At 39.6% G+C, this 72,089-nt stretch overlaps 2 protein-coding genes across 2 annotated transcripts; both read right to left on the reverse strand.

The window, feature by feature from the left end:
- Positions 1-3,778: 3,778 nt before the first annotated feature.
- On the reverse strand, positions 3,779-13,903 carry LOC104239103 (peroxisome biogenesis protein 3-2-like). The gene is made up of 7 exons (XM_009793633.2): positions 13,698-13,903; positions 13,137-13,298; positions 12,817-13,016; positions 12,598-12,728; positions 6,921-7,048; positions 4,979-5,206; positions 3,779-4,377 (listed from the first exon to the last, which is right to left on the reverse strand). The coding sequence occupies exons 1-7, from the start codon at positions 13,700-13,702 to the stop codon at positions 4,122-4,124; spliced, it is 1,110 nt and encodes a 369-aa protein (XP_009791935.1). The 5' UTR covers positions 13,703-13,903; the 3' UTR covers positions 3,779-4,121.
- Positions 13,904-61,127: 47,224 nt separating this feature from the next.
- On the reverse strand, positions 61,128-63,383 carry LOC104227796 (small ribosomal subunit protein RACK1). The gene is made up of 2 exons (XM_009780124.2): positions 62,361-63,383; positions 61,128-61,511 (listed from the first exon to the last, which is right to left on the reverse strand). The coding sequence occupies exons 1-2, from the start codon at positions 63,237-63,239 to the stop codon at positions 61,410-61,412; spliced, it is 981 nt and encodes a 326-aa protein (XP_009778426.1). The 5' UTR covers positions 63,240-63,383; the 3' UTR covers positions 61,128-61,409.
- Positions 63,384-72,089: the final 8,706 nt, after the last annotated feature.

A 72,089-nucleotide genomic window follows, 5' to 3' on the forward strand; every position in this document is an offset into this window, starting at 1 on the left:
TTCCTGACAGACCACATGACAATGTCTTCCGCATCGTCCCGCATGATTGTTTCGTCCGCACATAGGCCAATATAGCAAGGCCATCACGCTAAATCCTTGCCACAGTCGTGCCTCGTCCAATGTCAAGAGTTAGGGGTCTAACACTAGGTTACTCCGCCTATGAGAGTTTGGAATAAATTGGATGGTCCCAAAAGTCGGATAATAGAAGTGTTGCGATTGATAATTAATATAAGTGGTGAAATAAATGAATTAAGAAAAATATAAAAATGTCATATATGAGATTTGAACATGTACATACCGCTTGAGGAGATTCAAAAGTTTTATAAGTTATCCTATTTGTGCAGTATAACTTCTCGACAAAAGAGATTTAATTAAATCCTCTCTGTTACATAGCTTCGCCACTAATTAACGCCATCGTATAGTTAGAGTAGAGCGAAATAGATATAGATGTATAGAGTATCATCTATATCTAGGGGCAGATTTAGGCTCTTTTTATAGTACACGTGAACCTATGGTCTTTCTGCCAAACTATGTATTTTATGTATATGTTTTGTAAAATCGATCTAATACTATGTTGGATCTCATGCTCCAAAAAGGTTGAATGATGCACCTGATTGAATGTTGAGTTATTTATCCAAAGAAACGTAGATCAATTCCCACTTAGTATTTCTTCTTTAATTTTGTCTTTTTCGATGGTGCATCCACGTTCTAGAAATTCTAGCTCCGCCTTTATCAATATCAACTGATTTAGGATCTAGACCTACTTAATTAATGATATCATCAGATGCAAAAGACACTATCATTCCTTCAATATGTATATCACTGGTTTTGGACAGACAAAAGAGAGATAGAAAGTAAGAAGAAGTTGAAGTAATCATCTATTTATGGACATGGTGACGAAAGAGCCAGCACAGCTTTTAGACAGTAGAGTAGGCAGACAACCTTAAATAATGACTTTAGGAAGCCAAGACACGAAAGGCTTCCCTCAAAACCATGCAAGAATTATGGGACATTTACTGACTTTCTAGTTCCACCCTTCATAGAACAAAAAAAAAAAATACTTGTGCACTAAGCTCCCGTTACGTGCGGGGTTTGAGGAAGTGTCGGACCACAAGGGTTTATTATACACAATCTTACTCTATATTATGCAACCTTATCTTACATTTTGCAAGAGGTTGTTTCCACGGCTTGAACCCGTAACCTCCTGATCACGTGGCAGCCACGTTGCCCAACGCACCCCTTCAGTTCCACCCTTCATAATAAGTGTTAAAAAGCAATATTAGTCCTTTTTTTATATACAAATAGCTCCTCTGAACTCCCATTTCTAGCTCCAACCTGATAATTCTGCTACAATATTCATTGATCTTTGGGGGAAGGAATTTCTTCTGTCCAAACAACGGTGGTATTGAGGCTGATCTTTGCTGCTGAATCATTGGTTCATGAGCATTTCTAAGCAGAATAAAAAGACTTGGATATGTTCTTGGTCCAATGATGCAGGAGCTGAGTTTGGCTTTGGCTGCCTTTTCTTGGACTGAAGGGTTTCCTTCTCTCTTCAACAATAAAACATGAAACCGCCATTATCTCATGCACAGGTGCTTGCTAGCTGAACCGAGGATCTCCGGAAACAACCTCTCTATTTGCGTAAGTTAGAGGTAAGGTCTGTGTACACACTATCCTCCCCAGACCATGTTTCACATGTGAAAATATATTGGGCATGTTATTGTCATTACCTCAGGTACAGACCATGTTGGTTGGTAGTCCATTGATCAAATCAGAAAAAACTGGCGTAAAGGGTAAATCCAATGTTCTTGTGTGAAGTGAAGTGAAGTTAGCCGATCAAACATGCACAGGCAAATTCAAAATTTAAATTTGATGATTTCAATAATTTAACCTGTTGTACTTTTGATGTTATGGATTCGAAATTCATTACTCCTACATGTTAAAATTTTAGAGGGTTTTTAACATATATTTAAGCTCCGTGTCAAAAATTTGGATCTGGATGAACCATGAAACTCATATTTACATTCATTATTGTTAAGAAACTTAACTCAAAACAAAAAAATAGACAATAATATAGGGAGCAAGGGAAGAGAGATTCTTATTTCTTCCATGTATTCAAGTATGTACAATGTGATGCCCAAACCTTCTATTTATAGGATGACATTTAGGTATACAAAAGGATACCATAAACATGGTATTAACTATTGAGATCATGGGGAAGATCATGAAGGAGGTTATAGAGTTATAGGAGTTACAACCATAATGGTGAATAATAGTGGAAGGTTAATGGAGAAGAGTAGTGGAAGTAACTTCTTTAGGAGTTATAGATATTCACTACAAAGTATAATATTTCATAACAATTATCAAGATTCCCATGCATTATTTTCTAAATTAAAATTGTTAATATTTTGCTTCCTTTTTATTGTTATATTTCATATGAATTGCGATAGTGAGAAAAATGATATGAATTGTTTTATTTCATAAAAACTCATGTGGGTTGCTTTAGCACTGTCCTATTAAAATTGAGCTGATGATTTAAACATGTTACTAAGAGGTCACAAATTCGAGTAGAAAAGACAATTCGTCACATTTGCAATAATTAAATTTAGTAGTTTGGTCAATATAAATGTGAAATGTCCAACTTCTGTTTCAAAATTTCAATTTCGGTAGGTGTGTGTTGAAAGCACTTCTTTTAAATGCTTGTATATAAACTCCTTTTCCATATCTCAAAGAGAAGGTATCTGTCGTTACTGTTGGTGCTGCTGTCGCATATAGGGATTAGGGATAAATTGATAAGAACACATTTACCCTTATCTGCACTGATCGACAAGTTTCAACAGTCCTTTTGAAAGTGAAAAAGAGATCTTTGTACCTAATTTTTTTTCCCCTTAATTTTAAAGGTTTACCGCTAGCTTATGGAGTTATGATATCAAAATAGGCTGAAAATTCTTGTGATTTTGTGTTTGATAAGAGAAAAATGTTTTCCAAAGAGTAAGTCATTTTGTGATAATCAAACACTAAAAAATATTTACCATTACAAGGGGAAAAAACGACTTTCTTCAGTGATGTTTTTCTCTGATAGTCTATTTGAAATAGTCTCTAAATTTAAAGAGTGTTGGATACTAAGATAAAGTTTCTACTAGAAAATATTTTAGAAAACAAAACACACATATATAATCTGCAATTTTACACAGAGCGTTTGCTTTCCTAATGTAAGCTCGTTGTTTACTTACATTTATTCCAGCAACATTACTTTATGATAACAACAATAAACCCAGTGTAATCATACAAGTGGAGTCTGGAGAGGGTAGTGTATACGCAGCCTTACTCCTACCTTGTGAATGTAGAGAGTAATATTACCTTACGATATAATGAGAAATAAATGCGAACGTATAACAAGCACACTCTAAATTACAATCGTAGAATGAAAAAAGGACAGCCAAATGCCCTACCCTTGTATGTGAAATCCGAGGATGGACTAGACCATATTGCATCTATTGCACACCTTGCATTTTTGTAAGAAAAAACTACAAAGGTAAGATACCTATAAAATAATTAAAAGAAAAAAAGTGAAAAATATACAACATATCCAATAAAGGCAAATCATACTTCAACTACCTTTGGCTGGAATCTTGACTAATAATGAGCATGACTAGGAAATTTGAGCTTGCTTGTCTCAACTCTGAAGCAAGTAAGAAAAGCTCCACAAAGTTTCACATATACAACAATCAACTTCTCGAAGATCTGAGGACCCTCATCAATCAAGCATCAAGAAATGTTCAAAAATGGCACACATTCAAAAGTAGATTCAATCATCAATTCAGGTTATCCAATAATGAGGCCGCACTTGGCTATCTAGCGTTTAGCGTGGGCACAATAACTGGTACACCAGAGGTGGCCATGAAGTCTTCAGAAACTCAAATTCTTTTAATACTATAAAAGAATACAATTTTCACTAGAAACTCTAAGTTTTCTTCTTATGTTGTTCACATTTAAACTCTTCGATCAAATGGAATTTTCTAAAGCAAGGTAACAACACTAAAAAGAAATTAAACCAAACCCAAATGTAATATTTTACATCCATGCCTATGCTGAAGCTACAATACAACAACGAACCTACACTATGAAGGAGGACTGCTTGCATATAACAGGGTGAAGAATATTTCTACATCCTGTATGTCTTGGATGACTTGAATATACCTGTTCCTGTTGGGTTCTTCAAGTAGAATCTGATCCATATGGGCTATCCGTGGTAGAAGTTTAGCTAATGGCATGCCTGATGTTAAATTGGCCTCTCCGCATAAGACCCTTATGTCTTCCATCAGTACATCCACTGCTGCTTTTAGTGATATGTTAACGATATTCCCAAATTCAGCACTGCCCATAAATTTAAAAAAGGGACATTGAGTATATTGCAAACAAGTTTTACCACAAAACAACAAGGTTGCACTGAGAAACAAAATATTGGAGAAACTTAAAACGTTGAAGAAGTTTGCTGTAGTTTTTGAATGCTTATGCTTTCCAAAACTAGGAAAAGGAAACTAACTAGGGTGATGAAGAAATAACAAAGAAAGCCATTCCTTTAGGTCCTTTTTGTTTTTTTGTTTTTTGGTTGGGTGGAGGAAGCGGCAGCGCGCGCACAAGGAGGGGGGGGGGACAAAGGGTGCAAGAAGGGATATTTAATTAATAGTATTCATGACAGAAGCAGCTTAACAAGGTGCAGCACTAATATCAGTTCCTTCTGTTCTTTAAGATATGGAGAAACATATATACATGAAAACTTCTCCATTATGACGTGCTCCAAAGCAAGCCAGATGTTTTGAAGCTGACTTGCTCACATGATTGCTTTCTTAATATTCAGGTTAACATTGTGCCTAGTGCCCTAAAGAAGCTTATATTTGATTCTCAACATAGTGATGAGCTTTAATTACCTAACTAAAATTCATATTGCTAAACGCATGTATAGGAAGAGAAGTACCTTGACAACACAGCTTGTGTCTCCAGCATAAGTTGTTCGAATTTTGACGCATTAGAGAGATCTGTGCTGCCGGTGCTAGAACTCACATCAACATTATTTTGCTTAGAGTCCTCTGGCATAAAAAAACCCAGCCACTGATGAGGACTTGCCGTGCTCATGAAGGTGTTTAATATCTGAATAATGGTATCATGAAGTACAGTAGTGTTGAAGAAATCCTTCAGCTGTTTTCTGCAAATTAGAAGTTCAGGGTTATTTTGTAAAGACTTTTCAGGCAAGATGTAGCTTTCAGGTATACATATTGTGGATAATTACACAGAATAGTTCTCCAGAATCCTTAGGTTCACGAAGAAGGGTTATTCATCTGCTCCCTCCAGTCCACTTTAAGTGATTTTTTTGGCTCTTTTCACACATTAAGGAATTCACCTTTTTGCATTAATTAACAATGAAATTGACCACATTAACCTTAATTTGCTCATTGAAAATATAACAAACTACTCCTAGGCTCTTCACTCCAAGGGCAATTTTGGAAAGAAGAAGTTAATTCTTTCTTGATATCTAAAAAAATCAAATATTATGGACCACAAAAAAGACCAAAATATCACATAGAGTGGACCGGAGGAAATACCTTTTATCTAGCAAAATATTGATTTTTATTCTATTTTTTTCTTTTTGTGAAGAAGGAGAATGATATTTACATATCAGCTCCAACTCAAGTTCCATAAATTATGTAAGACTGGGGAAGCTTTGCCTCGCCAGCGCCCAGCAATTGGAAGATGGCAAAATGAGCAGTTGGTGTTATTTATCTCATTCGAACACATTGAATTCCATATTATAACATTTGTGCTCTAATATTATCCATCGTGCTTGATGTTCATAGTTATCTGTTTCCAGCTAAACATCCTTTAGATGCACCTACCAAGAAAGTATACAAACACGAAAATCGATTCAGAGAATAACACAAAATGTGATCTCATCTACTTCTTGCAAATTGAAAAAAAAAAACTATGAGTAACACTACTCAGTTCTTATATAAAAAACTGAAATTCAAATAGTATACGAGCATGGGTTTCAGTATTCAATATTTCGTTCCTAGATCATCAATTTTGGTACTTCTGGATAGTTGTTAGAAGTCGAAAATCTAGACATGCTTTAATGTTCTACGAAATAACATGTTGGTTTAGTGGAAAACCCGTTAGTTATTTAAGCACGCCAGTTTAATTTCCCAAGCAGCCATAAACATTGTCACTGATTCAAGAATCAAGAAACATTTCGCCCCTTCTCACTTTCCCACTTCACAAAACCCCAATGCCATCATAGACTACTTAATCTTATATGCATTTACAAGAGTACAACAATAGCACTTTAATAACCTCCCTGCAGAACTCTGACCCATATCCTCCAGGTTGTCTCACCTTGTGGAGCCTCTCTTCCCCAGTTCCACATCTCTCCAACAGATTGGGCCTTTAATTTTCCAACCTTTTCCATCAAGCAGATTTTCACAGTCAGAACCAGCCATCGGAAGAAGCCCGTAGTCAAGCATATACAACATATGACCACAACTGCCAAGTATGGCTACACATTGATGGCAATACATAAATACTAAAGTTGAAATTAGAGTAATGCGGGCAGGTATAAGGCTTGAAAGCAGTTGACTTTGTTGTATATACTCTCAATTATATCAATCTTGCCATCTCTCTTAACTTGGATATTGACAACCCTTTTTCATTTTGGCGGATAAGGCATAAGAGAAAAAATAAAAGGTTTGGGAAATCAAACCATCAGTTACTGGTCAGTAACTCAGTCTGAAGAACTAAAATACCATAATTGGTCAGTTACCAAATACAAACGCAAAAAAAAATGATACTGAACTGATGAAATACTATATAGAGATGCACGTATAATGTGATGTTTTGCATGGTGAAGGAAGAGATAAGAGGCCTACCTTTTTAGAACTTCCGAATTTGCTGCTTCAAAACTAGAGATTAAGGTGGGTAGGCCAAAAGTAGTTAAATAATCTGCACTGGCCAGAAACCGCCTCTGGTCGTTTCTGTCAATCAGATCAACTTCATCCTAAGAAAAACAAAAAGAAGTGCATTTTCCCAATAAGCACAAGAACTGCAGGCTAAAATCTTACCATCAATCATATCAGCTTTATCCCAGAACAAAAGAAAAAGAAAAGAAATTGCACTTGCAAGAAGCACCAAAACCCTGGGCATAAAAATATTAACACAGTAATCTTGATTTTCCTATTCCTTTGCTAATAACTAATTGAAATTCTATTTTGAATTTAAGCTTCTGACAGAACCTGATTTTCTGTTTCCATTGGAATATGGACCACAAGTTTCAAATTTTCTCCGTAAGGGTGTGAACGCACATTCACACACACACACCCCTATGCTTGAGACATGGGGAGTACAAGAACTAAAATTTGGGTACAAAAATCCATATACTCGATACTAGACAAAAAGGTTAAGATCCAGTTCTACCAGGAAAACATCCCATTATCCAGCACTAACTACACATTACAGTCACCTTAGTTCTTGAGCAGGTTCCTTCCTGTGTTGGCTCCACAAAATTTTCTTGCTACTTCGCTTTTTTGCCATAATTAACTGCAAATAAGAGTCTCCTTAGTTCTGGTGTTTGTATTTGCACTTCAGTGCTTTGCATCGTCTTTGCTTCCACTTATTTCTTGCCATTCTACCTCGATATGGCTAGTGCAAATCTTACAATTGTTCTCATTCTGCTGGTAATAAATTAAATTATTTTAACTCCCGTTGCATAACAAGTAGATGCTCAGCTTCAACTTTAGGACTTGCATGATGTCATTTTACCATGAGAAAGGAGATGAAAGTGAACCACAAAATTAGATGAAACCATTATGAACCTGACAACAGTAGGAAAATTTTGGAGATACAATTGGGTGACTGGATGTCCAAGAAGAACATGGGTACCCTTTGAATCTGCATAGGAATGTTTTTACAGAGCGATGACAAAGCATCATATCCGGGAATCTTCAAAATCCCAACTAGACGAACATATTAACAAATCAGAAACTGCAACTCAGCCAGACATTTGACACATGATCAATATATTATTTGAGACTTGGTATGATTGACAAAGGTAGGTTCAGGCTAGGTATAATCCAAAAAACAGAAAAAAGTTACCAGTTTTTTGGGAGAATTACAGTTAGTATATATTAATTGAATAGAATCAGCTCTGTCACGACTCACGAACAGGACAAATCAAAGAGTTCATTTTTTATATGATAAAGAAAAAGACATATCTATTTTGTATGCCATTATTCTTTTAAGTATACGACATAAAAAGAGCTAGCCTCCAAAAGGCTGGTTGCTGCGTTCAATCCCCCGTAAAACTCTCAAAGCTTGTGAGCTAATTTTAGTCCCTATTGTGTCTATAGGGCTCACGTCCCTAACCTTAGTCCACACCCTATTGGAATTATTGCCGCAACTGTAAGTCCAGGAGTCCATGATGCGAAAGTGTGAAAAAGAGGGATTAGAAGCCTCATAAATAGAGCTTGGTTCGATAACTCTATAGTTTGCAGCCAAGCATGGAAATCCCACTTCGTTAGGGAACTTAAAGATGCTTATGAGAATAGCAAGATCCTCTATCAAATATCTTCAGAATTTCATTTAGAATGATCTCAAAATTGACCTACCAATTATGTGCCTGAATATGTAACTGCACAAGGTGTATAGTGTCTCACATCGAGAAGTAGATACCTATCATTATGTACACTGTATATAGATAGGGCATTGCACAACACTTTAGATAATTAATAATATTTTCCCTCGTGCTTTCTCACATGGTATCAGAGCATCGGTGAGAAGAGATTGTTGTGCGTCATTCCAAAACATCCGGAAAGAAAGAACTCGGTCACCGTACGATTTTTCGGTGACCTAAGTGACTATTTGCGTCAAAGTCACTAATTATCACTGTTGCGCGAAATCCAACACCACCAAAAGGTTCCCAAGAGAGAGGCGACCAAACCCCAGAAAGATTCTCCTTAAAAGGCTCACTCACGCGCCCTCATGCGCCTGTCGAAGATTCCGGCAAGAATTCAAAAAAGTTTCTTTTGGATAGTGTCACCGCCTTGCAATTTCGAGCCTACCTATCCAATTTAAACCAAATTCCGACCACTTTTATATTTTCCCGGCGTGAACAGCGATTTCCAGAAAATTTTCTGATTTTTCTAGCGTTAATAGTAATTTGTAGAAGGGTTTGATTTTTCCGGCGTATCATAATAATGTCATTCGTATTCGAAGCCTTTGATTCACAATCCATTGGATCCAATGCGTTGAATCCAATCCAGGTGGTTTCTTTACCAGATTATATTGAGTTCCTTCAGTACAAAACATGTAAATAGACATCTTCCGGGATAACCTCCGTTGTTCAAACAGATAGTAGCATGACTTGTGTCTCCCAATCTTCAACCTCTGAGTCTTGGGTCATTGATTCAGGTGCATCTGATTATATTTTTAGTAACAAATCTCTTTTCACTACTATTTCATGTTCTCAATCTATTCCAACAGTCACAATGGCCAACGGGTCCCAAACCACGGCAACTGGAATAGGTCAAGCAAGTCCACTTCTTTTCGTACCTTTAGATTCAGTTCTTTATGTTCCCGGTAGTCCTTTTAATCACATAGTCGTTAGTCGCTTAGTCAAATCACGTAAATGCTCTGTTTTATTTCTTGATGACCTTGTTTTTGTACAAGAACGCAGTACAGGACGGATCATTGGTACCGGGTGTAAATCAAATGGACTTTATTACTTTATCCTTGCAAAATCGCATGGACTCACATCTTGTCTTCCTTCAACAACTTGTCTTGTTACCGATTCACCAAATTTATTACATAAACGGTTGGGACATCCCAGTTTGTCAAAATTTCAGAAAATGGTACCTGGTTTATCTCACTTGTCCACCCTAGAGTGTGAGTCATGTCAGCTTGGTAAGCATACCTGCTCTCATTTTCCTCGGCGTCTTGATAATCGAGCAGAGTCATATTTTACTTTAGTCCATTCAGATGTTTGGGGTCCTAGTCGGGTCAGTTCTACCTTGGGATTCCGCTACTTTGTCAGTTTCATTGATGATTATTCCAGGTGCACTTAGATATTTTTTATGAAAAATCGATCTGAGTTGTTTTCTACTTTCCAGACCTTCCACGCTGAAATTCAAAATCAATCTAGGGTTTCTATCCACACATTTCGTAGTGATAATGCCCTAGAATATTTGTCTTTCCCATTTCAGCAGTTTATGAACTCTAATGGGATTATTCATCAAACATCTTGTCCATACACATCTCAACAAAATGGGGTAGCTGAAAGAAATAATAGACATCTTATTGAAACTGCTCGTACACTACTCATGCAATCTCATGTTTCGTTGTGTTTTTGAGGGGATGCAGTTCTTACATCTTGCTATCTTATTAATCGTATGTCATCTTCAGCTATCCAGAATCAAGTTCCATTCTCCATCCTGTTTCTCCACTTATCTTTATTCTCTCTTCCACCCTGTGTCTTTGGAAGCACGTGTTTTGTTCGTAATCTTACTCCAGGAAAAGATAAGTTAGCTCCTCGTACTCTTAAGTGCGTATTTCTGGGTTACTCGAGAATGTAAAAGGGGTATCGATGCTATTCTCCTGACCTCCAGCGGTACCTTATGTCCGCTGATATTACCTTCTTTGAAACCCAATCATACTTCACAAGTCCAGGTAATCACTTAGATATTTATGAGGTGCTACAAGTTTCATCTTTTGGAGATTCAGTCGCTATCTCCGATTCATCTTCCTCTACAACTATAGCTCCACAGCTCCAGTTGCAGCTTCACCACCTATAGCTCCAGTTCCACCACCTAGTCCAGTTCAACCTTCTGCAACTTCACTACTCTTGACTTATTATCGTCGTCCACGTCCAGCATCAGGCCCAGGTGATTCACGTCCTGCATCAGATTCTGCACCTACTGCTGACTTGTCTCCTCTTAGTCAACCAATTGCACTACGCAAAGGTGTACAATCCACACTTAATCCTAATCCTTATTATATCGGTTTAATTTATCATCGTCTGTCATCACCTCATTATGCTTTTACATCATCTTTGTCCACTATTTCTATCCCTAAGTCTATAGGTGAGGCACTATCTCATCCAGGATGGCGACAAGCTATGATTGATGAGATGTTTGCTTTACATGCGAGTGGCACTTGGGAGCTTGTTCCTCTTCCTTCAGGTAAGTCTACTGTTGGTTGTTGTTGGGTTTATGCAGTCAAAGTCGGCCTGGATGACCAGGCTTATCGGCTTAAGGCTCGTCTTGTTGCAAAAGGATACACTCAGATTTTTGGGCTTGATTATAGTGACACTTTCTCTGCCGTGGCTAAAGTAGCATATGTTTGTCTCTTTTTGTCCATGGCTACTGTACATCATTGACCACTTTATCAATAAGACATTAAGAATGCTTTTCTCCATGATGATCTTGAGGAAGAAGTTTATATGGAGCAACCACCTGGTTTTGTCGGTCGGGGGAGTCTAATGGTCTTGTATGCCGATTGTGCAGGTCACTATATGGTTTGAAACAGTCCCCTCGAGCTTGGTTTGGCAAGTTCAGCACAGTTATTCAGGAGTTCGACATGACTCGTAATGAAGCTGATCACTCTGTGTTTTACAGACATTCTGCTCCTAATCTGTGTATTTATTTGGTGGTTTATGTTGATAATATTGTTATTACCGGCAATGATCAGGATGGTATTACTAATCTGAAGCAGCATCTCTTTCAGCATTTCCAGACTAAGGATCTGGGCAGATTGAAGTATTTTCTAGGTATTGAGGTCGCTCAGTCACATGACAAAGAGCACACATTGCTATCAGTAAGTTTTTTCGAAGTTTAATAACTGATACAAAAAATAAAACTTGGCTTGCATTAACTTTGTACTTTCCCTTTCAATTCTTATTGTTAAATTTAACGATTCTAAGAAACAGCCCATGTACAAAAGTAGTCACACGGTGGACAGATAGAATCTTCTTTTTCTGGATAAGTAATGATGAGAGACAGAGAAGGTTCTGCAGTGATGAACAAAAGAACTTGGCTCTGGCATAAGGTGGATTCCGAGAAGGTTAAATGGGGTAGTTAGGCAATGAAAGCAAAAGTTGGAGGTTAGGAATGTGAAATGAAAGAAGGTTTCTGTAAAGAAATCAACAATCGGAAGGGTGATAGAGAGTATAGAAACACATCAGGGGACATCCCCTTCCATTCTACTGGTTTGAATATGTTGCAGTCCAGTGGTAGGGTACACTGATATAGCTGAGTCCCAACCACCTTTTATCAGTAAGGGCGGTCTGGATGAATTCAGGAGCTCGAGCCTAACAGAGTTGTCGTCGCCAACTCTGATGCAGTCATTACAAAAAACCGAAGTGTAGACCTCCCCAAGAACAAGAATTTCACGTAATCACAGACACCAACACTGATCAGTAGCTTGCAATCTAAAATTACATGACCTTAAGGAACACAATTAGTGGCATTCTCTAATACAATTTAGACACAGTGACCATCATAATCACAAGCTACCAATTATACAGTCATGAAGAAGAAGAAAGGCAGCAGTTCTTACAAATTGGCCAGAACTTCCAATGCCACGTGCAGTGTCGATATAGAGATGTCTCCCTAATATATTGACTTGAACTCTAATATATAAGCTTAGCAGTGTTGTCGCCCAGAGAGACAACCCCATTCTTGTAAAACCTGGAAGACCACAACATACAAACAAGATAAGCAAAATACTCTATGTCAAATTTCAATGCATCAAAAGTTATAAGCCCATTCTACATACTTAAAATTTTGAGTCTGTCCCATAGCTCGAGCTTCTCTGCAGCTGTTAGACTATTTGGCAGATCCTTTCCTTTCATCAATCTCTCTGTCAAGTGTGTGAGGTCCAATTCTTCTTCTATCTGACTACTTAAACATCGCATTACATGAGGCAACGTCGTTGAATCAGCTATTCTTTGAATATTCTCAAAATGTGACTTCACCCTACCGATCAAACAAAATCAATTCAGACATTAATGCCTTCAACTATGACAAAACTCTTGGACAAGCATTACCATTCACAACCACAAAAGAAAAAGAAAAAAGAGAAAGAGAGATCTTAACTGGGATTTAATGAGTTCCTCGCTTCTCCTTTGGTCGGCGAGTTCTCTCTCAAGATCAAAAAGCTTTCGCCTGTGTGCATCATACAACTTATACAAAAAGTACCCACTTCCCAAAACTCCAAGTGTAACATATACCTTCCTCTTATGTCTTCCCCAAAATTCCCTATTCCAAGAAAACCGTAGTCAATAATGAATGAATGATCAATCAACCAAATCTACCTGACTCCCAAACTAGTTCGAGTCCGTTGAATGCATCATCTACACCCATTCCACTCTATTTGGACCCTTTCCCGATAAAAACTTAAGTTATATAGATTGAGAGCGTAAAGATAGCAGGCAAGTTACCAAGAGATTTATATGTAATTGTCGAACAAGTGACCTGATTATGTAAATATATTTTACATTTTAGATAATATAGATACTTGATAAGGTTAATTCAATGGATACAAAAAAGAAAGAAAAGGAAAACAATGAAAAATGAAACAAAAATTGAACATCACATAATACAATCCTATTAAAAAAACATAGCATCAAAAAAGGGAAAGAAAGGAATTTAACGAACCACATCCAATCAATTTTGCTTTGGTTATCCTCTGTTAGTTTACACCGGCCTTTGTTTATGGCCGGAACTTCTGATTTGTTAGGAACTTGTAAAAGTGATGAATAGTTGTGAGGGTTTTGGGCTAAGAATTGGTTAGCTGCTTTCAAGTTTGAACTTCCGATGTCCGAAAGGGGTCACCTTGTAATTGGCAACTGTGTTTGTTTGGTTGGAGCATTTAATTAAAAAGCGGCTGATGTGGTCAAATCGAGAAATGAAAATAAGTAGTAGACATTTTTTGAGTTCCTATGAATAGTTTAATACCGGTCCACAATAAGTAACCAATTTATCTTTTTATTTTGGTCCAAAATAAGTATCCATTTATATAATCAAGAAAAAATTCAAGGTGTTTTTCCAAAAATAACCGTATATACATATCCCTAAAAAGTCTTTTACTCCTCACATTAAATTATGCTGCAATATTTAATTAAGAGTAGTTTAGTCCTACTAATTACTTTTGTCTAGAATTTAGTATTTTCTTAATGAGTGTGCCCAAGTCAAATTGGTCACTTATTGTGGATCGGGGAAGTATTAATTATTTTTATTTTTATTTTTTTGGTTCAAAGGGATATTATATATATCTAGTTAGCAAAATGGTAATACAGAGGAGTTATTGTTTGGGTATTGTAGTACCCCAACTACTGAAATATTATGCATAATTGTATCCATATTACAACCCACAAAAGATCTAACCAACTTAGTTCCTAGGATGTCTGCCCAAAATACATCATTGGCAAACATCGGAGGAACTGGTAGTATACTAGAACTGTTCAAAAAAGCTTCCTTCGCTGCTTCCTTAGCCAATGCGCCCGCCACCCTATTCTGCTCCCGATAGGTGTGCTTCACCACGACCTCGTCCATCCTACATATTAATGACCTGCATTCACAAATTAAAGGATGATGTACCTTTTATTAGCATATTGATAATTTCAGAAAAGTCAGTATTGATTTCAAGAGGAACCAGGTTGTTTTGTTCCGCAAGTTGTAGTCCCTTTAGAAAAGCCTTTAATTCTGCCATAGTGTTTGTTGTATGGGGGATATTCTCCATGTACCCTATTATCTAGTCCCCATTGTGGTTTCTAAATACGCCTTCTGCTCCCTCTATCCCTGGATTCTCTTTTGCTGCTCTATATGTGTTCAGCTTATAGAAACCTCTTCTTGGTGGCTCCCATTTTGTTACAATTTGGTGGGTTATTTTGTTGAAGCCATTTTTTGTAAGCACAAAGTATTCAATAGCTTTGGAGATTGTGTTTGAAGAGCTGATGAGCTCTTTTTGTTATTAAAGAGATTGTTGTTTCTAGTTAACCACATATACCAAAAACAGAAGGGGATGATGTGGTCCGAGAGGATGATGCTATTGACATGCATATTCCTAATTGAATTCCAGGTTGATGGCCACTGATGGCTATTGAAGGCAGGTCTTTGCTGTCTATTGTCATGTGAAGCTTTGGAGAGGAGATCATTCCAAAATTTCTCTGTATTAGAGCATTCAATGAAGATATGGTCAATCGTTTCCTGACCATTGAGGCAATAAGAACATTGGGGATCATAGTTGATCCCTATTCTATGGAGGTAGCTCTTTATGGGGAGTCTCTTATGGGTGAGGATCCAGATGAAGTTTTTGATTTTATTGGGAGCTTGTAGTTTCCAAATCCATTTGAAAGAACCTTCTTCATCTGTATCCAGACTGATGTCTGTCCTGCTTAGGAAAGAGTAGGCAGAACTGTTTGAGAAGTGGCCATTTGGAGTTAAGCCCCATGTGAGGGTGTCTTCCTTAGTCGGATTTGTGGGAATTAAATAGTTTAGCAGGCTTAGTATGCTTGAGGGAGATCAATTGATAGTGAGGATGGGTACCAAGCCCCCAAATTGTGGATGGAGTTAACCTTGGCATTAAGGTCATTCTGGGTTAAAGGAACCTCAATCAATTCTCTAATTGCTGGATGATTGGGAATCCATGCATCATTTAGGAAGCTAACCCTGTTTCCTTTATGAACTACCCATCTGCTTGCTTTGCAGCAAGTGTCCCAACCCTTTAGGATGACTGCCATGTGGGAGATTTTGGGTGCTTAGGATATCTAGAGGTTCTAACTATCCTATTAGTGTGGCTCATATTCCAGTGCTTATGGATAAGGACTCTTGCCCATAGACTGTTGGTATTATGGTAAGTTCTCCAGGCAAGATTTGTGAAAGTAGCTTTGTTATTAATATTTGCTTTTTGGAGTCCTAGCCCTCCATAAGCCTTTCTTTGAGTGACTTTATCCTACTTAATCAAGTGCAACTTCTTCTTTTCAGGAGTGGTGCCTCAAAGAAAGTTTCTTTGGATTTTATCAATTTGTTTGGTAACTTTAGTGGGCAGATTGATATATTGCATGACATGACTAAGGATGTTGTTTAAAGAAGATTTGGCCAGGACAGTTCCGCCAACCATGCTTAGGCAGCTTGGATTGCATGTTATCAATTATGAACTAAAAGTCAGCACTGGTTTGCTTCTTGTGGAAAATAGGAAAACCAAGGTATTTTCCAAAGGAGATGATGGCTTGAATGGATAGAGAATTTGTGAGGTTCTCTAGGGAGTCCTAGGATGTATTGGAGGAAAAGAGAACCCTTGACTTGGCAAGATTTATTTTTTGGTCTGGCTGTTCATTGAAGCTCTGCATAATGGACAAGATAGTGTTGCAGTTTCTGACATTGGGATATCTTGGGGCCAAATTTGCTGATACTTATGGGTTGCCACTGATTATCCAGAACAGTCTTGTCAATGGACCTAGATAATCTTTCCATGCACATAATGAAGAGATAGGGAAACATTGGATCTCCTTGCCTTATGCCTCTTGAAGGCTTGAAAAATTCAGTTTTCCCACCATTGACAAGGATGGAGATGAAGGAAGAACTGATACAAGACATAATGAGTTTGGATAAGCCTTGAGGGAAGTTGAAAGCATGAAAAGTGTCTCTAATAAAGGACCATTCCAGCCTGTCAAAGGCCTTTTCCATGTCAATTTTGAGGATCATATTGTCATGTTTCCCTTTAATTATTACTACGTGTTACTCCCTATGATCCACTTTAATTGTTTTTTTCGCCCTTTTCTTGGTCCATAATATTTGATTTTTCAAATATCACAAAAGTATTAACTTTTTTTTCAAAGTTACCCATGGAGTAAAGAACCTAGGAGTATTTGTTATATTTCTAATGAATAAATTAAGGTTAATTGTCACGACCCAAAATCCCAACCCGGTCGTGATGGTGCCTCTCGTGAGGACAAGGCCAGCCAATCAACAAAACAGTACATCTCTTTATAATTACTTAGCAGGAATAAGTCTAAATCATGGGCAATATAATCTTAAATGCGAAATAAACGTGATAGAACAAGGAAAACCATCCCAACTCAGCCCGAAATCGGGGTGTCACAAGTCATGAGCTACTACAGAGTTTACTAATATTTTACAAAGTCTGGAATTATCATAAATAACAAAGATAAGGGAGAAAACGGGGCTGCGGACGTCAACAGCTACCTCGTTACTCCTAGTCACCGCCTGGTCTGGAAAGAATCAGCGCTCAGGAGCGAACTCAGCTCTGCCTGTATCTGCACACATGGTGCAGGGAGTAATGTGAGTACTCCGACCCAGTGAGTAATAAAAATAAATAACGACTGAAAACATGAAATCTCATAACGGCACAATATAGCGCTATCCCAAGCAGTAAAATCAGTTATACAGTAAAATAGTGAGTATCAGATAATTCTTCTTTTAAAACAGTAAAGACAAATAATTTCCACAGTAAGGATAAATCAAAAGCTTGCCCCTCGGGCTCAATATGTAAATCTCAGTATAGTATCAGCCCCTCGGGCTCACTCCCAACTCACCAGCACACAACATCAGCCCCTCGGGCTCACTCCCAACTCACCACACACAAGCAACGGCCTCTCGGGCCCACTCCCAACTCACCTGGGTACCCTGCGCTCACTGGGGGTGTGTACAGACTCCGGAGGGGCTCCTACAGCCCAAGCGCAATATCAATAGGCCTGAAAGCCTTCACACATCACACACGAGGCCTGAAAGCCTCCTCATATAACACTCGAGGCCTGAAAGCCTCCTCACATCACTCAACATATCCTCACGTATGGCCCTCGGCCTCAATCAGTCCAGAAAATAATCATAAGCCTCTTGGGCATCAGTAAAACAATAGTGCTCAGCTCAACAACATTATAAATATCATTAAATCTCGAGTTGAGTATAAATGTAGCTGAGTTCACAAAATAATATAATTCAATTGGACTGAGTTCAAATAATATTTCAATTCGTGAGGAAAATAGTGATGTAAATTCACAAAAGATTTCAGATAATTGGCACGAAGCCCAAATATGGCAATAAGCCCAATCATAGTGAAAAACAATAAATCTTTATCAATTACGCGGTAAAAATATCAACTGGGATGGACCAAGTCACAATCCCCAATAGTAAATGACCCCGCGCTCGTTATACAACGCGTGTCTCATCTCAACATAGTAGTATGTTGTGCAATCCGGGGTTTCAAACCCTCAGTGCATCAATTAAAATCATTACTCACCTCGAACCGGTGAAATCTATAGCTTGCGACACCTTTGCCCCTCAAATCGGCCTCCACGCGCGTCGAATCTAACCAAAATCAGAGTGAATACATCACAATATGCTAAGGGAACAATACCCAATCGAAAATACTCGAAAAACGCTAAAATCACGAAGTTGGCAAAACCCGAGCCCCGGGCTCACTTCTCGAAAAATTACAAAAGTCACATCACCGGATTCCTCGTCTCGCCACGAGTCCGTACATATAAAATTTACCAAAATCGGAGTTCAAATGACCCCTCAAATCTTCAAATCTTATTTTCAAATCCCTAGGTCCAAAATCCCCAATTTACACCTCAAAAACATGTAATCTAGTCGGATTATTCGATGATAATTCAATATTATGGAGTAGAAATAATCACAAGTGACTTACCTCAAGATTTCTCATGATTTCTTGCTCAAAAATCGCCCCAAACCGTGTTATTTCGCAAGAAAATAGGTAAAAAAAAATGAGCAGAAACGCAACAGCTTTTAATAAGTAAATCTGGTCGCTAAAGACCCAAATCTGGTCGCTAAAGGTGCTAATCTAGTCGCTAAAAGTGCCACACCAGACCTGATGCACCAGCACTCTTTAATTTCACTAAAAAGGCTCTAACTCCTTCATACGAACTCGGAATTAGACGATTCTTGTTCCTATGAGTCACAAATAATAATACGAACACAACCCTTCAATCGAAACTCAATTCGGAGCTCATTTAACCAGTGCGATATCCATTTCGCTCGTTAAACAATTACTCATATTTCGCGTCAAAAACCCAATCGCAACTTGATGAAATTAGACCAAAATTTCCAGATCAGTCCTATAATTCATTATCAAAATTCCGGAAGTCTCGGAATCAAATTTGGATCTATAGAACTAAACATGAACCTTTAGATCATTACATTTATTCTCAAAACGGTAAAAATCTTCCAAAAACTCTTCCAAAATTTGTCCGAGCCTCATGGGATCCCAACAAAGTATACTAACAAGTCCCATAATATGACACAAACTTAGTTGTTTCTTCAAATCACCAAAAACAACGCAAAAATACTAAATTCACCTCGGATTCAAGCCTATGAACTTGGAAACTTCTAATTTTCACATCCGATGTCGAAACACGTCAAAACTAGTCCGAATGATCTCAAATTTTGCAGTCAAGTCCAAAATGACATAACGAAGCTATAACAACTCTCGAAATTCCATTCCGAGCCTCGGATCAAAATCTTACCTATCAACCGGAATTCGCCAAAATACTAACTTTGCCGATTCAAGCTTAATTCTACACCGGTCATCACAAAAATATTCCGGACACACTCCTAAGTCCCAAATCACCTAACAAAGCTATCCGAACCATAAAATTCACATTTCGAGCGCTCTAACACATAAGTCAATATCCGGTTGACTTTTCCAACTTAAGCTTCCTTAAAAGAGACTAAGTGTCTCAAACCTTACCAAAATCATTCAGGAATGACTTCAAATTTTGCACACAAGTCACATTCGACATTACGGACTTGCCCCAACTTTCGGAATCGCATTCCGACCCCGATATCAAAATTTCCACTTCCGGTCGAATTTTCTCAAAAACCTTCAAATTTCTATATTTAGCCAAACGGCTCCAAAATGACCTACGGACCTCCGAATTCACTTCCGATTGTGCTCCCAAATCCAGAATCACCATACGGAGCTACTCCTAGTCTCGGAATTCTAAACGGATATAATAACACTGAAATGCATTTTAAGCCAAACTGATGCAATTTCTTCTAAAATGTTATCTTCCACAATAGGTGCCAAAACGCTCCCGGGTTATCCAAACCCGATCCGGGCATACGCCCAAGTTCGAAATCATCATACAAACCTGCTGGAACCTTCGGATCCCAATTTCGAGGTCGTTTACTCAAAATTCCAATCCTAGTTCATTTCTTCAATTTTAAGCTTTCAAAATGAGAATTTTCATTTAGATTTGACTCCAAACTTCCTGAATTTTAATTATGACCATACACACAAGTCAATATACCTGAGATGAAGCTGCTCATGGCCTCAAACTGCTGAATGACGCGCCGGAGCTCAAAACGACCGATCGGGTCGTTACAATCTCCCCCACTTAAACATACGTTCGTCCTCGAACGTGCTGAGAACTACACTGAAGTATTCTGAAATCACTTGTTTAACACCTCATGCACCTTCCCGTGCTACCACCACTCAGTTGAGCACATTAGCTCGATAACTCTGTAGATATACTCCCTTATTCAAGCAAATAAGCCATTAGGTCCAATTCCAACATCCTGAATTTCCTGCCAAGCCTGTTTCCATCATACGACCACCATATCAATCTCCACACGCTGTACCCAAACATGGCTGCATAACTTTGCTGAATTCACACTTTACATCACTTTACTCATAGGACCACAATAACATTCTTTAAACATAATAGTCGAAATTCTACAAATCTGATGCTCCCATTGCATCTCATGACCTACATAGGTCTTGCTCTAGTTTTTACAACACCGATACGACTGAAGAGATGTGCCGAAATTCATAATCAACTGTTGAATCAACAATTCATTGGATCTATACTCCTGACAAGTTCCATTACCTTGTCTCAAACCAAAGAATGATCTTTGCTCTATAATATACTTCATATAATCAGTTTGCACTGACCCCAAATCTAGTAACCTCGTCTCACCCAGTACGAACTGCTCAGGCAATAAGTCACCTCGGACATAATCAAAAATCCCACAAGACGCCACAATGTGCCAGTGGGCTACCAATTCGAACGCGATACAAAAGGAAGGCGAACTCTGGGAGGAACTACTCAACTCGCACACTAACATGGACTTCCTCAGAAAACAGGGAAACAGAACACATAAAAGCAAATATGGGCACTGAACTGAACATCACACTGTTGCGGCGTGCAACCCGATCCAAACAACATACCCATGGCGGCGTGCCACCCGATCCACATATAGAACTCACATAAGGAGATACATGCCGAGCTGAATAGCTCACCACATCCAAATACCGAATATCGGTCATAAACACACTAAGGTGCCCAAGGAAACATATAGCGTTATAGGCTACAACTCAAGCACAACTGAGGTGCGATACATGATCTAAGTCTCAAGAGCCATCCTGCTCATATAACATCACCGCTGAGTGGAACCTCAACACATAAGGAATTTACCAAGCCGTCTCACAACCCATACATCGCAATATATCTTTACATGAATTATCTGACCACGAAATAAGACCGCGACTATCCTTCCATAAAGAGCGCATTGCTGAAATAAACACAACTGGCCTGACGTAAGGCTCACTTCCACATTTAAATCTATCCCCCGACCTCAAGTCGATCCTGATCGTGCCAAGCTAGGCCAATAATATTTCACAGGTCTATAACCCAATAAGCAGAGTGCCCTCCAGGCATAAATTCTCAAATGGATGATATTACCAAAATCCTCATACTTGGTTTAAATTTCTAATTAATCAAGTGACTACATGTCACACTTATACAATCTTCCTGTGGGACAAGCTCCCACCATCTTCCGAAATAATTAACGGGTTCGCACATTCAAACCACCGGCTGCACTAACGCTGAAAAGTGATCAAGAATCCCTAACCAGGATGCAAAGCCCTTCTCACAGAACACCGGTCTCAGGTGATACTGACATCAATACCCATCTTACTCAAAACACTGGAACTCCTTTCCTGCTCATCCGAGCTTGTGACATCACAGTCATTGACCAAACTGCGACCTTGGTCCTTACTTCAAATTCCATACCACTCACTGTACCTCACGTGCCGATATACGATAGACATGATTTCCATCAAAACTCTGGAATCGCCGATAGGCTAATATTTCATCACATAAGACTTTCCATTTAACTTACTTCGGGAGAACTATAGCAACATACAGGCGAATTCTCATAACCGTCGAATATACCAATATCTAAGTAGTGGTCCAAGCCACCATAACCCTTCTGGGATTTGCCTCCACATAACAAGCCATAATAGAAGAATGCTTCTGAACAAAATCAATTACAGTGGCCGACAAGCCTCACACGTACCGCCACAAATCACTTGCATAACTTGCTCACGCTGAAGGAACTGATCACTGACACCAATATGCCAATTCAACTATGGCTAATCAACCTACCTCCTTCCAATTTACCCTTAATTGCCTTGGAAATAATACTTCTCCATTCAACACATAACATACTCCATCTGCACTCCTCCGGAGTGACCTTGAATCACGAGACCATGTTGTCTCAAATCCCACGAACCATTTCATATCTCCCAAATGCTACACCGCAAGTCAAAATATTATAGAACATTTTGGGCACCTTCTCATAAGCTGCTATAAAGCTTGATTCTTATTTGTATCTATAATGTCGACATCATTAGGCACCACACTTTGCCCTTTGAATTCATGAGGACCGTTACTGAGAGCCACCCCCTCCGACTTGGCCCCGAATGCAACCACTCCACTGAAATTTATAACATATGAATACCCTCTCTATGAAGCACCCAGCGGGATCACTTCCCTCGAAGCCTGCACCTATACGAGGCATAAATCATGAATCTTCCCTCAAGTCTGAACATGAGCCAATAAGGCTAACCATAACATGCATTCAACAATTCATTTACTCAAATTACCACTCATGGTCCTTTTCCGTAGCCGCAATAACCCATCAATACACTAATAACCAGAATTCACGCAGGTAATTAACCATGCAACCCAATCGTAAGCGGTGGGACTCTCCCACTTAGCTCAAAGCCACTATTACATGACTTTCGAACACATTAGAACCATTCTCTCAAGTCATTTACTCTTATTCAAAATGCAATTCACCTGATCTAAGGAATATAACCACACGTGCCTCATTAGCACTCTGACACCGCAGGGTATGACCTTATTCCAGTACAACCAAACATCTTCCTGCTCCATGCACCGAGCATTCTTTACCAACGACAGCTTAAGACATACTGTGATTCCCACACATCTATAAAGCACCATGTAGCCTTTGTCCAAGTTTTCCCTCACTCGTGCCATCTTCGGACCAATTTTCGTAACCAGAGCTGATTTGCCAGCATGCCTCGAACCAGAACCAACATAGCACATGACCGCACAATTATCTAATCAATAGCAAACTCCCCAACTTGGCTCGAAGCCATAGATCACAACACATATACACTATTGCTGCCGTAATACCATGGTGAGGTTAAACTCACTCCTTCATTCACTCACACAACAGTTAAGCCCATTATTAGGCGACAATTTTTATTTTATTTTATTTTTTACTAAGTCCCAAATTTTTCAAAACTTTCGGCAGAGTTTTCTTTGTAATTGGGCCTATCCACCTGCTAGAGAATCACCAAAACCATCATAACAACACATCCACAACTTGACAAAGCATCACAATGAAAAATCAAACACTTAATAGTCCACCTATCATGCAACAGGTCTCCATCGTCACTTCCAAGTCATATAGATATATCTTGCAGTTGTAATATACTCATCACGTAGCTATCCATCCATCATTCCCACTAATAGGGACAATACCGAACATATAAGTTCAAAACAGTTGCTCACATAATCAGTACCCCGGTGCTCAAGCCATAGGCAATGATCCGGCCTCAAGTCCTCCCGACTGGCCTAACATCAAACTCACAGAGATTACACCTCGCCCATCAATCGGGGAATTACAAGCCATCAAGGCACATCTAATACTAAGCATTCGTTCGCGCATACGAATATGTGGAAGGAACTGTAAAAGTTACTTTTTTAAGCTGAATCAAGGAGGCACGATTAAGAATTCAAGAATATGAAGTTTTTCCTAAAGGTTCTGCAGCCTCCCGAGGATAAGTACAGACGTCTCTGTACTGATCCGCGATACTCTACTAAACCAGCTCATGACTCGCGAGACCTAGTAACCTAGGCTCTGATACCAACTTGTCACGGCCCAAAATCCCAACCCGGTCGTGATGGTGCCTCTCGTAAGGACAAGGCCAGCCAATCAACAAAACAGTACATCTCTTTATAATTACTTAGCAGGAATAAGTCTAAATCATGGGCAATATAATCTTAAATGCGAATTAAATGTGATAGAACAAGGAAAACCATCCCAACTCAGCCCGAAATCGGGGTGTCACAAGTCATGAGCTACTACAGAGTTTACTAATATTTTACAAAGTCTGGAATTATCATAAATAACAAATATAAGGGAGAAATCGGGGTTGCGGACGTCAACAGCTACCTCGTTACTCCTAGTCACCGCCTGGCCTGGAAAGAATTAACGCTCAGGAACGAACTCAGCTCTGCTTGTATTTGCACACATGGTGCAGGGAGTAATGTGAGTATTCCGACCCAGTGAGTAATAAAAATAAATAATGACTGAAAACATGAAATCTCATAACGGCACAATATAGCGCTATCCCAAGCAGTAAAATCAGTTATACAGTAAAACAGTGAGTATCAGATAATTCTTCTTTTAAAACAGTAAAGACAAATAATTTCCACAGTAAGGATAAATCAAAAGCTTGCCCCTCGGGCTCAATATGTAAATCTCAGTATAGTATCAACCCCTCGGGCTCACTCCCAACTCACCAGCACACAACATCAGCCCCTCGGGCTCACTCCCAACTCACCAGCACACAACATCAGCCCCTCGGGCTCACTCCCAACTCACCACACACAAGCAACGGCCTCTCGGGCCCACTCCCAACTCACCTGGGTACCCTGCACTCACTGGGGTGTGTACAGACTCCGGAGGGGCTCCTATAGCCCAAGCGCAATATCAATAGGCCTGAAAGCCTTCACACATCACACACAAGGACTGAAAGCCTCCTTATTTAACACTCGAGGCCTGAAAGCCTCCTCACATCACTCAACATATCCTCACGTATGGCCCTCGGCCTCAATCAGTCCAGAAAATAATCATAAGCCTCTTGGGAATCAGTAAAACAATAGTGCTCAGCTCAACAGCATTATAAATATCATTAAATCTCGAGTTGAGTATAAATGTAGCTGAGTTCACAAAATTATATAATTCAATTGGATTGAGTTCAAATAATATTTCAATTCGTGAGGAAAATAGTGATGTAAATTCATAAAAGATTTCAGATAATTGACACGAAGCCTAAATATGGCAATAAGCCCAATCATAGTGAAAAACAATAAATCTTTATCAATTACGCGGTAAAAATATCAATCTTTATCGCCACGAGTCCGTACATATAAAATTTACCAAAATCGGAGTTCAAATGACCCCTCAAATCTTCAAATCTTATTTTCAAATCCCTAGGTCTAAAATCCCCAATTTACACCTCAAAAACATGTAATCTAGTCGGATTATTCGATGATAATTCAATATTATGGAGTAGAAATAATCACAAGTGACTTACCTCAAGATTTCTCATGATTTCTTGCTCAAATATTGCCCCAAACCGTGTTATTTCGCAAGAAAATAGGTTAAAAAAAACGAGCGGAAGCGCAGCAGTTTTTAATAAGCTAATCTGGTCGCTAAAAGTGCCACACCAGACCTGATGCACCAGCACTCTTTAATTTCACTAAAAAGGCTCTAACTCCTTCATACGAACTCGAAATTAGACGATTCTTGTTCCTATGAGTCACAAATAATAATACGAACACAACCCTTTAATCGAAACTTAATTCGGATCTCATTTGCCCAATGCGATATCCATTTCGCTCGTTAAACAATTGCTCATGTTTCGTGTCAAAAACCCAATCGCGACTTGATGAAATTAGACCAATATTTTCAGATCAGTCCTATAATTCATTATCAAAATTCCAGAAGTCTCGGAATCAAATTTGGATCTCTAGAACTAAAAATGAACATTTATATCATTACATTTATGCTCAAAACGGCAAAAATCTTCCAAAAACTCTTCCAAAATTTGTCCGAGCCTCATGGGATCCCAACAAAGTATACTAACAAGTCTCATAATATGACACAAACTTAGTTGTTTCTTTGAATCACCAAAAACAACGCAAAAATACTAAATTCACCACGGATTCAAGCCTATGAACTTTGAAACTTCTAATTTTCACATCCGATGTCGAAACATGCCAAAATTAGTCCGAATGATCTCAAATTTTGCAGACAAGTCCAAAATAACATAACGAAGCTACAACAACTCTCGGAATTCCATTCCGAGCCTCGGATCAAAATCTTACCTATCAACCGGAATTCGTCAAAATACTAACTTTGCCGATTCAAGCTTAATTCTACACCGGTCATCACAAAAATATTCCGGACACACTCCTAAGTCCCAAATAACCTAACAAAGCTATCCGAACCATAAAATCCATATTTCGAGCGATCTAACATATAAGTCAATATCCGGTTGACTTTTCCAACTTAAGCTTCCTTAAAAGAGACTAAGTGTCTCAAACCTTACCAAAATCATTCAGGAATGACTTCAAATTTTGCACACAAGTCACATTCGACATTACGGACTTGCCCCAACTTTCGGAATTGCATTCCAACCCCGATATCAAAATTTCCACTTCCGATCGAATTTTCTCAAAAACCTTCAAATTTCTATATTTAACCAAACGACTCCAAAATGACCTACGGACCTCCGAATTCACTTCCGATCGCGCTCCCAAATCCAGAATCACCATACGGAGCTACTCCTAGTCTAGGAATTCCAAACGGACATCAATAACACTGAAATGCATTTTAAGCCAAACTGATGCAATTTCTTCTAAAATGCTATCTTCCACAATAGGCGCCAAAACGCTCCTGAGTTATCCAAAACCCGATCCGGGCATACGCCCAAGTCCGAAATCATCATACGAACCTTCTGGAACCTTCAGATCCCAATTCCAAGGTCGTTTACTCAAAATTCCAATCCTAGTTCATTTCTTCAATTTTAAGCTTTCAAAATGAGAATTTTCATTTAGATTTGACTCCAAACTTCCTGAATTTTAATTCTGACCATACACACAAGTCAATATACCTGAGATGAAGCTGCTCATGGCCTCAAACTGCTGAATGACGCGTCGGAGCTCAAAACAATCGATCGGGTCGTTACATTAATAGAGTCAATTTCGTTGTTAGTTAATGTTAAAATGTGAATTCCTTAATATTTGCGAAAATAACCAAAAATTAATTAAAGTGGATCGGATGAAGTATTGGTTTAGCGGTTGGGAAAATAAATTTGGAAAACACAAAACTGGACACTTGTAGGATTCCACTGAATTGTTATTGTTGCCTTAAAGAATTAAATATTTTGTTATGCTATTATTGGGTTTTCGATAGTATTTTCCATTATATTACATAGCGAAAAAAAATCAAGGTTATTGAGAAGAGGATGTCTATTTTGAAGGCAAAGATAAGTATTTAAATGGTAAAACTACTAGTACATAGGTTGACCATTTAAAGAGTAATTTCATGAAGGATTGCGTATAGGTGTTCGTAACACGCAGCGGAAGACAATAACAATCCTAGGCAGATTTTGTCATGTTTAAAATTAATTTACATGTCAATAGATCGGATCTAAGACGTACCTGGTGAAGAGAGTCTCGTTTCAAAATTTCTTCGATAGTGCGAAGACTCTATGCGTATCCACACCGAGACTGATCCTTGCTACCAGCTCTTTGATTAATGAAACCCGCGAACAAATTGAACGAAGAATATTGCGTTGGAATTTTTCTCAAAAATCTCAACTCAAAGATAAAATAACAAGAAATACTTTTCTTGTAATTGTATTTTCTCTCTTAGCTTTGTATTGCACTCTCACTTTCACAAAGTGTTTTAATACGACAAATTTTCTCCATCACCCTTTATATATCATCACCTATAAACCTTTTTCCTATTTGGTTGAGGTAATGATTTACTTAGGGTAAAAGTTTATTCCAAAATAAACTTCTCGAATTTTTCCGATTGGAAAAACGTATCCCATTCCTAATGAGATAACATCTGCCGCCATTAGCTAGGACGTTCCAATTCAATTCCAGTTGAATTGGATTATGAGAATTATTTAGTATATTTTATATAATGTCAATCCCATTCTTAATGGGTTTGAATTAGTCTCACGTCCTTTTTGGACTTTTGTTTCAGTCCAATTCTATATTGGATTTACCAAATAAGTTTTCATTAATATATTTTATGTATACTTTGTACAAATAAATATTAATGATATATTTCACATATATATATTTCAACCAAGAGATATAAATTAATTTTCTATTCCAAATAGAAAACTTCAATTCGTTCACAATATTAATTATATCCTCTGTGCTAGCAAATAATATAATAATATTTCATTTGGATTAACTAACTAAATTTATTTGACTTTTTAAATTCTTTAATTTAGTTATCAAATAATAAGTTAATTAATCCTTTAGCAAAGATCAGAACACTCGTTAGTTTGCGACCCCATAGGTTCAATACTAAACCGGTAGTAAATTGACCATATCAATATACTAATCAAGGGTGGCGTCTAGCAACACTCCTTAACGACCGGATAGCATGAAATATACAATTTACTCTCAAGAACCAGTAGAAGAATAATGTAGTAATTCCTTCTATCCTTATAGCTCTGGATCACCCTAGGATATGGTTCAACTGTCAAATCCTAATAGGCGACCAACTATGTGTCCATGTCAAAGATATTCGACCATTGAATTACCTAAGAAACTCTTTTCTTCTTTCATTCAATTGCCCTGGCCAAGGTCTTAGTTTGGTCGTTTGTAATTCATGACAACATGGAGCTTAAACTCATTACCAAGAGTTGACAGATTCCATCTTGATCAATCACTAATTCTACAAGTATTTAATCGTACCCAATATCCTTTCAACTATCGCCCTAGGGCCATAGGTGTCTAGTATCAAAGCACAATAAATAACTTGTCAATTACTATGACGATCTCAGGTCAAAGGAAATTCTTACATCACATTCTTCAAGAGAATATCCTATTGACAGTTTATGGTAATTCTAACCATTAGGAATTATCCAATGAGTCGGTTCAATGATCATATCTCTATATGCATCATCTATCTATGTGATTTAGTTAATGAGATCAACTAATCTTTATCCCATAAAGACGATCACATAAATATTGATCTAACCGGATTACTAATGTCCAAATTAATAATCCTACGATCAAGAACAAATTTAGATTAAATTGTAAGAGACTTTGCTCTCATTATCATGATCTCTATCACGATGACAAGTCCAAAATTTAAACAAGGACCTTATCAAATTAATCAAACAATTAATAATAACAATGATAAAAGAATGCCATATATTTTTATATCGAATAACATTCACAAAAATATGAGATTGGATTTAGGGTATATCTACTATATCCCTAATAATCTCCCACTTACACTAGAGCCAATCGCTCTTGTACTTCATTCCCAACTTTCACTTGTGCTTGTCAAACTCCTTTGCACCAAGAGCTTTAGTGAATGGGTATGGAGCATTTTCCTATCCATCAACCTTTTAAATTTAGACGTCTCCACGTCCAATGATTTCTCTTATCAAGTGATCCCTTGGCAAAACGTGTTTGGATTTTTGGTGTGATTTTGGTTCTTTTGCTTGAGCAATGGCTCCAGTGTTGTCACACAACAATGCAATCGTACCTTCTATTGAAAGAACCACACCAAGTTCAGTTAAGAACTTTTCCATCCATACAGCTTTCTTAGCAGCTTCACTAGCTACTATATATTCTGCTTCAGTCACTGAATCAGCTACTGTAGCTTGTTTGGAACTTTTTCAACTCACTGCATTACCATTTAAGGTAAATACATAACCAGAAATAGATTTGCTATCATCTTAATCTGAAGAGAAACTTGCATCACTTTAACCTTCAAGTTTCAACTTAGAATATCCATAAATGAGGAATTAGTCTTAAGTCCTTCTTAAGTACTTAAGAATGGTCTTCACCACCTTCCAATGTTCCTCACCAGGATTTGCCTGATATCGGCTAGTCACTCCAAGTGCATAAGCCACATCAAGACGTGTACATGTCATGGTATACATGATAGCTCCCACTGCACTAGTGTATGGGATCCTACTCATGCGTTCTCTCTCTTCAGGTGTTTTAGGACAATCCTCCCTACTGAGAGTAGTTCCAGTGCCTATCGGTAGATAGCCTATTTTGGAATTATCTATGTTATACCTTTTCAAAATGGTATCAATGTACAAATACTGGGAAAGTCCAAGCAGCTTCCTAGATCTATCTTTATAGATCTTTATTCCTAATATATAAGTTGTTTCTCCTAAGTCTTTCATGGAGAACTGTTCAGATAGCCAAATCTTGGTACTTTGCAATGCCGGTATGTCATTCCCTATGAGCAATATATCATCAACATACAACACTAAGAATATAATTGTGCTCCCACTAACCTTTTTGTACACACAAGATTCTTCTTCGCATCTAACAAAATTGAACTTTTCAATTGTCTTGTTAAAGCGAATATTCCAACTTCGAGAAGCTTGCTTTAGTCCATAAATGGATCTTTGTAGCTTACAAATTTTATTATGATCAGACGAAGATGTGAAACCTTCAGGTTGTGTCATGTACACATCCTCTTCTAGCTCACCATTAAGGAAAGCTATTTTCACATCCATTTGCCATATTTCATAATCATAGTATGCTGCTATATTAAGCAAAATCCGAATAAATTTGAGCATTGCCACGGGAGAGAAAGTCTTGTCATAGTCGACTCCTTCTTTCTGACGATATCCCTTGGCAACAAGACGAGCTTTGTAGGTCTCCACCTTTCCGTCTGCTCCAATCTTTTTCTTAAAAACCCATTTACAACCTATAGGTTTTATATCCTTTAAAGGTTCAACTAAAGTTCATACTTTATTTTCCTTCATAGATTCCATTTCGAATTCCATGGCCTTTTGCCACTTCTCATAATCAGAACTTTGTATAGCCTCTTCATAGGTCTTAGGGTCATCATCATTATGATCAATCTCATTTGATACATCATCTTGTACCATTAAATTTAATCTAGTTGGTACATGACGTTCTCGTGTAGACCTTCTAAAGGTACTTGTACAATCTGTTCACCTTGTGCTGGATTTGGTTATTGTTCAATTTGGTTTGGAACTGGTTCATTAACCTGTTCTTGAACTTCATTTAGTTCTTGGACTTCAACCGTTGAAGATGGCAACTTCCTTGGCAACTTCAAAACATCCAATAAAGGTTCTTCAACTTGGGTCTCATGATCTTGATTTTGTGTTGATTCATTAGTTTTTTGAACTTCATCAAGTTTTATTTCTTCACTATAATTTCCTTCTAAAAGAAATTCCCTTTCCAAAAGGGTTGCTCCTCTAGCCATAAACACTTTATGGTCAGAAGGGTGATAGAAATAATATCCCATTGTTTCCTTGGGATACCCAATGAACCTACACTTATCAGATCTTGAGTCAAGTTTATCAGATTGTAGTCTCTTAACCTAAGCTGGACAACCCCAAACTCTAATGTGTTTAAGGTTAGACTTACGTCCTTTCCATATCTCATATGGTATAGTAGAGACTGACTTAATGAGAACTTTATTAAGTGAGTATGTTGTTGCTTCCAAAGCATATCCCCATAAATTTATTGGAAAATCAGTGAACCCTATCATAGTTCTCACCATATCTAATAAGGTTCGATTTCTCCTTTCAGATACACCATTGTGTTGTGGTGTTCCTGGAGGTGTCCACTATGAGAGAATCTCATTCTCTTTGAGATACCTAGTAAAATCTTCACTAAGATATTCTCCACCTCTATCAGACCTTAGTACTTTGATACTTTTACCAGTCTGGTCCTCAACTTCACTACGAAACCTTTTGAACATTTCAAAAGATTCAAACTTGTATTTCATAAGATACACAAATCCATATCTTGACATATCATCAGTGAAGGTAATGAAGTAAGAATATCCACCTCTTGCTTGAATTTTCATGGGCCTACAAACATCTGTATGAATTAGTCCCAATATTTTAGAAGCTCTTTCTCCACTTCCAGTAAATGGAGATTTGGTCATTTTTTATTTGAGACAAGATTCACAAGTTGGATATGATTCAAAATCATACTTGTCAAGGTACCCTTCCTTGTACAACTTGTTAATTCTTTTCTCTCCAATATGACCAAGCCTACAATGCCAAAGGTATGTATGATTTACATGATCATCTCTTTTCCTCTTAAGACTTGAAACATGCATAATCGAATTAGCATTCACATTAGGTAAGACATAAACATCATGTTGGAGATAACCATTCACATATAAATTATCACCATAATTAATAGAGCAAATACCATTGCCTATAATAATGCGAAAACCTTTGTCTAACATAGAAGTTGAAATTATGTTCGAAACAAATTTAGGAACGTAATAACAATCATCCAACATAAGTACTTTGCTCGTAGGCATTATTAAAGAAATTGATCCTACAGCTACGGCCGCAACTTTTGCACCATTTTCAACTTATAGATTAACTTCTCCTTTCTTTAGCCTCCTACTTATCTTGAACCCTTGCAACATATTACAGATGTTATAACCACTTCCAGTATCTAATACCCACAGCGAAGAATTAGTAGTAGCTAAAGAAACCTTGAAAATATTTTTCATTAATGTCTCACCTAGTTTCTTGTCCTTTAGAGTTGCAAGATACTCCTTGCAGTTTCTCTTCCAATGCCATTTCTTCTTACAGTGAAAATATTCAGCATTATATACTGATTGCAAGATCAAATCTTCAGAAAGCTCTTTTACAAGCTTGTACCCCAACTTCTTATGTTCTTTGGTAAGAATAATCATATGATTGATAAGGGGTCCAACTGGAGAGTTTTCAATGTCCAACTGTGTATCAATCATCTTCTTAAGATATTCAATGATTGCAGTTGGATCCATATTTTGATGTTTCCTCTGGAGTTCAGAACTCATAGAAGCGAGAATGATGTGTTTAATAACAAGGCATTCCTCCAAGTGTTTCTGATAAACCTCGTTGCCTTGAACATCATTCTCTGGTGGGACTATCTTTGCAGGCTTATCGATCACATCAATGAGCTTTTTATGCATGAGAATAATTCTCAAATTTCTATACCAGTCATCAAAGTTTGGTCCTACCAACTTGTTGGTCTCAAGTATTTCATGCAGTGATATAACAGACATATGAGAAATCTGAAATATAGAAAAGGAAAGACAATGATATAAGAACATATTTGCATATATCATAAAGACATGGACTTTTATCTAAATGATATTTCCACTAATTATTTTAAACTATTTACCCTCATTATAGTTTACGAAAACTTTATTTCTGTTAGTGGAGTAAAGGAATCCTTTAACAATATGTATGAGCCCCTTGGAAGTCAAGTCGTTTCTCACATATATTTTAAAGGTATGTACTCTTACCAATTGTATCCCCATACAATTTTCTTAAATAGCTCTATGTCAAATAGTCCCCTAGTAGTCAGGTCGATTCTATTGACATAGTTGAGTTCAACCATCATGATAGCAAAGAACTTATTAAATTTTATACTCCCCCGGGTGGTCCAGGCGTTTAGTGTAAAATTGAATAATTCTTTCAATCCATACATCTAATGCAATAAATAATCTTAACATATTCTCGAACTATAAGTCTTCTGGTAGTCAGGCCGCTCCTTATAAACAAGAAATAAGTAAAATTATTTACCTTGATGGATAGCTCTATAATAAAATATCTTATATTTTATTATTTAAGAACTCAAATTTTAGTAGGAGAGAGTTGTTACTAAAATAATTTTTAATAACATGAAGATCAAATCTTTTATAGCATGTGAATTTAGTTCAAGTTGTCTACATGCGTAGTCCTAAAATAATTTACATCACATGTAATTAATAATTCAAAATTATGTAATGAACAAGCACGTGACATAAAACCGAAATTCAATATCTTCTAACATGTTTATCTTATATATCACAAAAATAATCCATGCCAGAATATTATTATTAATTAACATCTCATGAAATAATAACAATTAAAATAACAGTAGAATCTAATAACCTATTATAGATCACCATCGCATCCAATAAAAAATTTTAAATTCAAGTTACGAACTATCTCAATAGTTTAACTTATATGAATACATATTTTATTCACAATAAAATAATATCAATCCTGTCACACCTCCTTTTTCCGCACCCGCGAGGGCGCAAGGGAGTTTTTTCCATTTAAAGGACAATCGAAACGAGATTGGTTTATTTATTTCAGAGTCGCCACTTGGGAGATTTAAGGTGTCCCAAGTCACCAATTTTAATCCCGAATCGAAGAAAAAATGACTCCATATTACAGTCTGCGTACCAGAAATCCGGATAAGGAATTCTGTTAACCCGGGAGAAGGTGTTAGGCATTCCCGAGTTCCGTGGTTCTAGCACGGTCGCTCAACTGTTATATTCGGCTTATTTATCTGATTTTAAATACAATTATGAACCATGTGCAAATTTTATCTTTTACTGCTTTATTATCATTATTTTTTAGGAATGTGAACATCGCTTAAAACATATCTTTGGACTGTGTCACATGAAATGCACCCACAATCCGAAACATATTTTATTTGATGTTTTAGGATTTGGATTTGGGTCGCATGAAATGCACACCCGAGTTTAAGAAAGTAATTTAATTAAATCGCGTCTAAAGAGGCTAACGCGTTATTATCTTTAGGGAAGGCAGTGAAGTTCGCTAAACGGCCCTCCTGAATTCTAAGTAATTTAAAACAAGTATTTACTGAGGGCCCCACAATTTGTATTTTTATTCGGCGAGGCTCATCTCATTCTTATTTTTTGAAGGAATCTGCAACGTCGTGGAAATGCATCTCAGACCACGTCACAATCAATGTACCCGTGATTAGAGACACATTTCGATTTCGCTGAGACTTGGATTTGGGTCACATAAATGTGCACCCGAGCTTAAGGAGATAATATTATTAAAGGCGCGCCTAAAGCAACTAGCGCATTATTATTTTGGGTAGGGCCGTGAAATTTGCTAAACGGCCTATCCCGGAATCTAAGTATTTAATACATACATTTTGTGAGGGCTCCGCAATCTGTACATTTTTTATTTTTGGTGAAGCTTATCTCATTTTTTTTATTATTTATTATTTATTCATTTTTTCAAAAGAAAAAAAAGGATAAGGCTAAAATAACTACATTCTTTGCTATTTTGCGAGGTCATAGGTTATAGATTGAACCTATTTGATGAAGCGAATATTTTTCCGCGGAATTAAAATTGCTACTATAATTTCAACATTACTACAGCATGTATAAACAACTATTAAGACAAACTAAATAATTAACACCTTTCAGAATATGTGTAAACCTCTATTACGACAAATATTTGGATAAAAACAATTTAAACATGAAGAAACAAAATGTCAAATAGCTACTTAAAATAACGAAACAACGGAAAAGACATTCACGGCCAAATTTCAATACCATACGGAGTTAATTATCAAATATAGCAATTCGCAATCATCATGTATATATGTCTCGCGTAATTTCGCGTACTATCCGCATGAACTAGGATTGTATTTCAACAAACACCTATACATATTACTAAACAGCAAACATGAAGGACACGGGCAGAGATAACCTACTTGAGATTAACGTCCGATGCGTTGGACCTGCGACGAAACCTCGGACAACAACCTTGACGTACCGGACCTCGACGAACCAAAGGCGACCTCAACGGACTGCACGACGACACTGAAAGAACATCGATAACATGGGCTGATTGGTTGTCGCGTTTGGACAGTACAGCTGAAGCAGTGGTGTTTGGACGGTGTTCAGTGGTCGTTTGATCCACTGCTGGGCGTGAGGAAACGACGGGGAGACTGGTGGTGGGGTGAGGTCGAGCTGGAGGTTTGGTGATGTACGCCGGTGGTCGACGAGGGGTCAGCGGGATGGAGGTGGGCGATGGAGCTGGTGGTTTTGCTGGACGTGAGGAGGAGGGGGTTCGACTGGATGGGTTGTTGTCGTTGGTCGTGGTCGCGGTGGAAGGTGACGGACTGGAGCTGGAGGTTGACGACGAGGGGGGGAGCTGTTGGTCGTGGTGTTGGGTTGTGACGGGCCTGTTTGGTGGTCTATTTGGTGCTGGTGTTTGGGTGGTGGTGTTGGGCAGAGGTCGACGGAGGGAGGTGGTTTCGTTCACTGCTGGGGACGCGACAGTAATGGTAGGTTTCACGGTGGTTTTGGGTTAGGGTTGAGGGTGGTTTTCGGACATGGTTATGGCCGGGTGGGTGATGGGGAAGGTGACTTGGTGGTGTTGTTGTTTGGTGGTCGTCTGGAAATGACGACGGGGGGGGGGGGAGGGGGGGGCTGGTTGCTCGGTGGTGAAGGTGGGAGGAGGAGTTGGTTTTCTGGTTTTCAAAGGAGGAAGAAGAAGCATCCACAGTGATTTTCTCCAAAAAATTCAAAAAGTCCCCCTTTTCCAAATTATTGTCCGTGTTTTGTAATGGGTTTGTCAAGAAAAATGAGCCCCACGCGTGGTGGGGTTCGAGACTTATGTCCCCCACGCGTGGTGGGGTTCCCCATGTGTCCTGGACTCGGTTTATTATGGGCTAGGTCCGAAAATTAGGCCTAAAACCGGGTAGTTTGAACCCGAATATTATTCTTTTGCCCGGACCCGAGAAATAGGAACACGTTGCTTAACTAGTCCTATGTAAGCAAAATAACTACCAAAAATAAGACTAGTATTCAAACAAAACTATATCTTTTTAAATATTTTTTCAAGATTTAAAATAGCTACAAAATATTAATAAAACTATTTTTGTAATTTTCGTTTTTTAAATATTAAGATAAAATATGAAGCAATATTTTTTGTATTTTTCAAAGTTAAAATGACTATAGAATATTAATAAAACTATTTTTTTGTAATTTTCGTTTTTTAATAAAGACAAAAATATAAAGTAATATTTTTTGTATTTTTCCAAAATTAAAACGACTACAAAACATTAATCGAATTATATTTTTTGTAATTTTCGAATTTATATAAAGTACCAAAATAAAGTACAATTTTTGTATTTTTCAAGTTTATGAGAAATACATAAACTAAAATTTATATATATATTTTGTGATTTTTTTCTTTTTGCAACGAAATAAAGTAAAATAGTTAAAATGGCTATATTAGACCCAATTTCATATTTATGCTAAAGAAAATGTGAAAATCCTCGGGGAGGGTCAAAAATCACGTGCTTACAGCTGCCCCTCTTTGACTGGAAACACGAAGAGTTTTCCGACAAAGAACGACTAGACGTGTTTTTGACCCGACCATTACTTGGACGGACTACACTTAAGGAAAGGGAGGGAATGTGACCGAGCCCTGGTATCTGAGCTGCCTACATATCCTTGGTTATACAGGAATCAGGCCACGTGTAGTTCGGAAATGAGAGAGATAGTGAAGTGTACCGAGGTGAAGAGCCGATCGAGGTGCCGTTCCGTTGAGGTTCCGGTCCGCGGTCCTGTCATTACAACAAAAATGAAAACTGAAAAAAAAGACTAACTAAGCCTATCAGCTACTAGTTACAGGGATTCCTATCTGTAAGTCTTCTGAAACTTGGTCTTGAGTCTTGAATGGTGCTTCATACAGACTTCAGATTTGAACCTTGATACTGCTAGTTGTAGGTGCTAGTTCTTTGAGCGGACCACATCTGTTCTCCACTTCCGTACCTTGGGTTCTTTTCCCCTCTTGTTTTCTTGTTGTCTTTTTTGACCAGCCTTTTGTGAATGCTGGGGATTTTATTGTTTCCTGCTGGAGATTCCTGTTGTATTCCTCTGCTTCATTGATTCTAAGTGTGCTCCTTCCTCATATGAGCGGGCTTTTGACTTCAATACTTCAATTGTATTCCCTTATTCTCCAGGTGGGTGCCTGATTTCTATTTCTTTTATCCTTGTTCTCCCGGTGGACGCCTGATTTCTATTTTCTTTGTCCTTGTTCTCCAGGTGGACGCCTGATTTCTATTTTTCTTTGTCCTACAACAAACTCCGTTCTACAGGCGGGTCTCCTATTGGTAAGATTAAACTTAGGAAGTGCGTCTCCTATGGTGAAACTAAACTGAGGAAGTGCGTCTCCTATTGGTAATGACATGCCTGCATTTATACTTGTAGGCGACCTGGAATATGGAATGAACAGACAAAATGTATTCCCGCATTTTACTGGTGGGCGACCTAGAACATAAATGTATTCCCGCATTTTACTGGTGGGCGACCTAGAACTTAAATGTATTCCCGCATTTTACTGGTGGGCGACCTAGAACTTAAATGTATTCCCGCATTTTACTGGTGGGCGACCTAGAACTTAAATGTATTCCCGCATTATACTGGTGGGCGACCTAGAACTTAAATGTATTCCCGCATTTTACTGGTGGGCGACCTAGAACTTAAATGTATTCCCGCATTTTACTGGTGGGCGACCTAGAACTTAAATGTATTCCCGCATTATACTGGTGGGCGACCTAGAACTTAAATGTATTCCCGCATTATACTGGTGGGCGACCTAGAACTTAAATGTATTCCCGCATTATACTGGTGGGCGACCTAGAACTTAAATGTATTCCCGCATTATACTGGTGCGCGACCTAGAACTTAAAAGTATTCCCGCATTATACTGGTGGGCGACCTAGAACTTAAAAGTATTCCCGCATTTTACTGGTGGGCGGCCTAGAACTTAAAAGATTCCCGCATTATACTGGTGGGCGACCTAGAACTTAAAAGTATTCCCGCATTATACTGGTGGGCGACCTAGAACTTAAAAGTATTCCCGCATTATACTGGTGGGCGACCTAGAACTTAAATGTATTCCCGCATTATACTGGTGGGCGACCTAGAACTTAAATGTATTCCCGCATTATACTGGTGGGCGACCTAGAACTTAAATGTATTCCCGCATTTTACTGGTGGGCGACCTAGAACTTAAATGTATTCCCGCATTTTACTGGTGGGCGACCTAGAACTTAAATGTATTCCCGCATTATACTGGTGGGCGACCTAGAACTTAAAAGTATTCCCGCATTTTACTGGTGGGCGACCTAGAACTTAAAAGTATTCCCGCATTATACTGGTGGGCGACCTAGAACTTAAATGTATTCCCGCATTTTACTGGTGGGCGACCTAGAACTTAAATGTATTCCCGCATTATACTGGTGGGCGACCTAGAACTTAAAAGTATTCCCGCATTTTACTGGTGGGCGACCTAGAACTTAAAAGTATTCCCGCATTATACTGGTGGGCGACCTAGAACTTAAAAGTATTCCCGCATTATACTGGTGGGCGACCTAGAACTTAAATGTATTCCCGCATTATACTGGTGGGCGACCTAGAACTTAAATGTATTCCCGCATTTTACTGGTGGGCGACCTAGAACTTAAATGTATTCCCGCATTTTACTGGTGGGCGACCTAGAACTTAAAAGTATTCCCGCATTTTACTGGTGGGCGACCTAGAACTTAAATGTATTCCCGCATTATACTGGTGGGCGACCTAGAACTTAAAAGTATTCCCGCATTTTACTGGTGGGCGACCTAGAACTTAAAAGTATTCCCGCATTATACTGGTGGGCGGCCTAGAACTTAAAAGTATTCCCGCATTATACTGGTGGGCGACCTAGAACTTAAAAGTATTCCCGCATTATACTGGTGGGCGACCTAGAACTTAAATGTATTCCCGCATTATACTGGTGGGCGACCTAGAACTTAAATGTATTCCCGCATTATACTGGTGGGCGACCTAGAACTTAAATGTATTCCCGCATTATACTGGTGGGCGACCTAGAACTTAAAAGTATTTGAAATTGTTTCCCCGTTCTTCCGAGAAAATTTTGACAATCGGTAGAAAATTTTCCTGCCCCGGTTTTTGGTGACTTCCCTGGCGTTGCCTCTCGCTGCCATCATCAATCCTTTGTTTTCCTGCAGCAGACAAAAGGATTTAATTAGTTTTAATCGTGGTGATAGAGGGTGCCTTTTCGACGGATGATTTTTCCTCTCTTACCCTTTTCTTGCTCTATGTCCCCATAATTGGTTAGCGGACAAAATTGCCTGCTGGGGGTCTCTAGCCTGCTGGGGATGGTTTTCAATTTGTTCCCTTTTCTGCTTTTCTTTAAGCACATACTGTGGGAATCTGCTTTTACTCCTGAAACCACTCCCTTTATGAGCTTACTTCCTCCAAAATTGCCGGGCACGATCACTGCATTGCCTGGGATCGGCCTTTAAGACTGTTTGTATTATCCTGCATTGGATGAATTCCCCTCCGGTTTCTGGTAGTAAGCTTTGAAAAATCCTTTCAAGACACATTTTAGGAAAAGAAATAAAAGATAGAAAAAGGAGAAAATCTTTCTGAACCAATATTTTGGTGGGAGAAGAAACTCAAAAGAACTTATCTGGAGGACATGACTGGTCCCCGTGATCATGACGTGCACCACCGATTCCCGACCCAGTCTATTTGTATCAATCGATTTGCCCGATGGTTTGATTTGCTGGGGATGATAAAGGAGTGTCCATTTCGTTGCGAATGTGGTAGCTTTTGTTGATTTGTCTTGTCGCCTCATAGTGCCCTTCGAGGGGTTTTCACTAATGAGACTCTCTCTTTTCTCTCATCTCCCGGCGCCTTATGGTGCCTGTGAAGGTTTTCACCAATAAGACTCTCTCTTTTCTCTCATCTCCCGGCGCCTTATGGTGCCTGTGAAGGTTTTCACCAATAAGACTCTCTCATTTCATATTCCTCATCTTACATCGCCTCTCGGTGCCTGTGAAGGTTTTCACCGATAAGACTCTCTCCTTTTATTTCTTTCGAGGAATCGGGGTGTTGTAGATACGACCCTCTCTTCTGGAGATTCCTTTGATCATCGATTCATTCCCAATCTTACGATCCTCTTCTTTGCTGGGGATCGGTGTATTATTCTTCGGTCTTATTTGCCTGACTTGGCATCTCTTGGACATTGATCGGGAGGTCTTTTGGACGTTGATGTTGGCACTGGTGTGGGGTTAAAGAAAGGCTATAAAAATGAAAATAATTTGATGGGTGATGTGCTACAACTTTTGGAATCAAACCTTTGTTGGAACTTAAAACATAACCTCTGCCCCAGTTTTCTTGCTTGGGGAATTTATTTTTTACACTTATGTTGCGCTATGTGCGTTACGCACACTGTGCCTATTATGCACACTATGTACATTATGCATCCTATATTCACTATGATGCATACTATGACCGAGCCGTGAGGCGCCTACGTATCCTCTTTGAGGAATCAGGTCAAACGTAGTTCCCACGGTTTTGTATTTCTTATGATTTTATCTTCTTCTTCTTTTTTTCTTTTCCTTCTTTTCATTTTCTTTCTCTTTTCTTTTTCTCTTTTTTTTCATGTCTTTTCCATTAGTGATTCCAAAAGAGGGGTATGAAAGAATTACTTAGGGCTCAAAGGGGGAAGCAAGGGTTAAAAGTGTTTGGATAGAAGAAAGAATTGCCTCCGTCATCTCATTATCCAATAAATGCCAAATACAAACAAATAAACCAAAAATTGCCATAATTAAAGAAATTACGCATAATATCTCTTGACTGCATCAGAATTGATAGCCATATCGACACATCTCCCCTCGACATCTGTCAAACACAAAGCACCGTTGGTCAATACTCTGGTCACGATATAAGGCCCTTGCCAATTTGGGGCGAATTTGCCTTTTGCCTCGACCTGATGTGGGAGGATCTTCTTCAATACCTGCTGCCCTACTTCAAACTTCCTGGGGCGCACCTTCTTATTATATGTTCTTGCCATTCTCTTCTGGTACAGCTGACCATGACACACTGCTGCCAATCTTTTCTCATCTATCAGGCTCAACTGTTCCAATCGAGCTTTGACCCATTCATCATCATTAATCCCGGCTTCAGCGACAATTCGGAGGGACGGAATTTCGACCTCCGCTGGTATTACGGCCTCAGTTCCATACACCAACAAATAAGGAGTTGTGCCTATGGAAGTTCGGACGGTAGTGCGGTAACCCAACAAAGCAAAGGGTAATCTCTCGTGCCATTGTCTGGACCCTTCCACCATTTTTCGCAGTATCTTCTTGATATTCTTATTGGCTGCTTCGACTGCTCCATTCGCCTTGGGACGATATGGGGTGGAATTGCGGTGTGTAATCTTGAATTGTTGGCATACCTCTCTCATCAGGCTGCTATTAAGATTCGCACCGTTATCCGTGATGATCACTTTTGGGATCCCAAATCTGCAGATGATATGGGAGTGAACAAAGTCCACCACTGCCTTCTTGGTTACTGATTTGAAGGTTTTAGCCTCAACCCATTTGGTGAAGTAATCAATGGTCACTAGAATGAACCTATGACCGTTGGATGCTGCCGGCTCGATGGGCCCAATGACATCCATGCCCCATGCCACAAACGGCCAGGGTGCTGACATCGTATGTAACTCTGTTGGCGGAGAATGAATCAAATCTCCATGTATCTGGCACTGATGGCATTTCCTCACAAAAGTGATACAGTCGTGTTCCATGGTGAGCCAATAACACCCTGTTCGAAGGATCTTTCTTGCCAATACATATCCGCTCATGTGTGGCCCACAAACTCCAGCATGTACCTCTGCCATAACCGTCGTTGCTTGACTGGCATCTATGCATCTCAACAATCCCAAATCCGGGGTTCTTTTGTACAATACTCCTCCACTGAGGAAGAAACCATTCGACAAACGCCGAAGGGCTCTTTTTTGGTCTCTAGAGGCATGTTCTGGATATATCCCCATTCTGAGGTATTCCTTGATATCATGAAACCAGGGTTCGCCATCTGCTTCTTCTTCTATGGCATTGCAGTAGGCGTGCTGATCACGGACCTGGATGTGTAGAGGATCAACATACATTTTGTCAGGGTGGTGCAGCATTGATGCTAAGGTGGCCAAGGCATCCGCAACCTCATTGTGAACTCTCGGGATGTGTTTGAACTTCACCGATCGAAATTGCTTGCTCAGATCATGCAAGCATTGTCGGTATGGTATGAGCTTTAGATCTCGTGTTTCCCATTCACCCTGAATTTGATGTACCAAGAGGTCCGAGTCTCCCAAGACCAAGACGTCTTGGACATCCATGTCAGCAGCCAAGCGCAGACCCAGAATGCAAGCCTCATACTCGGCCATATTGTTGGTGCAATAGAAGCGTAGTTGAGCCGTAACAGGATAATGCCGTCCTGTTTCAGAAATGAGTACTGCTCCTATTCCAACCCCTTTCGCGTTTGCAGCTCCATCGAAGAAAAGCTTCCAACCCGGTTCCTCAGGCAATTCCAACTCATTTGTATGCATTACCTCTTCGTCAGGAAAATACGTTCTTAAGGGCTCGTATTTTTCATCAACGGGATTCTCTGCCAAATGGTCTGCCAGCGCCTGGGCTTTCATGGCCGTCCTCGTTACATAGACGATATCAAACTCTGTGAGCAGAATTTGCCATTTTGCCAACCTTCCCGTGGGCATAGGTTTCTGAAAGATATACTTCAATGGGTCCAAGCGGGATATGAGATAAGTAGTATACGAAGACAGGTAGTGTTTCAACTTCTGAGCTACCCAAGTTAGGGCGCAACATGTTTTCTCGAGTTGAGTGTACTTGACCTCATGTACTGTGAATTTCTTGCTAAGATAGTAGATGGCTTGCTCCTTCCTTCCTGTGTCATCATGTTGCCCCAATACACAACCAAATGAATTTTCCAAGACCGTCAGGTAAAGAATTAGGGGCTTCCCGGGCTTAGGCGGGACCAATACGGGTGGATTAGACAGATACCCTTTGATTTGGTCGAAAGCCTCCTGACACTCTGCCGTCCAACCTACCGCAGCATCCTTTCTCAGCAGCCGAAATATGGGCTCACAAGTTGCTGTGAGTTGAGCGATGAACCTGCTGATGTAATTGAGTCTACCCAGCAAACTCATTACCTCTGTTTTGTTCCTTGGCGGTGGCAAATCTCGGATGGATTCAATTTTGGATGGGTCTAACTCAATCCCCCGTCGACTGACGATGAATCCTAGCAACTTTCCTGATGGAACCCCGAATGCGCATTTGGCCGGGTTAAGCTTGATATCATACCTTCGGAGTCTTTGGAAAAATCTCCTTAGGTCTGCCACATGGTCCTCCTGACGCCAAGATTTGATGATCACATCATCGACGTACACCTCGATTTCTTTGTGTATCATGTCATGAAACACGGCAGTCATTGCTCGCATGTACGTCGCCCCGGCGTTCTTTAACCCGAATGGCATTACCCGATAGCAGTAGGTTCCCCATGGCGTAATAAACTCTGTCTTCTAAGCATCCTCTTCGTCCATTAGGATCTGATGATAACCCGCATAGCAATCCACAAAGGATCTGATCTCGCGCCCAGCGCAATTATCGATCAGGATATGAATGTTGGGTAACGGAAAATTGTCCTTGGGACTTGCTTTGTTGAGGTTGCGGTAGTCGACGCACACCCTGATTTTTCCATCCTTCTTTGGGACTGGTACCACATTGGCCAACCACTCGGGATATCGAGTGACCCGAATGACCTTTGCCTGCAACTGCTTAATCACCTCTTCTTTGATTTTTACACTCATTTCTGTTTTAAATTTCCTTAGTTTTTGCTTGACCGGAGGGTATGCCGGGTCAGTGGGCAATTTGTGAACCACTAAATTGGTGCTTAATCCAGGCATATCGTCATATGACCATGCAAAAACATCTTTGAATTCCATGAGGGTTTTGATCAATTCTTCTCTGACATTCGGCTCAATGTGGATGCTAATTTTGGTCTCTTGGACGTTATCAGCGTCTCCTAGATTCACAGCCTCAGTGTCATTTAGGTTAGGCTTGGGTTTCTCTTCAAATTGGCACAGTTCTCGGTTTATCTCTTCGAAGGCTCCCCCTTCGTCACATTCAGATTCATCGTCACAAACGACCTCTTGCATCATTGAGTCGGATTCAGATTGATTTATTAGACTAGGTCGAAGATCCGCTGTGCATGCCATGTCATTAGAACCAGTAAAAAGAGAACTGTTCAGAAAGAAAAAGAACAAAACAAAATTAAAATGGGACAAAAGAAAAGAACTTTATTAAACTTGCAGGATAAAAGGGTTCACACTTTTACAAAAACGAAAGTAAAATTTGGATTACACCCTTGAATAATCCGGACAAAACAAAACACACAAAACATAAATCAAAGCCTACTACCAAGACTCCCCTCGGACAGGAAGAGGAGTAACTGTCCAATTGTTGGTCTTGGCTTCAGGCCCCACAAACTGTATCTCTGCTCTGCTGGAACCTTCTCCAGCTTCCACCATACTGACATCCGCGAATAGCTTCTCAAAACTCTAATTCAGGTCTTCATTTATACCGATCAAAGGTCCTAGAATCTTTGGGACCGGTGGCCCCTTGGCACTTGCTTTGACAAAAGACCTTGAGAGGCGTGGCACTGGTTTAGGCAGAAACCAAACCCTCTTCTTCATTTTTCGCGCTTGCTTTCTATCTGCTGCGGTTGGTTTGAACCCCAATCCGAAAGTTTCCAGATTTTTAGGAAGGGAGACAGGTTGGACAATCCCTTGAAGCTCGACTCCCAGGCCTTTTCCCGGCACAAATCCATTACCCAGCATTTCTGAGACCATCATGACTGTTGCGGCAGCTACCCTAGGGTGCGGGATGATTTCTCCTTCAGAAATTTTGTTGGCCGACCCTGTATCGAAAATCTGGTAGACCCAAGGACCTTTGTCATCAGCGGTCTCTATGAAAGGTACAATGGTTCCGCCCATGGTGCACGTTGTATCCTCGCCGTGTAACACGACCTCTTGTCTTTCCCACTCGAACTTCACCATCTGATGTAGGGTGGAAGGCACCGCTTTGGCTGCATGAATCCAGGGTCGTCCTAACAGCAGGTTATAAGAAACTGTGGCATCTAACACCTGGAATTCCATGGTAAACAGGACTGGACCAATGGTCAGTTCAAGTACAACATCCCCTACAGTGGCTGTTCCGTTTCCGTCAAACCCTCGGACACAGATGCTATTCTTGCGGATTCTTCCGCGGTCGATCTTTAACTGGTCCAGAGTGGATAATGGACAAATATTGGCGCTTGAGCCGTTATCCACCAATACTCGAGTTACCACCGAGTCTTCACATTTGACGGCTAGGTATAGAGCTTTATTGTGCTCCGTACCTTCCACCGGCAGGTCATCATCTGAGAATGTTACCCTGTTTACCTCGAAAATCTTGCTGGCAATGGTTTCCAGGTGGTTTACAGAAATCTCACTGGGTACATGAGCTTCGTTCAATATCTTCAGCAGGGCCCGACGATGCTCCTCAGAATGGATCAGTAACGACAACAGTGAGATCTGGGCCGGTGTTTTTCTCAGCTGTTCGACCACAGAATAGTCCTGTACTTTCATCTTCCTCAGGAACTCTTCAGCCTCTTCTTCGGACACAGGTTTCTTGGTTGCAACTGGGTTGGTTCTTCTTAGCTCCACCGGAGCAAAACATCGACCTGATCGAGTCAGCCCTTGCGCTTCACAACTGACTTCTTCCACCTGTTTTCCTTTGTACATCACCACCGCCTTTTCATATTTCCAAGGCACAGCCCTGCTGTCAATCATCGGCAGCTGGACCACAGGCTTTATGGTCACCCGTTCTCTACATACCCCTTTCAACACGACCGCCGGTGTGGGCGGGATCCCTGGTATTACCAACTTGCTTGGCTCGGGTTTGCTTGTTATGGCGGACGGGCTCTTTCCCAATATCACTACCGGCTTGACGCCTTCTCCCTGCGACTGTACACTCGTTCCTCCACTGGTTGAGACTTCTTTCGGGGCGGCTTGGATCATCATCACTGTTTGTGAGGGTTTTCTCAATTCTCCTCCCTCACACACCAACTCAATCATGTGAGTTTCGTGGTGCGCTGGCAGTGGGTTTTGGTTGATGTTAGGAGCCTCCGGTGTCTGGACCTCGATCTTATTGGTGTCAATAAGATCCTGTATGGCATGCCTTAATTTCCAGCACTTCTCGGTATCATGCCCGAGCATCCCTGAACAGTATTCACAACTGATTGATCGATCCAAGTTCTGAGGTGGGGGATTTGGTTCTCGAGTCTGGACAGGACTAACCAAACCCAATTGCCTCAGCTTGTGGAACAAAGCGGTGTAGGTTTCTCCCAACTCCGTGAAAGTTCTCTGCTTCCGCAACCTGTCATTCCTAGCATCTGGATTTCCCCGGAAGCCTGCCCCTGAAGGGTTTCTATACGCCCTCGGTGGAGGATAGGTGTTTTGTGGTGGTGCATATATGTTCTGGGGAGCCGGCGCGCGCCATTGTGGGCGAACCGGAGGCTGAGTGTATGCTTGGGCCTGGTGTACGGAACAATGTGGTTCTCGAGGCGGATAGAAATTTTGTGGTGGGTTGTATGGGTAGTTTGACCTGTGAGGTCTGGGTTGGTTGTAGTGCGGCCTGCCAGCCCTGGACCAACTGCCTGCCTCGATCGTGGCAACCTCTTCTTTCTTTCTTCTCAGCGCACCTCCCGTGCCGCTTTGAATAGCCTGGGTTGTGGCTTTGAGTGCCGAATAGTTCAAGATTTTGTCAGACCTCAGACCCTCTTCTATCATGACCCCTATCTTGACCACCTCGTTGAAAGATTTTCCAACTGTTGTCACCAAGTGACCAAAATAGGTTGGATCCAGTGTCTGCAAGAAATAGTCCACCATCTCTCCCTCTCTCATGGGAGGATCGACTCTAGCTGCTTGCTCTCTCCAGCGGAACCCGAACTCGCGAAAACTTTCCCCGGGTTTCTTCCCAGTTCTCAATAATGTGAGACGGTCAGGGACTATCTCGAGATTGTACTGGAAATGACCTGCAAAAGCCTGCGCCAGATCATCCCACGTGTACCACCTGCTGGAATCCTGCCTGGTATACCATTCTAGTGCAGATCCGCTCAGACTTTGGCCGAAATAAGCTATCAGCAGCTCATCCTTGCCGCCTGCCCCCCTCATTTTGCTACAGAATCCCCGCAAATGTGCCATGGGATCACCGTGCCCTTCATATAAATCAAACTTAGGCATCTTGAACCCAGCCGGGAGTTGGACGTCTGGGAAAGGGCACAGATCTTTGTATGCTACGCTGACTTGATTGCCCAGCCCGTGCAAGTTCCTGAAGGACTGCTCCAGGCTTTTGAACTTTCTCAATACTTCATCCTGTTCAGGGGCCTTAGCCGGCTTCTCAATCTCTGCCGGCACTTCCAAATGTGGATTGTAAGCCTGTGGTTCGGGGGCATGAAACGTAGGCTCGGGGGGGGTAGTATTGTGTATCGTGAGCCTGAAACAATGGCTCACTGGTCGTTCTTTGCAAAGGGGCTGATGTTGGTCCCACAAAAATGGGAATATTGGGTGTTGGGAGAGGTTGATGGGGTGGTGGAGCTTGGGAATCATGAGGGCTTCTTTCTTGATGATAAAGGGGATTTGGGCGGCTTGTGGAAGGGCCAGAGTGAGGGTATTCCGGCATGTGCCCCAGTGTTTCAGGGCTCTTTTGTGTTTTGGCTATGGCTAGCTGCATTGCATTCATCTCCAGTCCCATCCTTTCAATCTTTTCCATCGCTTCTTTTAGCAACTGGCTCATCGGCCTCTCTTCCTCATTACTATTCTCTGAAGTAGTCATGCTGGTTGCTATCGGTCCCTTGGATCTGGTTTGATAGGAGTGTGCTGCCAGAGTTCTTTAACAACTCTTTTGTTTGATTCAGACAACAACAAACTTTGTTAGCGTTAGAGTCTAACAGATTTGATCATAACACATAGAGGATGCAATGCACCTAGGCAGTTAACCGTTTCTACATGCTTTGCTTCAAACAACATGAGTCATCCCGGTTTGCTCATTCGTCCCCTTTTAAAGTACTTTAGGAAACCCTGTGTTTTATTTTATTTTCTTTTCTTTCATTATTAAAAGCGGTCGAATCTTATGGGGATTGCCTACGTATCACGTCCCCGCGTGAATCAGACCAGGCGTAGTTCTGCCTTAAAGTAAAGAAACACAAAATTCTTGTGAAATCGTTAAATTCATTCTCAAAATTTTGCTATTACAAATTACTTCAAGCAAGGAATAGCAATAGTACAGACTCCACAGTTCTTAACCCGTTTTGACTAAAAGAAAAGAAAACAACATATGGAAAAGCAACAAAGCCAAATAAACAAGACTCAACCAAAGATTAATTTTCCAACTTAGGGGCCCGCGAGGCATCATTCGGCCTTTCCGCGGCCCTTGGTGTGAGGTCCCTCTGCAGGCTTTTCAACTCATTCATGATTCGGTGGACGCAACCCATGATGGAAACAAGGAGGGTCTTCCGAGGCATTTGCTCGCATGCCAGGCATCTCATGTAGATGTAATGCCCAATCTCGTCGATCCTTCCTCGAATGTTGTCCCTTTCTGCGAACAAATGCCTTATCTGTCGGTTCTTCAATCCCAGTGTTTGCGCATTGTTGGCAAGCTGATCCTGGAACATCTCCATTTGTCTTTCCATTCTGGTCATTGCATCGTAACATCGCCTTCTGTCGGCTTGGGCATCTCGTGCTTGTTTGACGATCCGATCATGTAGAGTGGAGTTCGTCTCCCTTAATATTCCGACGCTCATTTCATAATCCCTTATGACCTGTTGCAAACGCTGCTTCCGGGCCATTGTGTACCTTGCCCATCTGACCTTCATCCTTGCTATGCAAGCTTCTGATTGTTCTAATTCTTCTTGGCTCTGGATGACCTGACTTCTCAAACTTGCTATCAATCTTTCGTCAGAGCGACGCTTCTGTCGGTCAACGTTACTCTTACTGGCTTGGCGAAGGCGGGCCTTCAAGGTTTGGTTTTCTTGGGCTAGCTTGTTTCTTTCAGCCTGCTCCGAGGCGACTTGCACATTGTTCTCAAATACAAGCCTTTCGACTTGTTGCTTTAGCTTCCCGATTTCAACCCGGTAACCTTCCTCCCTTTTTAACCATCCCCATTGCTCTTGTGAATCATCTGTGAAGTGTTGGACGTGGGCCCTTTTAGCAGGTCTTTGCCGAATCTGAAACCTTCTTTCGAACCAAGCATCGTACTTTGGGTCTACCTCACCTTTAGCCTAGTTCTCGCACCATGGTCTTGGGCTCCAAGAATCTACATTCATGCCACAGTTTTCTAATCTTCCCCTCGGGGAATATGACTCCCGGGCTTAATTCCATGGCATGCTTGCTCAGATCTTCATCAGTAGGGACTACTTGAAACCTGCCCAGTTGTCGTAATACCCGATGAGGGGCATATGGCTGGATGCTGCGAAGCCCCATTAAGAGAACATGACATTCTTCAGCCGACATGTAGATCACCTCAGTATCAGTCAACCAACCGAATGCCCATTCAATTTGGTCAGCTGTTGTTGACCTTAACCGTGTAAACCATGCTTCGACACCTTCAGGAAATCTGGCGCCTGTCATGCGCTTCTTGAATCCGCTGATACAATTCCTCTCGGTCAACCCGTGGTTCATGTATCCTACTCGGTGATGGAGATGTTCCTGCATCCATAGCTGAAGTAACAGGTTGCAACCTTGGAAGAACTTGCCTCCTTCTCGGCATATAGTCAGAGCCCGGTAGATTTCGGACAAAATCAAAGGAACCACAGTACTATTGGTTCTTTTGATTGCCACGTCGGCCATACCTACCAGACCTATCTCTATCTTTTTATCCTTCCTTGGACAGACCATGACTCCCAAGAACGCTGTGATGAAAGCCAAAGTACGTCTTGCTTCCCATTTGTTTCTGTTCCCGCCGTGAGTTAGCCCAAGGTTCGGTTCCTCGAAACCCTGCGGGGCTCCGTACCGCTGATACAAGAAATGGAGATCACAACATCCTCTCGATAAATCGTCATGTTGTATCTTCCGACTGATGCTTAGTAGATCCAGAAACGCATGCGGAGACACTGGCCTTGGCGAAAGCAAATATTGCCCTCTTAACCTCTCATTCAATCCCGCATATCCGGCGACTTCCTCAAGTGTTGGTGAAAGTTCAAAGTCAACAAAACGGAATACATTGCGGGTTGGGTCCCAAAATGGTATTAGAGCTTCAAGAATATCTGTCCTTGGCCTAACGCCCAACAAATTTACAAAACCTCCCAATATTCTTCCTACTACCTCTTTGCTATTGGCTTCCAAATCATTCCACCACATGTGGAGTTGTAGGGGGACCTCGCTGAGGGCCGAGAATGGTTCATTTTGCTCTGTGCTCATCCTGCACATTTATTAAGGTGACCTTTTAGGCGAAAACAGAAACCTTTATTTTGACTCTAAACAAAAATCTTGGAACACAAAAACAAACAATATATGTATTTATATATATGTGTATATATATATATACATATATGCTTTATGGTATATCATTTTTGGTAAAATGAAAAAGGGAGTTGGACCCGATGAGGGTTGCCTACGTATCTCACATCCGGTGAGAATCAAACCGACGTAGTTCGGGTTATAAACTAACTAGTTTATTATTTTATTTTATTTATTTTTTTCTTTTTCTCTTTTTTTTTTTGAAAATAGAGTAAAATAAAATAAAAACTCATTCCTCATTCCCAGCTTGCCATTTTTCTCTTTTCTCTTTTCTCTTTTCCTTTTTTTCCTTTCTTTTTTTTCATTCTTTTTTTTCATTCTCTTTTTCGTTTCTTTTTTTTTTGCTTTTCTTTTTGTTGTGGTCGAATCTTATGGAGATTGCCTACGTATCATGACTCCGCATGAATCAGACCTTGCATAGTTCGGACTATAAGAGATAAACAATAACAAACAATTTTTTCAATTTTCATATTAAAACAAACTGGGTTTCAAAGGTCTGAAGATGACCTACAACTGAAAAAAATCAAACAACACACATATTCTAATTAAAAGATTTACAAACTCCAAAAACAGATGATCAGCTCCCTTTCTCCGTTTGACAAATGCAACCAAACGGTTATTTTTGCAAATGTGGCCTCTTCCAAATTCATATGAATTTTGAGGTCGGGGAGGATTATTCTGGCACTTTACAAACTTGTCCATTCTTTTACAAAAATAACCTTTCGATAACTGAAAGATACTCTAAGGCTATTTCGGCAAGAACGGTTTAAGACGCGGCCGAAGCTGGCTCGGCTTATTATGACAAAATTCGAACGGTATTCACCTGACCGTTGACTCTTTGTTTTTTTTTTCAAATTACGGTAAAAACGTAGTGTTGCAAACACGGCCCTTCAGCGCCTCGGGGACGAAGATTTTTAAGGCTGTGTGGGTCCATATCTCAAAATGACCCAAAGGCGGCTGTTTATGCCAAATCAGCCTCCCGGCGTCCCTTTCGGGAACATTTGACTATTTATGACAAAACAGCATCACCTGACTTATTTATAACTCTTTTTATCGTTTTTCAAATTAGAAAAGTCAATATTGCAAACATGGCCTTTCAACGTCTCGGGGACGAAGATTTTTAGGCTGTGGGGGTCAACTGGACCAAGTCTTAAAAAAATGACCCAAAGGTGGCTGTTTATGCAAAGTCAGCCTTCCGGCGTCCCTTTCGGGAACATTCGGCTATGTCTTGATGAAGCAGCGTCACCCAACTTCTTTATGACAAAACTAAAGTTTGACATATATTTTTTGTTTATTATTATTAATTTGTTTTTGGCTTTTTAGCAAAAGGTGGGGTTGGACCCGATGAGGGTTGCTTACGTATCTCACATCCGGTGAGAATCAAACCCGCGTAGTTCGGGTTATCAGGAATAAGTAGATGAACTAACTTTTTTTTTTTTTGTGAATTTGTGAAAGAACTACTTTAAAAGAAGAAATGAAGTATTTTTTTTGGATTTTTGATTGATCTTTTTTTTTTTTGATAGAAATACTTCTAAGATATATTTTTGAATTTCATTTGCTTTTTTTTTTGTTCTAAAGAAGAAGAAGAAAATATTTTTTGGGATTTTACCTTTAATAAAAGAAATGCTTCTAAAATATTTTTTTTTTGAATTTTGAATTTTCTTTTCAATTTTTGAAAGAAGAATCAAAATATTTTCGGATTTGTTTTTTTTTATATTATATATATATATATATATATTTAGAAAAACAATTAGAAAGACTTTCTAAAGAAGTCAATAATGGAAAATATTTTTGGATCATCTGTTTTGAAAAGTGGGATTCTAAAAACTTTTGGCAAGACCAATGTTCTTGCAACAGATAAAGATATATATACATTTTTTGGAAATAAAGAAAAACTTTTGGATTTTTTATATATATATTTGCAATAATAAAACCACTTTCAACGCCCGACTCCCCTTTTTTTTTTTTTATAACATAATAAAACTTATTGGACTTTTTGGACTTTTGACATTTTTCAAAACAAGGCTTGCTAATAAAACAAACTTAATAAGACACATTTTTTTTCATTTTCTCAAAATTTCGGCAGAGCTACGACTCTACTCGGACTCTTTCACGGTTTTCTAATATGTGGAAAATGATGACAATATACAAAATCTTTTGAATTTTCATGCTTTTTTTTTATATGTATATATATATTTTTTTATGTTTATTATTATTTTTCAAAAATGTGGCATGGGAAACATAAGGATTTCCAAGACATCTTGGATTCCGCAATTGTTCCCCATGCGCTTTTCCCAACATGTGAAGCATGGGGGACATAGGGAATTCCAAAACTTCTCGGATTCCACAAATGTTCCCCATGTGCTTTTTCCCAAAAAATGAAGCGTGAGGGACATGTGGAATTCCAAGGCTTCTTGGATTCCACAAATGTTCCCCATGCTTTGATTAATATAATAGCATGCTTAATAAAAAATCGTGCAACTTTCTTATTTAACGTGATCAGCATGATAAGAAGTGTCATTTGTCCGCAAATATCATTTGTCCGCCAAATGACTCATTCACCCTTGAATAAATATAACATGTAGCACATAGGATGCCAAAGATGGTCTATTATTTTCAGGTTGCTTGTCCTAGACGGACCCAACCCCTGTGTTGAGTCCCCTAAGTCAAATGCACATGATGCAAATAAACGTTCCTACTAGGGATCCGGCATGTGGCTTCGTTATACTAAGTTCATAACCTGGGTATTTGTTCTAGACCTGGCTTACCCGAGCGGACAGCTCGAGCCGAGGGGGCAGCGTACCGGGAATACAGAAGCTTCATCGGCTTAGCAACTTATCCGAACCTCGTTCTAAATTGGGATTTGACACTATACAGAAAAGAAGTCATACGAAGTACGCCCTTCTTCATGATTTAGAAGACTCAGAAAGTATAGGGGTTTCGGCACAGTTTATATACAGTTCACGTAATATCAAAGCAGTAAAAGCAGCATTTAGCACATTAGGCTCAAACATGTAAAAATCAGATAATAAATAAAGCCAAATAATAACAATTATTTTAAGCTCGAATTCTTAACCCTGAACCAGTGGTTCTAGGTTTAAAGATCCCCAGCAGAGTCGCCAGAGCTGTCACACCTCCTTTTTCCGCACCCGCGAGGGCGCAAGGGAGTTTTTTCCATTTAAAGGAAAATCGAAACGAGATTGGTTTATTTATTTCAGAGTCGCCACTTGGGAGATTTAGGGTGTCCCAAGTCACCAATTTTAATCCCGAATCGAGGAAAAGAATGACTCTATATTACAGTCTGCGTACCAGAAATCCGGATAAGGAATTCTGTTAACCCGGGAGAAGGTGTTAGGCATTCCCGAGTTCCGTGGTTCTAGCACGGTCGCTCAACTGTTATATTCGGCTTATTTATCTGATTTTAAATACAATTATGAACCATGTGCAAATTTTATCTTTTACTGCTTTATTATTATTGTTTTTAGGAATGTGAACATCGCTTAAAATATATCTTTGGACTGTGTCACATGAAATGCACCCACAATCCGAAACATATTTTATTTGATGTTTTAGGATTTGGATTTGGGTCGCATGAAATGCACACCCGAGTTTAAGAAAGTAATTTAATTAAATCGCGTCTAAAGAGGCTAACGCGTTATTATCTTTAGGGAAGGCAGTGAAGTTCGCTAAACGGCCCTCCTGAATTCTAAGTAATTTAAAACAAGTATTTACTGAGGGCCCCACAATTTGTATTTTTATTCGGCGAGGCTCATCTCATTCTTATTTTTTGAAGGAATTTGCAACGTCGTGGAAATGCATCTCAGACCACGTCACAATCAATGTACCCGTGATTAGAGACACATTTCGATTTCGCTGAGACTTAGATTTGGGTCACATAAATGTGCACCCGAGCTTAAGGAGATAATATTATTAAAGGCGCACCTAAAGCAACTAGCGCATTATTATTTTGGGTAGGGCTGTGAAATTTGCTAAACGGCCTATCCCGGAATCTAAGTATTTAATACATACATTTTGTGAGGGCTCCGCAATCTGTACATATTTTATATTTGGTGAAGCTTATCTCGTTTTTTTTATTATTTATTATTTATTCATTTTTTCAAAAGAAAAAAAAAGGATAAGGCTAAAATAACTACATTCTTTGCTATTTTGCGAGGTCATAGGTTATAGATTGAACCTATTTGATGAAGCGAATATTTTTCCGCGGAATTAAAATTGCTACTATAATTTCAACATTACTACAGCATGTATAAACAACTATTAAGACAAACTAAATAATTAACACCTTTCAGAATATGTGTAAACCTCTATTACGACAAATATTTGGATAAAAACAATTTAAACATGAAGAAACAAAATGTCAAATAGCTACTTAAAATAACGAAACAACGGAAAAGACATTCACGGCCAAATTTCAATATTATACGGAGTTAATTATCAAATATAGCAATTCGCAATCATCATGTATATATGTCTCGCGTAATTTCGCGTACTATCCGCATGAACTAGGATTGTATTTCAACAAACACCTATACATATTACTAAACAGCAAACATGAAGGACACGGGCAGAGATAACCTACTTGAGATTAACGTCCGATGCGTTGGACCTGCGACGAAACCTCGGACAACAACCTTGACGTACCGGACCTCGACGAACCAAAGGCGACCTCAACGGACTGCACGACGACACTGAAAGAACATCGATAACATGGGCTGATTGGTTGTCGCGTTTGGACAGTACAGCTGAAGCAGTGGTGTTTGGACGGTGTTCAGTGGTCGTTTGATCCACTGCTGGGCGTGAGGAAACGACGGGGAGACTAGTGGTGGCGTGAGGTCGAGCTGGAGGTTTGGTGATGTACGTCGGTGGTCGACGAGGGGTCAGCGGGATGGAGGTGGGCGATGGAGCTGGTGGTTTTGCTGGACGTGAGGAGGAGGGGGTTCGACTGGATGGGTTGTTGTCGTTGGTCGTGGTCGCGGTGGAAGGTGGCGGACTGGAGCTGGAGGTTGACGACGAGGGGGGGGAGCTGTTGGTCGTGGTGTTGGGTTGTGACGGGCCTGTTTGGTGGTCTGTTTGGTGCTGGTGTTTGGGTGGTGGTGTTGGCAGAGGTCGACGGAGGGAGGTGGTTTCGTTCACTGCTGGGGACGCGACAGTAATGGTAGGTTTCACGGTGGTTTTGGGTTAGGGTTGAGGGTGGTTTTCGGACATGGTTATGGCCGGGTGGGTGATGGGGAAGGTGACTTGGTGGTGTTGTTGTTTGGTGGTCGTCTGGAAATGACGACGGGGGGGGAGGGGGGGGCTGGTTGCTCGGTGGTGAAGGTGGGAGGAGGAGTTGGTTTTCTGGTTTTCAAAGGAGGAAGAAGAAGCATCCACAGTGATTTTCTCCAAAAAATTCAAAAAGTCCCCCTTTTCCAAATGTTTGTCCGTGTTTTGTAATGAGTTTGTCAAGAAAAATGAGCCCCACGCGTGGTGGGGTTCGAAACTTATGTCCCCCACGCGTGGTGGGGTTCCCCATGTGTCCTGGACTCGATTTATTATGGGCTAGGTCCGAAAATTAGGCCTAAAACCGGGTAGTTTGAACCTGAATATTATTCTTTTGCCCGGACCCGAGAAATAGGAACACGTTGCTTAACTAGTCCTATGTAAGCAAAATAACTACCAAAAATAAGACTAGTATTCAAACAAAACTATATCTTTTTAAATATTTTTTCAAGATTTAAAATAGCTACAAAATATTAATAAAACTATTTTTGTAATTTTCGTTTTTTAAATATTAAGATAAAATATGAAGCAATATTTTTTGTATTTTTCAAAGTTAAAATGACTATAGAATATTAATAAAACTATTTTTTTGTAATTTTCGTTTTTTAATAAAGACAAAAATATAAAGTAATATTTTTTGTATTTTTCCAAAATTAAAACGACTACAAAACATTAATCGAATTATATTTTTTGTAATTTTCGAATTTATATAAAGTACCAAAATAAAGTACAATTTTTGTATTTTTCAAGTTTATGAGAAATACATAAACTAAAATTTATATATATATTTTGTGATTTTTTTTCTTTTTGCAACGAAATAAAGTAAAATAGTTAAAATGGCTATATTAGACCCAATTTCATATTTATGCTAAAGAAAATGTGAAAATCCTCGGGGAGGGTCAAAAATCACGTGCTTACAAATCCATATGTATTCAAACAATTTGACTATTGCACAAGACACATGTATTATGGTTTAAACTCTTCAAATATAATCTTAATATATTTAGTAAATAAAATTTAGACACGAGCAACCATGGCTCTAATACCACTGAAGGATTGCGTATAGGTGTTCGTAACACGCAGCGAAAGACAATAACAATCCTAGGCAGATCTTGTCGTGTTTAAAATTAATTTACATGTCAATAGATCGGATCTAAGACGTACCTGATGAAGAGAGTCTCGTTTTAAAATTTCTTCGATAGTGTGAAGACTCTATGCGTATCCACACCGAGACTGATCCTTGCTATCAACTCTTTGATTAATGAAACCCGCGAACAAATTGAACGAAGAATATTGTGTTGAAATTTTTCTCAAAAATCTCAACTCAAAGATAAAATAACAAGAAACACTTTTCTTGTAATTGTATTTCTCTCTTGGCTTTGTATTGCACTCTCACTTTCGCAAAGCGTTTTTCTTCTCAAGAAATTAATAATACGACAAATTTTCTCCATCACCCTTTATATAGCATCACCCATAAACCATTTTTCTATTTGGTTGAGGTAATGATTTATTTAGGGTAAAAGTTTATTCCAAAATAAACTTCTCGAATTTTTCCGATTGGAAAAACGTATCCCATTCCTAATGAGATAACATCTGCCGCCATTAGCTAGGACGTTCCAATTCAATTCCAGTTGAATTGGATTATGAGAATTAGTTAGTATATTTTATATAATGTCAATCCCATTCTTAATGGGTTTAAATTAGTCTCACGTCCTTTTTGGACTTTTGTTTCAGTCCAATTCTATATTGGATTTACCAAATAAGTTTTCATTAATATATTTTATGTATACTTTGAACAAATAAATATTAATTATATATATCACATATATATATTTCAACCAAGAGATATAAATTAATTTTTTATTCCAAATAGAAAACTTCAATTCGTTCACAATATTAATTATATCCTCTGTGCTAGCAAAGAATATATTAATATTTCATTTGGACTAACTAACTAAATTTATTTGACTAATTAAATTCTTTAATTTAGTTATCAAATAATAAGTTAATTAATCTTTTAGCAAAGATCAGAACACTCGTTAGTGTGCGACCCCATAGGTTCAATACTAAACCGGTAGTAAATTGACCACATCAATATACTAATCAAGGGTGGCGTCTAGCAACACTCCTTAACGACCGGATAGCATGAAGTATACAATTTACTCTCAAGAACCAGTAGAAGAATAATGTAGTAATTCCTTCTGTCCTTATAGCTCTGGATCACCCTAGGATATGGTTCAACTGTCAAATCCTAATAGGCGACCAACTATGTGTCCATGTCAAATATATTCGACCATTGAATTACCTAAGAAACTCTTTTCTTCTTTCATTCAATTGCCCTGGCCAAGGTCTTAGTTTGGTCGTTTATAATTCATGATAACATGGAGCTTAAACTCATTACCAAGAGTTGACAGATTCTATCTTGATCAATCACTAATTCTACAAGTATTTAATCATACCCAATATCATTTCAACTATCGCCCTAGGGCCATAGGTGTCTAGTATCAAGGCACAATAAATAACTTGTCAATTACTATGACGATCTCAGGTCAAAGGAAATTCTTACATCACATTCTTCAAGAGAATATCATATTGACAGTTTATGGTAATTCTAACCATTAAGAATTATCCAATGAGTCGGTTCAATGATCATATCTCTATATGCATCATCTATCTATGTGATTTAGTTAATGAGATCAACTAATCTTTATCCCATAAAGACGATCACATAAATATTGATCTAACCGGATTACTAATGTCCAAATTAATAATCATACGATCAAGAACAAATTTAGATTAAATTGTAAGAGACTTTGCTCTCATTATCATGATCTCTATCACGATGACAAGTCTCAAAATTTAATTAAGGACCTTATCAAATAAATCAAACAATTAATAATAACTATGATAAAAGAGTGCCATATATTTTTATATCAAATAACATTCACAAAAATATGAGATTGAATTTAGGGCATATCTACTATATACCTAACATTTCAAAGATATGCCCATTTAGTGCTACTTGGGTTGGATTTCGACTCCAGTATTTCCTAAAACTTTTATTTGGACAGCGATACGTTCCCCTTTCAAATTCTAGGCCAGAGGGAGAGGAAATTTCATTTTTGGACAAAAGCTCTCTTGTGATTGACATCTTGATCCCATAACAACGAAAAACGCAAATTTGAATTCAAATGCTAGAGAGAAGAAGCTTCTGTGATCCTTCTGGTCTCTCCAAACAAGACTGGACTAGTAAAATCCAATTAAAAAATTTTAACTATCATTTTTTCACTCTCTAGTAAGAAACATGCCAGTGCAGAGCAAATTCGTGTTTATTTTAAAGAGGTGAAAATCATACTTTCTTCCAACTTTGTGAATAAAATTAAACTTACTCATCAATTTAGACAATAGACATTCTCAATCCCTATGCTGATACTGATTATTGACCTATGATTTTGATAAAAGCATAGTAAATTCTTCCCTTTAAGTTATCAATGTTCTTGTGAACTATATCAGTAACTTTTGTGAATTAAATTGAACTCAAGTAACACTTTCACAAATCACAACTAGGAAAAGAACATTTGTATATCTCACATCTACTAATTTTATAAGAACATAAGATTTTGTTGAAAATGGAAGATGATTTTACATAAAGTAAATCCTGCATTCGTGGACAGTAGCCATTAGTACAAGTGGATTTCCAAATACTTAACATAAAGATATGGAGGCAATTACATTTATGATCATTAAAGGTGCCTGTAGCAAATTATAATAGTTGTATTTCATATTTAAGTTGATTCTATCTAATCGCTGGCTGATAAGAAACTTGGCACCTTGCCAACCTGCAAGTGTTCGGATAGACATCACAATGCCAACATATATCATGTAATGTTAATATAGCACGAACTTGTATGATATCAAAATTGGCAAAGCTCTATAGCAAAAACAAATAAATAACTTCGACAAATTGAGTGCATCCTCAAATATGCTTTTATAGAAGTTACATTTCAGAATAAACTCAAGAACTTTCTCTAGATACCATATGTCAACTTGCAAGTGACAATTGGGAATAAAACAACGGGAGTATATGACCCAACTCTTCTTGCACAGTCAAACAAAGGGAACAATAAGCTATTTACTCTGGCAAACTGATAAATACGTGCAGGAGTATAGATGACCCCCAACACCAAGAAAAACGAGGACAAAAAGGAGTATAAAGAGAATTCAAGATGTATATATCCTCATAAAATCATAAACAAACTGAAGATCTGTAAGATAGAAAAACACAGAAGAAAACATAAAATTACTCATAAGACTAGGCAAAAGAGCTTCTTGGATCTACACCCAATATAACATGCGTAAATAAAATCCAAAACTGTAACAGAAAAGGCCTCACAGCCATGAAAAGTGAAAACACAGAGAATCCGACATAATTCTTCCAACATTTAGATTTCATCTAAACGAAATTCAGGCCAAATGGTGCTATTTGTTTTATCCTAATAACGGCCAATACCCCACACTCTAATCAAGCCATCTGTGTATCCACTGAAAAGTGTGCTTCCATCAGCACTCCAGCCCAAACTAGTGCAGTATATGACCTGGAAGATGGAGATACAATGAGGTTAGCTACATTCACAACTTATTTCAACATTGATAATATTTGAACTAACAAATCTGGGAATCACGACATCATCACAAAGATTAGGTCCAAGGGCATCACGAAATAATTATAAAAAGAGTACAAGTTCTACATACTGAAGGTGTAAAAAGCACTTTTACACTATCATATCACTTAAAACGTAATTGCAGGTAATTCTCTATACAAATATTAATTGGCAATCTTAAAAAAATGGAAAGCAAGATTATATAACAGGTCAAAATACACTAATAGCGTAAAAGAAATCTTTATACTGTCATTGCGTATAACTTCAATCCTTATGAAAATCAGGTCCCACCAAACGATAGAAATAGAAAGTTATAAACTTGAAACTAAGAATAGCTACAATCATCCCATATATTAAGGCTTCTCATTTGTGCTACTAACAACAGACTATACGAGTAGAAAAGTATGGTAGAAACCGCAAAAGAAACACAGACAGTGGGAGCCATAGGTTACAAATTAGAGATGATAAAATACTGTTGAAAATACTCTTCCAATTACTAACATAACTTCTAACAGGGTAGAGGATTCTATACCATGAATTCCCGAGAGCTAGAACAGCTAGAATTATTAAATACACAGTTATTTTACTCTAATTAGACTTTGAACTGCTACAACATTCACAAAGACCTATTTCCATCTATATCAATAATACACTACAACAAAAACTAATATGCACAATAAACGCATTCAAAGAACAAATAACTTCATTTGATACAAAAACACAATCCAATAAACCAAAAGTAACATTCTTGAAGCAAAAAATGAAAACAAAAATCAAACCCACCTTGTTTTTGCCAGAAGCAGTTCCCTCAGCAGACATTTCACTCTCTTGCTTCAGATCAACTTTCAAATCATCCACGATAGTCTTGCTCTCCAAATCCCAAATCTTAATACTCGACTCAGTGGCAGCACACAACCAGTACCTATTTGGGCTAAAACAAAGCGAGTGAATAATAGAACCCGACTCAAGGGAGTACAATTTCTTCCCTTCAGCCAAATCCCACAACAAAATCACTCCATCCTTTCCTCCACTAGCACACAAAGAACCATCAGGAGACACCGCCGTGGTATTCACATACCCAGTGTGTCCAGCAAGCGTAGCACGGAGCTTACAGTTGGTAAGGTTCCATATTTTTACAGTCCTGTCCCACGACCCGGATACGATAGTTGGCTGAAGATTATTCGGGCTGAAACGAACACATGAGACCCAATCAGAATGCGAATCTCCGTCCTGAATAATGTACTTACACTCACCCAAAGTGTTCCAAAGCCTGATGCTCTTATCACGGGATGCTGACACGATCTGACGGTTATCAGCAGAAAATGCTACGGACAAAACATCCTTAGTGTGTCCGACGAAACGACGGGCGGTTGTTCCAGCTTGAAGATCCCACAAACGGAGCTCACCGTCCCAAGATCCGGAAAGAGCGAACATGCCGTCGGATGAAAGGACGACGTCTTGAACGAAGTGTCCATGGCCTGTGAGGCGGCGGCGGGGGACGCCGTATTGTGGGCCGTCTTTCGTGAGTGACCAAACGATGATGGATTTGTCACGTGAGGATGTGACGATCATATCGGAGTTGTCAACTGGGGTGGCGATGGCTGTGACCCAGTCAGTGTGGGCCCTCATTGTGCCACGGAGTACTAGTGATTCTTGCGACATTTTGTCGAACAGGTGGTGGGATGGGTGGCGACTGAGCTTGAAGGCTATAAGCAAAATGAAGAAGGAGAAACCCTAAAAATGAAAGGGATGATTTTATATGGTGGACGGTTTTTAGGGTTTTGGGCTTTTGCTACTGATCTGTTCTGTACCCGGGTTAATGGTCCGATAATCCAAGAGTCCCCTTAATAAAATAGTATTTGACGCAAAAATTGAATTTGAATTTTTTTTTTTTTTGAAGTTGAGCTTATGTTTAAAAAATAACTTCACTTAAGAAACCTTTTTATAAGAATTGAAGATTTTAAGTGAAAATCAACACTTCATTTGAGATACTATATCTTATAATTTAGCAATTAATAACTACAATTAGGAAAAAGAATTGTAAAAATTGAAAATTTTGTGAGTAGAAATCACCACTTAATTTCAGATATATCCTCTAATAAGTATTTTAATATTTCGCTTGAACATTAAATATTGTAAAATTCAATTTACAACTATTCATGGCCAAAGAGAAATTGAAATTCAGTATTTGCTAATAGTGAAATTGTTTCCATGCCCGAAAGGGTCTTTACTTTCTCTACTAGTCCTAATTATCCACTTACATATTGTTCAATAGTTGGTTGCAACGTCAAAGTTTTAGTTTATTTTATCAACTTAGTTGCGAGTAGCGGTGTTCGTCGGTCGATATGGTACGGTATTTAAATATTTCAATTCGGTATTTTCGGTATTCGGTTTCATAAAATACTATACCAATAGCGTACCTAATTAAATTCGGTATGCATTGGCTTTTTCTACTTTCGATTTCGGTTTATTCGATTCGGTAACTTCGGTTTATTCAGTTTGAATACTAACTAGTGCATAGAATCATAGACGACAATATTCTTAATTAAAGTACTCAAAAGTACAAAACTAAAAAAGTTTGTTGACAAAAGTTTTGTCCAAAACTCGTAAATACCAACCTAGAGAGAGAAAACTTAGAGAAATATCTTGTTACTTGTTTAGAGTTAATTGATGAACTTAGAGAATAAAAGAAAATAAAATTTTAAATTTCTTATATTTATGTTATAATTAATAAAATGTGTATTGTGTAATATTATATATATATATATATATATATATATATATTTCAATACGGTATCGATATTTCGGTATTTCATTTTAAAATACCAAATATCATAACTAAGATTAGGGGTGGCAAAATGGTTAAAAGAAAATATCTAACCACCCATATTATCCGCTAAAAAATGGGTTGGATAATGAACTATTTAAAAACGGATCAAATATGGATAAGAACCATATTATCCATTTAGAAAATGGATAACCAATGGGTAACCAATAAGTCTAACTTTTACATTTGTAAAACCTCAAATTGAGGGTTCCTCAAGTTAGGAAGACTAAAAATTCTCCCAAAAGTGATCATATGCAAGAAGTCATGGATAATATGATTACCCATATTATCCGCCGATTAACCTGTTTTTTATCCGTATTAAATATGGGTCAGGTCGAATAATTTATCCGTTTTGTCATTACTTGTTTTTGACCTGAACCATATCCGACGCGACCTGCCCGTTTGCCACTCCTACCTAATACCATTTTTTTAAACTTAAACCAAATAACATACCGAATACCAAAATTTTTGGTTTCGATACGGTAATTCAGTATTTACCAAATTATGCACCGGTCTAGATGCGAGTATGTAGGGACTTGTATCTAGTGTTGCAATATATATTGCGTTTCAATCCTACTTAATCTTTTAAGATGGTTTTTGTCATATTAGTAGTTTTTTAACCGTTAGTGGAGAGGCATTTCGAGCTACCTGTATGGGTCCAAATTTGGTCGACCACAACTACTGTCAAATACGACAAACGATGAGGTCTTCACAGTATGACGTCCTGTGGAGGACGACGATGACCGACATCGGACAAAGGGTGTATGACTTTTGCAGTAGTGTAGGCCTAGCAGGGAGCATTAGGAATATACCTTCGAATATTCCCTATGATATGTCTTTTAGTGTTTAGAAGGGGGTTGTCCCTTATATATAGTGAGGAAAAAACTTTGTAAAGGGGACTTTTTTGGGACGAAGAACTTCCATTGTAATATTCACTCAACATTCTTGGTGATCATTTTTCACACACTTAATTCATCTGTTCCACGAGATCAATCAATACTATTTACCTTGTTCATCCCTCATGTCTTTCATTCTGGAGTTTATTACACTTGGCTGAGATTTACCCTTTTATCTTCTTTAATTAATTTAACCAAAAAGGGTTTAGTATCTTTTGGGTCAAATAATTTGGCGCCGTCTGTGGGGATTTCTTTAGCTAAGATTATAGTTTCATCTAGACTCCTGAAAGGCATAATCAATTCTTCCGAGCTTGGTACAAGCCAACAATGACAGGGAAAGGAGATGCAAGGCTAAAAGCCATAGTAGGCGTCACAGCCAACCTCCTAGACACCATCAACGAAGATAGCAGAGAGGATCACGAAAATGAAACACCAAACATCACACCTGGGGGAGACACTTCACCTCTCCCATACGGGAACATGATTGCTTCACGCAAAAGGGAAGCCTCCACATCTGCAACAGGAGAGGGACCATCGGTAGTAAGAAGACTGTTGGAAGAATGGCTAACAAGTGCTCTAAACACCATCCTTGATAATCCCACCCAAAGGGATGATAGGAATGTGACACATGCATATGTCACGATAAACGAGGGTGGGCAAGATGCCCCCCGTACAGGTAACACTTATGTTGCTAATAACGCAGGCAATGATACGATTGCAGTCGTTTTCAAGAAAATGGAGGAGATGGAAAATGAGAATAAGGCACTCTGTGACCAAATGAAAGAACACCAAGAGAGAGTTGACAAAATACCAGGCGCTCCAAAGTTGCTGCCAAAACGCGATGTTGGGCGATTCATCGAGCAACCATACAGTGAAGAAGCGGTCCCGTACACCATTCCAAAGACCTTCAAAATGCCGCCTTACTTAAAGATATATGATGGTACTACCGATCCAGAAGACCACATCATCTACTACGTTACAGCCATATAAGGCAACGATCTCTCAAAAGAACAGGTACCATCAGTGCTGTTGAAAAAGTTCGACGAAACCTTAACAGGGAGAGCCTTGACATGGTAATCTCAACTACCATCATGCTCGATAGCAACATTCGAGGAAATGGCGGACAAATTCATTACCGCCCATACTGGAGCCAAAAAGGCATAGGCTAGGGTAAATGATATATTTGCCATAAGATAGATACACGGCGAGGGACTCAAGGACTTCTTGGCTCGGTTCAACAGGGTGAGAATGAGCTTGCCGAATGTATCAGAAGGAATGGCAGTAGCAGCCTTCCACAACGGATTAAACAAAAACAGGTCGAGGGCAACAAGAAAACTGCTAAGCAGGCTCACGAAATACCCTCCAACTACTTGGGAAGAAATCCATAACGCCTACTATGCCGAGGTACGAGCCGACGGGGACGATCTAAATGGCTCTACCCAACGGTTGACGTTACTCCAAACTGAAGCAAGGAAAGATCGTCACAATGATGGTCAAAGAGATCAGTTGGGGCCCGTTCCAGCCAGGAAAATCATCAACCCTACGTCAGGACGTCGGCCCCGCCTCCACCATAACGTATGGATGCTCTTCCTAAACACACAACACCATATCGACACGAGAAAGGTATGCCTCCACTTCTATCCGCTCATAATTTCTGTGTTTCTCCTTCAGAATTAGTGTACACCCTAGAGAAACTCGGCCCAAAGGTGCAGTGGCCGCAAAAGATGAGGTCAGACCCCAACACTCGGAAGTCAAGCGCTTTCTGCGAATTTCACCAAGAAAGGGGTCACAAAACCAAAGATTGCATAGGACTACGACAGGAAGTAGTACAAATGCTAAACCAGGGTCACCTGAAGGAGCTGCTGAGCAATCGAGGACGGACTAACTTTGCCCGCGGACGCGAACAACCCCAAGGACCTCCAAAACCACCTTCTCCCGCTCGCACCATACAAATGATCATCGACGGGGGCGATGGCGTAGTGATCAATCATGTCAAGTTCACCACCACACATAAACTCAAACGATCAATCACTCACGAACGGTATGATGACCTCGAAGATAGTATCATCTTCGACAAGTCAGATACTGACGGTTTGTCTTTCCCTCACTATGATGCTCTTGTTATCACTTTACGTATCGCCTATATTGATGTAAAAAGAATAATGGTAGATGATGGGAGCGGTGCGTGTATTATCCATCCTCGAGTCCTCGTGCAAATGACACTCGAAGATAAAATAATATCGCGTTGTATAATGCTAATAGGTTTTAATAATGCAATTGAACAGACTTCTGAAGAAATAGTGCTACCCGTCCTAGTCAGAGGAGTTACCCTGGAAATGACATTTCACGTCATGAACTAGGAAACAACTTACAATGCCATCATAGGTCTCCCGTGGATACATGCCATGCGAGCGGTCCCTTCCAGTCTCTATCAAGTGATCAAGTTTCCTATCCCATGGGAAATATTCAGCATTCGAGGGGAGCACTGTACCGCACAAGAATGCTATCGCATCACCCAAGATTGCGCACACACCTAACAACTCAAAGGAGCAAATGCGGAAGCATAAAAATCAGCAATGTAGGGAGCCAAACTTAACATGCAAACGGACGTTATCAAGGACCCCGACATCGTGGAAGCATCCGAATCAACGGTAGAAAATCTTGATCCCGTCCTGCTATACGGAAACTACAGCACAAAAAAGGCTTATATGGGGCATAACCTTTCAGAACCAGGTATATTTCATAAGTTCTTGACTGACCATGCCGATCTGTTTGCCTTCTCCCATGCAGATATGCCAGGCATTCCAAAAGATATCGCTACCCACAAGCTAAACGTCGACCCCCTACATCCGCCGGTGCGGCAAATGAGAAGGAAGTTCAATGCTGCAATCAACGAGGCCGTCAGTGAAGAAGTTGATAAGCTACTCGCAAATGGCTCCGTCCGAGAATCGAAATATCTTCAATGGGTCGCCAATGGGGTTATGGTGAAAAAGAAAAACGAAAAATGGCGGATGTATGTAGATTTCACGGACCTCAACAAGGCATGTTCGAACGATTCTTTTCCATTGCCACACATCGACCAGCTCATCGATGCAACAACAGGACACGAGTTGCTAAGCTTCTTGGATGCCTATTCGGGTTACAACCAGATCCTCATGGAAGAAGAAGACCAGGGAAAAACCACTTTCATCACTCACCAGGGAACATATTGCTATAAAGTGATGTCGTTCAGACTAAAAAATGCAGGGGCGACATATCAGAGATTAGTCACCAAAATGTTCAAAAACCAACTTGGTAAAATAATAGAAGTCTACATCGATGATATGCTGGTTAAGTCAAAGAGGAAAGAAGATCATATCGGTCATCTGAAGGAAGCCTTCGACATATTGAGACGGTATGACATGAAACTAAACCCCAAAAAATGCGCCTTCGGCATAAGCTCGGGAAAGTTCCTCGGTTTCCTAATGTCACAAAGAGGCATCGAGGTCAACCCGGAAAAGATTAAGGCCATCGAAAGAATACCCGAAACACTGACAAGCAAGAAGCAGGTACAAAAATTAATGGAACGGATAGCAGCCCTGTCAAGGTTCATCTCACGGTCATCGGATAGGTGCCATAAATTCTTTACTGTATTAAGGAAGGACAACGGGCTCCAGGGGAATGCAGAATACGTCGACGCCCTAAGAAAACTAAAAGCTTATTTGTCTTCGCCACCTTTACTCGCCAAAGCCGACCTAGGCGAGTGCCTCCTAGTCTACCTGGCTATATCCGAAATCGCGGTAAGTGCAGTTCTAGTCCGAGAAAACCAAGGTACGCAATCTTCAATTTACTATATCAGCAAAACCTTAATTGACGCCGAAACAAGGTACCCCTACCTTGAAAAGATGGCTTTGGCACTAGTCGTAGCTTCACGAAAGCTTAGACCATATTTTCAATACCACCCCATAAAGGTGGTGACGAACTTCCCTCTCAGGAGTAGCCTTCACAAACCCGAGTTATCAGATCATTTGGCCAAATGGGCCATAAAACTGAGCAAGCACGATATAACATATCAACCGTGAACCACGATAAAGTCGCAAGTGCTCGCCAACTTCATCGCCGATTTCAGTGCAGAGATACTGCCCGAAGTCAAGCAAGAAGTGCTTCGCACTTCATCTAAGCAATCCGACCTCTGGGTCCTCTACACCAATGGTGTGTCTAACGCGGTGGGATCGGGACTGGGACTCGTACTTAAAGTCCCAACGGGCGAAGTAATTCGTCAATCCGTACGATTCCCTGAAATGACTAACAACGAGGCTGAGTATGAGGCCGTAATTGCAGGATTAAAATTGACCCTCAAGTATGGTGCTCGGCGAGTCATCCTCCGCTGCGACTCTTAACTCGTTGTGAACCAAGTTACTGAGACTTTCCAAATTAAGGAACAAAGGTTGCAGAAATACCAAACTGAAATCCACAAACTACTGCCGGAATTTGACGAATGACGATTTGACCAAATACCCCGAGCACAAAACATCGAAGCAGATGGTCTCGCCAAGCTGGTAGAGGCAACCATAAACATCACCAAGGAGAACGTGGTTACCCTTCTCCACTCATCAATAGACCAACCGAGGTACATTCTATAAATTTAACTTGGGATTGGCATAATCGCATCATATCATATCTACAGGAAGAAACACTCCCACAAGATAAAGAAGCCAAAAAGCTCCGAATACAAGCGGCCAGATACAGTCTCATAAGCCATGACCTTTTATAAAAGAACATTCGGCGACCCGTTATCCAAATGCCTCGGACCCAATCAGACAAGGTGAGTGCTCAAAGAGGTACACGAAGGCCACTGTGGCGCCCACACCGGTGACTGAGCCCTTGTTAGGTGTCTTATTTGTGCAGGATACTACTGGCCCACTATGAAAAAAGAGGCCGCAGAATACATCAAGAAATGCGAGAAATGCCAAAAATATGCCCCTCTGATACACCAGGCAGGGGAACTCCTGTACTCTGTAACCTCCCCATGGCCATTTATAAAATGGGGATGGATATTGTTGGGCCTCTCCCAGCAGGGCGAGGTAAGGTACACTTTATTTTGGTTTTAACTAACAATTTTTCCAAATGGGTGGAAGCAGGTGCGTTCGCTCAAATACACGAATAGAAAGTCATCACGTTTATCTGGAAAAACATCATATGCCGCTTCAGCATCCCTAAAGAAATCAGCTGCAACAACGGACCCAGTTTGTCGGGAAAAAGACGATTGAGTTCTTCGAAAAATGGTACATCAAGCGGATACTCTCCATACCATATCATCCTACCGGCAACGGTCAAGCAGAATCCTCCAATAAAACAATATTAAATATATTAAAGAAAAAACTTGAAGACGCCAAAGGGCTATGGCCGGAACAACTACCGAAGGTGCTATGGGCCTACCGCACAACGCCAAAGACTAGAACATGTGAGACGCCGTATTCACTGGTCTACGACACTGATGCAGTCATACCCGTTGAGGCTGGGGAACCTAGCCTGAGTTACTCCAATGAGAGCGGATCAAGCAACGACGAAAGCAGGTTACATGACCTGGATGAGGTCGAATAGTGAAGGGATATGGCACACATAAGAATGGTGGCCCAAAAACAAGTAGAAAGGTACTATAACAAGAAGGCCAAAGTACGACCACTCAGAGTCGGGGACTACGTACTAAAAGCCAAAACGCAAGCAGCAAAGGACCCGAATGAAGGGAAACTGGGAATAAATTGGGACGGGCCGTACAAAATCACAGCAACAACAAGTAAAAGAGCATTCCAGCTAGAAACAATGGAAGGAAAAGTATTGCAAAATAACTGGAATGTCACCCACCTCAAATACTTCCACTTCTGAAAAATGATGCTGCCCGAAGTCGTACTCTTTTTCCTTCGCCCGGGTTTTGTCCCAATCGGGTTTTATCGGGGAGGTTTTTAATAAGGCGACGAGGGGGACGTCTTGAGGTTTGAAGTATTGTTCAGTGCCCCGCCTACCGATTACATCTCCAGGCTGAGCAATGAAGGGACTAGGTATAATCTCCATTATATGTACGAAGTCGACATGTATATCCGATATATGAATAAAATCACTCCACTATGTATACGAAAGCAACACACATCTCCAATACAAGAATGAAACTGGCATCCACGACACTCCAACAAATAAAATAGAATGCCACCCTTACGACGAGATCTTACTTTGGCGCCAGCTCGAAAGTAACATCCCAATGGCTAAGGCCATGGACAAAAACCGAGTTCGACATCACTCGAACTACGACGTGATACTACTTCGGCGCCAGCTCGAAAGTAACATCCCAATGGCTAAGGCCATCGACGAAAAGCGAGTTCGACATCACTCGAACTATGATGGGATACTACTTCGGCGCCAGCTCGAAAGTAACATCCCAATGGCTAAGGCCACCGACGAAAAGCGAGTTCGACATCATTCAAACTACGACGGGATATTACTTCGGTGCCAGCTCGAAAGTAACATCGCAATGGCTAAGGCCATCAACGAAAAGTGAGTTCAACATCATTCGAACTACGACAGGATACTACTTCGGCGCCAGATCGAAAGTAATATCCCAATGGCTAAGGCCATCGACGAAAAGCGAGTTCGACATCATTCAAACCACGACTGGATCTTACTTCGATGCCAGTTTGAAAGTAACATCGCAATGGCTAAGGCCATCGACGAAAAGCGAGTTCAACATTATTCGAACTACGACAAGATACTACTTCGGTGCCAGCTCGAAAGTAACATCCCAATGGCTAAGGCCAC

The sequence above is a fragment of the Nicotiana sylvestris genome, chromosome 10 (genome assembly GCF_000393655.2).
Source record: "Nicotiana sylvestris chromosome 10, ASM39365v2, whole genome shotgun sequence".
NCBI classification, from domain to species: domain Eukaryota; kingdom Viridiplantae; phylum Streptophyta; class Magnoliopsida; order Solanales; family Solanaceae; genus Nicotiana; species Nicotiana sylvestris.

Bases quoted from the DNA above. Each gene is read 5' to 3' on its own strand.
- LOC104227796 (XM_009780124.2), bottom strand. From the start codon at position 63,239: ATGTCGCAAGAATCACTAGTACTCCGTGGCACAATGAGGGCCCACACT. The intron at 61,512-62,360 runs GTGGGTTTGATT...TCCATCTTCCAG, and splicing joins CTGCTTCTGGCAAAAACAAG to GTCATATACTGCACTAGTTT.
- LOC104239103 (XM_009793633.2), bottom strand. The intron at 12,729-12,816 runs GTATGTAGAATG...GTGGTCTTCCAG, and splicing joins GGACAGACTCAAAATTTTAA to GTTTTACAAGAATGGGGTTG. The intron at 4,378-4,978 runs GTACTTCTCTTC...ATTTATGGGCAG, and splicing joins ACACAAGCTGTGTTGTCAAG to TGCTGAATTTGGGAATATCG.